Source organism: Tachypleus tridentatus, chromosome 4 (genome assembly GCF_004210375.1).
Source record: "Tachypleus tridentatus isolate NWPU-2018 chromosome 4, ASM421037v1, whole genome shotgun sequence".
Taxonomy (NCBI): domain Eukaryota; kingdom Metazoa; phylum Arthropoda; class Merostomata; order Xiphosura; family Limulidae; genus Tachypleus; species Tachypleus tridentatus.
Window position 1 is genome coordinate 36,664,129 of NC_134828.1, and position 56,958 is coordinate 36,721,086.

Here is a 56,958-nt window from a genome sequence, read left to right on the forward strand (position 1 = left end):
CTACAGTAGTGATAAAGGAATCGTAGCTGTTTTGATATGCAGTTAATTGATAAATGTTTATTTATATTTCAAAGCTAACTTTAAATATGTACTGTTATTCTCAGAATTTATAGTGAAACGTGTTTATGGACTTACATTATGGAGCTCACATTAATTTCGGAATTTCTGTTGGAACATTGTAATTGAAATAATGGGTACAAGTGAACTTTGCTGTAGAAAACGTTTATTGCAGAAATAAATTTATTCGTTACGTGAATTAGACTTGGCATTAAAGAACCATTCCCCGATGGAACAACAATAAGTCTTCGGACTTTCAACGTTATAATCTGGGGTTAGATTTCCTGCAGTAGACTCAGCAGACAGCCTAGTGTGACTCTACTCCACAACAAACAATCGAGCAGTTGAAATTGACCAACGCTAAATTACGTATTACACCTATATTAGTCATTTTGAACTGTTCTAATCAACAATTCAAACTAGATGAAACTGGATTTTTTTGAAAGATTCAGTATATATTTTATATCATGTTTTTGTTATCAAATTTCGCGGTTTTTAATCAGGCGTAACATACTCTAGGGGTCCATAAGAAGTTTTAGGGGTAAAAAGTTACCGCAAAAAATATTTACTACAGTGAAGAAAGAGCCTGTACTTAAAGCGTTGTATTCAACACTCAAATATCTGACCACAAAAGTTTTGATTAAAGTGATAATTAAACACATGTAAAGTTATATTACACTTCTTTATTACTTTATTCACAAGTTAATGCTTTCCGTGTTCTGCTAAATACTACACACAAAATTTCAAAAATAAATATCTGAAAGTAGAGTGTGTGATTTTTGTTTTGTTTTTTATAGCAAAGCCACATTCGGTTATCTGCTGTGGCTACCGAGAGTATTCGAAGCCCTTATTTTAGCGTTGTAAATCCGAAGACTTACTGCTGTTCTACCGGATGACAAAAGTAACAGAAAGTGGGAAAAAATCCACTATCTAAAGAGTTTGAGAATTGCTGATCAAATCCAAAAATTTATGAACTCCAAAAAATATATTACACATTTATCTGACAACATGCGTAATTACTTCGTTCCATCTTCCCGTCTTTAATAACGAAAAATATTTTAAAAAGAGAGGTTATTTCTTATACTTGTACAGTAACTGATAATTCACCTGACAAGGAGTGTTGGACGAAGAAAATATATGTAATTGATATTTAATAATCAATTGAAAATGAGGTTCGTTTGGTAAGGAAGCGAAGCAGGTACAATTTGCGGTTGTATTATTTGTAATTAAAAGTCATACGTATTACTTTATCGTATTGAAAAGCTTGAAATGCCCATTGTAATGTTTTAGATTACTTAAGTCTGTGCTATATATATATATACATTGATAGTAATAAGTAAATTCAGTTAAAAATGTGCAATTTCATAACGGAGTTCATTGTACTTAAATGCTACTGTAGTTTTAGGTTCTAGCATACGCCACTCTTATCCTGTCACAACACCTATCACGTGAGTATTGAGCAAATGTTCTTAGATAATTCTTGTAAGATTGTGTATCAGATTGTAGGCGTAACTTAGAAGTTACACAGCTTGAGGTGGGTAGCTTCTGAAAGTAACTGTAGTGTAAAGAGTAATAATTGAAGGTTTTTTTTGCTTAAATATTGTAACAATGGCGTTGCACCATAAATTGTATATTTTGATTTTTGCTTTTGTGTCATTAACCTGTGTTGTTAGTATTGTGCCAGGGTATTACAACGTTACTGACAACACAGAACTTGAAAATTTCATCGAAATATTCAATGATTATGAAGATGAGTCACCTCAAGAATCCCACATGGAGAAGGTTCAAGATTTGAAGTTAAGGACCGCAAATCTTATTTCACAAGTTTTGGGTTTAACATGGGCACAACCGTTAATGGAAGTAGGACATGATATGTCGGCGAAAGGATTAAACATAGAACGCTTATCTAACTTAGATTTGGAAAATGGATTCAGTGACAGTCGAATACAAAGTCCTTTGGATGAAATATTTTCACGACAAATGATTCCGAAAGATGCCAATGAGGTTTCGCTTTCAGTCGAAGATTTTGCCAGTTTGTTTATGAATGTGTCCAGTCAGTGTCAAAGAGATTTAATGTATACACTGGTGAATATAGGCAATATTGGGGGATGGGCTTCTAAGAGTAAGTAAAAATTAGAATTAAAAATCAGTTGGTCTAAGATAGAAACTAAATCATTAAATTACGAAGTCTAATGCCAGTAGGTTATAAGGAATTTAAACTAAGCCTTACATTACATACAATATTAATATATTATTTTGAAATTTATAAATAGATATGCTAAGCATATATGATAAAATGGTTTAAATTTTTACAGTGGTTTATTTGTTTGAATTTTGATTTGTGTATTTCAAATTAAAAGGAAGGTACAAAAAAGGAAAAAATTGTAAAAATGTGAAACAAAACTAAAAATATCTGTGTATATGGAAAGAGAGTTAATCTTTATTTTTGTAGTGAATATTTTCACTTATTTCAGCAAGGCTAAAAATGCATAGTTTATGGTACTTAAAATGTTTAATCTATATGTGTTACCAGGAACTCCAAGGGTAAAAGGTTTATAATTTGCAAATGTTGTAGATAGTACTTTACTAACACCATAGGGGATCTACGTACATTTTCTTGATAAGCCCTCATTTTTTGTTGTTGAAATTTTACCCATCAAAATAATATTTCAACTGACAAAATATTTTTTTTTAAATATCATAATTTCCAAGTGAAAGATTATCTAGGAAAGCAATGTATCAAACAACAAAATTATAAGCATATCACTGTTGGCTGGTAGACACCTGTCTACCATTTAGTTTATTTGGTCCTGGTTATAGGTCAGTTGTTCAGGCATATCACTTCAATAGTAAATTGTATAGAAATTATTACTGGTATTTTGTTGTTACTTGTAAAAAGATACTGGATAGAATAATTATGGGAGACTTTAATATTAGACATATTGATTTGAATTGGATGATTCAGATAGTGAGGAAGTTTAATGAATGGATTTGAGATGATTTGCTCTATAAAATGATTAGAGATATTGTAATATAGATTTATAGTTGCCTACTAATGAGGAAGTGGTTGCAAGAATAAAAAGTGGGAGAATGTTTTTGGGAATGATAATCATTAATTATACAAAGCATATTCAGACTGAAGAAATGGAATTTTAGTTCCTAAGTTTTTAGAAATCAGTTTTAAGGTTATAAAAGAAGATGCATTATTACTGAATTGCAATAATGAGTTAAAAAGCTAGAAAAAACCTTAGAAATTCTAACAAATTAATTTAATTCAAGATAAGAATGTTCTGCAAAGAAGAAAATGATAACAGAAAAATAAAATTTAAATATCTTGCTTTAAACAAAAAGAAGAAAGTCCTAGGTAAAATGTATTAAGTTTATGAAGTTTAAATTGGCATATAGAATGGAAGATTTACAGAATTATATGAAAGGGATTTGGTTAAAGATATATTAAGGAAATACAAAAAGGTTGTGCAAAACATCTGGCTAATAATTTTAAAACTAACAGCAAGAGCATTATAAGTATGTTAAACATAATCAGTGTGGTGGCTGATCTTTCAAATATTCTCTTCTGGAGAAGGCTTTGGTGATATTCCTAACTTTGAGCATTTTATGGGAATTGACTAATGTATGTGTTAATCTAGTAATGGTAACCAGTATGTGGAAAGATTCAGAGATTAAAAAATAGTCAAATCACCTGAACCATACAGAGCTTCATCCAGGGTTTTAAAGGAGGTCAAAATCAGATATTTGAGCTTTTTCAATTTTGGAAAATCAGCTGGTGGTGGATAGGTGCCTGAATATTGGAAGGTTACTGATATTTTAAAAGGAGATATTAAGAGTTGTCAAAGAAATAAGAACAGTTAGTCATGAAATATGATACAAAATAAAGTTAACATGGATTTGCTGAAGGGTGCAGTGACACACCGATTAATGTTTTAGAAGATGTTTCTTCTTATCTGCGCCTCGGTGTGGATTCCTGTACGTGGTGAGGGGACCTCCCAGGGAAGGTTCTGTTCTATCTGGTTACCTTCTCTGGGATCTAAACATCCACCCACGTGTTTGCCGTGCGTGGCGACCCATGAAGGGGAGGAGAGGATCCTGGTGGTTGAGGGGTCCAACTCTAACACACCACTTTGGCCTCGAATTCCTGTAGACGGGCGGCCTTTGGGTGGCCCCCCTTGGGTCAATTGGCTGGTCCACTTGGGCTAGAGTCAACCAAGTACCAGTGTTGGAAGTTCTCAACGGGTGTTGTGGACATTGTGCCTGATGCTGGTGTTTGGGTATAGTGCTTACGAAACCCTGACATTCCTGCCGTCCTTTGCCATTGTCCTTGCGTGACTTTGTAGTGCATCCCCTTGTAGGGCTCCATGGTGGGTGGGGTCAGTGGGTACCGAAATATTTTCTTTTTCCTATGGATCCTCTAAAAAATTTAAATAAAACTGTAAAAAATGGTCAATGGGTAAGCGACCACATCTTGAATACTCAGAACAGCAATCTTCAACATCGGTAACACACATACCTCATTTTCTTACATTACATTCTCTTTCGGAAAAACCTTTAGGGCAAATGTCCCCTTTTTTTTATTCAAAAGGGACTAGAGGGACTTGCTGGCTCTCCAAAGTCAGTAAAGAAACTTTGATCTGGTGACATATTGGTTGAAACATCCACATTCCAACACAGTGAACTCCTCTTGAATTCAAAGGCAATTGGGGATATACCTATTGAGGTTACACCCCATGCTACCTTGAATTCTTCACGAGGAGTTATTGTTGAAAGGGATTTGAAGAACGTTCCCGAGTCAGAGATTCTCGCTGGTCTCTCCACTCAAGGAGTTTCTGCAGTGAGGTGCATCTCCACTCACAAATATGGAGTCACACTGCCAACAAATACCCTCGTTTTAACATTTACTTCACCACGTGCACCTGCCACCATCAAGGCAGGTTATCTCATTTGCAGGGTTCGGCCATACAAACCAAACCCTCTTCGATGTTTCCAATGTCAGAGATTCGACCACTCAAAGACATCTTGTCATGGTTCCCTGACATGTGCTCGTTGTGGAGGCAAGGACCACGATGCCTATGATTGTGACATGAACCCACATTGCGTAAACTGCAATGGTTCTCACCCCTCTTACTTTCATTCTTGCCCAAAATGGTTGGAGGAAAAAGAGGTGCAGCGTTTGAAAACGACACATAACATTAGTTATCCTGAGGCTCGGAAATTGTTGTCCACAACTCCATCTCGGACATATGCTGCTGCACTTCATTCCACAACTACAGTGGGAGTGCAGACAGATCTCTCTGTGCCTCCAAGAGAATCATTTTCAAAACAAATGAAACGCCTTTTGACCTCCATGGTTAAAAAGGTTGATGAATCGACTTCCACACCCATCTCTGTTCCTCCCATACCTTCCAACAAACCTCAAGATCCACATCCTTCAGTTTCAAATACAGGCATTTCTTCTGATACATCTTTTTTTCCCCACCACAAGAGACAAAACAATTATTCGTTTGCATCCTTAGTCACTGCATTCCCCTTCTAATAACAAAAACCTGCCCAACCAACCCAGAGCAGGATCCATGGAGGTTGATAGACCTCCTCCGACTAAAGACAGTAAAGAAAAAAGACGTGGTCGTAAACCGAAGGGTTCTCCAGCCACTTCACCTACCCGTTCTTAAAAATGGCCACCTTGATACAATGGAACTGTCGAGGTTTACGTTCTAATCTGGATGATATCAAAACGCTGATTGCTTCCTACCATCCTGTTTGTCTTTCCTTACAAGAAACATTTCTCAAAACTTCTGATACTGTCTCCATTCGGCAGTTTTCTCTGTACAGAAATGACAGGTTGTGTGATGGTTGAGTACATGGAGGGGTGGCACAGTTGGTTGATCAACACGTGCCCACCCTGTCTTTGTCACTCAACACACCCTTGGAGGCTGTAGCCATCCGTGTTTCCTTGGGTCATACCATCACTGTTTGTTCTCTGTACCTGTCCCCTGGAGAGACATATGATCAAACAGATCTTGATGCTCTCGTTGAACAATTGCCATCTCCATTTCTAATCCTAGGGGATTTTAATGGACATCATCCCATCTGGGGAAGTGCTATTATTGATGGGAGGGGCTGATCTGTAGAGCAGATGCTCTCTGATCACAATCTTTCTCTTTTCAATACTGGTTCTTCCACTTACTTTCATGCACCTAGTCAGTCCTTTACCGCTATTGATCTCTCAGTTTGCTCCCCTTCATTATTCTCCCATTTTTCATGGAGGGTTGACAGTAATCCACTAGGCAGTGATCATTTTTCGATCCTTTTGAGAGAGACTGGCCGTGGTCGATGCCACCCTACCCGTGTGCCCCAGTGGAAGCTGGATCAGGCAGACTGGTCCACTTTCACTGCTCTCGCAGAACTTGATCCTGCCATCGTAAACCAGCCATCAATAGACGACTGTGTAGCAGCGGTAACTGACTGTATTACACATGCAGCTGCTCAGTGTATTCCTAAAACCTTCACATGTTTTCCACGATATCCTCGTCCGTGGTGAAATCCTGCTTGCCACTTAGCACGGAAGGCTCAAAAGCGGGCCTGGGATACTTTTCGTAGATATCCCACACTTTCAAACCGGGTTGCTTTCCAACGGACCCGTGCACATGCTAGGTGGGTAAGACGTCAAAGCCAGAAGGAATCTTAGAGTAAGTTTACAACCAGCATATCTTCTACCACCAGTACCAAGATCATATGGGACAGGATTCGAAAGGTTAATGGGCACTACAATTCTGTCCCCCTCTCGATGTTACTCTCTGATGGTCAGGAGGTGACTGATGTTCGGAACATTGTTAACACTCTAGGTGAAAGCTTTTGCCGGGTATCTAGCACTTCTGCTTGTTCCTCCACCTTCCTGGCCATCAAGACTCGGGCAGAGCGATCACCTCTTTCCTTTCGAACTGACTGTTTCTTTGACTATAATTGTCCCTTTACCCTGGTGGAACTAAAAATGGCCCTTCATCGGTCTGCCAGTATGTCTGTTGGACCTGATGATATTCATTATGACATGCTGCACCATCTATCTCCTGCTTCTCTTGATGTTCTTCTGATTGTTTTCAACCGGATCTGGCAGAAGAATGTTTTTCCTGATGCCTGGCGCCAGGCTATTATTTTACCTTTCTCTAAGCCAGGGAAAGATCCTAAGATTCCTTCAAACTACCGTCCAATTGCTTTGACGAGCTGTCTCTGTAAGACATTAGAAAGGATGGTTAATGCTCGTCTTGTTTGGTTCCTTGAATCAAACAACCTCCTCTCGCCCACCCAGTGTGGGTTCCGTCGACAGCACTCCACCACAGACCACCTAATTCGTCTTGAAACATCTATCTACAACCGCCAACATCTTGTATCAATATTCTTTGACATAGAGAAGGCTTACGACACAACATGGAGGTATGGCGTTTTGTGAGACCTCCATACATATGGGTTACGTGGCCATCTACCCATGTTTATTAAAAAATTTTTAATGGATAGGAGATTCCAAGTTCGTGTGGGTTCAACACTTTCCCGTACTTTTGTACAGGAACTTGGAGTCCCTCAAAGCTGTGTATTGAGTGTTACACTCTTCAGTATAAAAATAAATGCCATCACTGAACAACTCCCTCTCACTGTTGCGAATGGGCTGTATGTCGACGACTTTCACATCTCATGTCAGTCGTCAAACATGAGATATATTGAGCGGCAACTACAAACCGCCCTCAATTGTGTACGGAAGTGGACTCTGGCGAACGGCTTTAATTTCTCTCTCTCCAAAACTGTATGCATGCACTTTTGCCGTCGACGGGGTATTCACCCTGATCCTGAACTTCATATCGGTGAAGTTTTGCTGCCAGTGGTCCCAGAGACCAAGTTCTTGGGGCTTATCTTTGATCGTAAACTGACCTTTATACCACACTTAAAGCAGCTTCGGGTCAAATGCACAAGAGCACTGAACATCCTCCGTGTTCTCTCTTCTACCAGTTGGGGGGCAGATCGCTGTTCAATGTTAAAGGTATATCGTGCTCTTATTAGATTGAAACTCGATTATGGATCAATGGTCTATGGCTCTGCCAGACCCTCGGCCTCAAAAGATGCTGGACCCCATTCATCACCAAGAACTTTGACTCTGCACTGGGGCTTTCCGTACCTCTCCAGTTCAAAGTATATACATTGAATCTCATGAACCTTCTCTACACCTTTGTCGTTTGCAACTATCTTTACAATATACTTCGAAACTTCATTCCTTACCAAAGCATCCCACCTGGAAATGTGTTTTCCTTCCTCGGTGAGCAGTACTTTTTCAGAACAGACGATCTGTCATTGCTCCGTTTGGCCTTCGCATCCGGGCGCAATTGGATGAATTGGGTCTGTCCTTGGATAACCTTGCAGATTCCACAGGTTGGCCAATCCCACCATGGCTTATTACAGCCCCCAAATGTGACCTTTCTCTCAGTCATCTAAAAAAGGCAGATACTCCAGATTGGAAGTACTGTCTTTTATTCAATGAATATCTTTCAAACAATCATTCAGTTCCCATTTATACAGATGGTTCCAAATCAGGTAATTCAGTGGTCTCTGCTATGGTTTGCTATGGGTCAGTAGTTGCGTGCAGAATCCCTTCTACAGCTTCTGTGTTCACTGCTGAACTATATGCCATATCTCTTGCCCTGGATCATATTGCAGCTGAGCAGTACTCCAGCTGCACTATTTATACTGATTCGCTTAGTTCTATACTTGCCTTGGAATCGCTACACGTTAGCTCACATCCTATTCTCGCTGATATTCGAAACCAACTGGCCCATTTTTTATTAGCAGCTACTTCAATCCAGTTTTTCTGGATACCAGACCATGTTGGTATTCGCGGGAACGAGCTTGCAGACATGGTAGCTAAATTTGTCTGCTTCAGCACCATCACTCCTATGCCTATTCCGTACATGGACTATGGTGTTGTCTTCAAGGCTCGGCTCTGTGCCAGCTGGCAGTCCACTTTGAGTGAGCAACGTGACAACAAACTTTTTCAAATCAAACCCAAAATTGGACTTTGGCCATCTAGCTTCCGTAAAGTTCGGAAGGAGGAAGTTGTTCTCACTAGGCTACGCATTGGTCACAGTTTTTTAACTCATCATTTTCTTTTATCTGGAACTGATGCACCAATGTGTAGTTTGTGTAACACTCAAATCACTATCAGCCACGTTTTACTTTCTTGCCATCGTTACAATTCTCAACGACGGCAATGTTTTAAACATGTTTTTTTCCAGGGTTTATCAGTAACATTGGACAGAGTTATTGGTGATGGTGACTCTGTCAACCTTGATAATGTTTTTAATTTTTTAATGGCCATTAATCTTTTTAATCTCATTTAAGTGTTGCATATTTATTCATTACACCTTTTTAATTGTGGTTCTTTTTTTTACAATTTTAATCTCTCTCCTTCAATTTGACATTGGACAATGGGCAGAAGATTAAATAACTCGACACCAGGACTGGAAAGGCCAACTTCAGGTGACTAACGCTACTGTTTGAACTACTCATTAGTCGTCCTGGCAAGTTGTTATTATACTTTTGCTGGATATCATTTCACACTTTTACTACTTAAATTTTTAGTACTGGCCATATTGACTCATAACCTGGAACCAGGACTAGAAAGACCAACTTCAGGTGACTGACGGTGGTTTTTATACTTACCTGTTAGTCTTCCTGGCGGGTTATGATCATTACCATTCTGCTACAGGTAGTTCTTTACAACTTTGTTGACTGGATGTCAACATTGGTTTTTATGCCATTTTCTGTTTTAATTGCCATTTTGCTTTTATCTTCAATTACTTTTACAAATTTTACTCCATTTACTTGACTTTTATCTTTTTACTGGACATTTGGCTACTCATTATTACGATTTTGCGGAGTGTCTTTTAAAACTTTTATTCTTTTACATTTTGATAATAGCTGCTATGACACATAACCCGGAACCAGGACTGGAAAGGCCAACTTCAGGTGATTGACGGTGGTTCTTGAACTTACCTATTAGTCTTCCTGGCGGGTTATGATCATTACCTTTTTGCTGGAGTAAATACCTTACAACTTTGAAGACTGGATGTCACCATTGGTTTTTACACTTTTTTGTTTTAATTGCTGTTTTGGTTTTACCTTCATTTACTTTTACAAATTTTACTCCATTTACTTGACTTTATCTTTTTACTGGACATTTGGCTACTCATTGTTACAACTTTGCTATGTATCTTTTAAAACTTCTATTCTTTTACATTTTGATACTGGTTGCTATGACACATAACCCGGAACCAGGACTGGAAAGACCAACTTCAGGTGACTGATGGTGGTTCTTGAACTTACCTATTAGTCTTCCTGGCGGGTTATGATCATTACCTTTTTGCTGGAGTAAATACCTTACAACTTCTTATGCTCTGCCTTCTATCTTAACATTGTAGACTAGGTGTCAACATTGGTTTTATACTTTTTTGTTTTACCTTCATTTCCATTTATGTCTATTACTACATTTATTTTTTTATTTTTTTTTTTACATTTTTACCGATTGTCTGGCACAGATAGCCTTGCTGCTTTGTGCCATAAAACACTAAATCAATCAATCAACTTGTTATCTGGATGATGGAAGGGATGTGGTCTCAGTGTAATTAGATTTTTGATAAGCTTTTGATAAGTTTCCTCCAGAAAAATAGCTAGCAAAATTATATCATTAGTGATTTAAAGAAAGAATAATTTATTGGAATGTAAGATGGTTGAATGAGAGAAAGAGAGATAAAAGCAAGTAGTTGTTATTAATGGAGTTCAGACAAATTAAACTCTTGTTAGTATTGGTTAATGGGAGCCTCCTACGGACAATGCTATTTTCAATTTGTTGTTAACCACTGATGTGAAAATGGTTTATAGAGTGAAGATTGGGGAACATTTGAGTGCAAGTGACCATTTCCCAATTAGGTTTGAGGTTTTGGTGTATATAGAGATCAGGGATAATAAACTTTTTGTAACAAATTTTAAAGGGACACAATAAGATTGTATACTGTAAGTTAGACAACTGAATTGATTGGAGACAATGTTAAAATGTGGATATTTTTTAAAAACATTTTTAATATTCAAGATAGGCACATTCCATGTAAAAAAACAAAAAAAAACAGCATACAAACATCTGCCTTTTTAAAGTTTTGTCAATAAGTCAAGAGAAAGGCAAGTTCCCACAGTCAGATATGATGACTTTGGTATTTGTAAGATAAGCTTAAGTCATACTGTAGATTTGCAGCTATACAGATATACACACTCCATACATACTCTGCAAGACTGTGCCTACATTTTAATAACCTGCTGCTGGTATTACCAGCATGTGGTAACAGGTTGACCCTGATTATAATATTGTGTCAGGGCTCAGGGGGATGATAGACTTTTTGATGATCTGAGTGAGAATCTTCATGACCAATATCCAAGAAGTCACTATTGTAGTGATGTTTTTCAATATGTAACAACTTTTGAAGTAAAGCTGCTAAGAAATCTGGCAACTTTTATAAGAATTGAAAATTAAGTGTAGCAAGTAGTGTAAAATTTGTGAATTTAATAAAAGCTAAATTCTTGATGACAAGAAATCGAATTGAAATAAAAATGTATCTTGGAATATCTGGTATGGGTATTAACACTTTTATTGATAAACAGATACCAGCTGTTCTGAGATACAAAAACTAAATTTATATACTTGTGTTGAAATAATTCTCATTTTCCACTGGGGAGGAATTGTTCACATTTTGCTCACCATACTGTGGATGCCTATGAAAATGACCTTGTTTATTTTAACCTTTGACTCTTTAATTTTAAAGGTACAGGGTGTTCAGAAAGTCACTGTGCAGTTTTGTAATCATATTTTATTCAGTCTATTTCAAGCCAGCAACTGATAGCAGTGTTTGGAAACAAAATAGGAAGAATCCAGGCCTGTATTGATGCCAACAGGGGTCACTTTCAACATTGTTGATAATTGTCATTCATATTTACCTCCTGTATTCTATATTGAAACATGTCTGTTAATAAATATACAAGTGCACAGTGACTTTCCGAACACCCTGTGTTTTAATGCATTTATTTGAATTTACTAATTCAAATTTTCTGGAACTTGACAGACACTCATTCCTCCCCTAATACATTATTGTCAATTAAATCAAATATTTTGCTAGAAATTATGCACACATTTTAGTACCATTAACAAACAAACAAAAAGATGATTAAAAATGTTACATTTATTCTAGAGCATATATGATTTATTTATTTTCAAGTTATAGTTTACATTCCATATTTCTGTGGATGTTTCACATTTGACTATTTCTAGAACACAGCTAATAATTCATTGACATTTGTAGAAAATGTGACCATCCAAGTTAGAGATTAAGCAATTTATTGATTAAAATGTAGTCAAATAACATATTAGTTTGCATAATTTATTCTTTTTGATAATTTATTCCTTTATTGTTAGTTTTTCTTTATTTGATTTTTATTGTTTTCAAAAATATTCTTATTTTAATGATAAAGCCTGTGTAAAAGATTGTAAATTTTGTCGTGTTTACTTTAAGTGATTGACTCTATGGGGAAGCCACCAAGTGGAATCTTCGAAGGGAATTTTTTATGGATTGGAAGTTACAAAGAATGTGTTGATGCTAAAGCTCCTCAGTTTGCAGTAAATGTATCTAACACATCGTATGTGTTTGGTGATTTTATTGGGCAGTACTGCTTGAGTTCCTGGTTATTACAAGTTTCCAAAACAGTAAGTATCCAGAAGTGAAGGAAACTATAAAACTTGTAACTCTTTGTCGTGAACTGATATGTAATATAATTATTTTTAAATTGCTCTAGTCCTTAGCACTGATACTTATTGACTTACTAACTACAGTTTGAATATAGTTTGTGCATGACTGACAGATTGTAAAATACTTTAGGAGGATAATTTACTATTGATTAATTTTTTTGCACATTTATTAGTAATGATTTAAACAGGGCTGGCCTTAGAAGGATGCATAGCTTGAAGCAGTTAATCAGGATTAGGTTTACGAGTTTAGATAATAAAAGTATACAGTCAACTTGGCCAATGTGGCACGAAGCCAGTGGCAGTTGCCTAAGTGGCCTCACTATAAGGCTGGCCCTGATTGAAATGAATTATTAGAAAGAAACATTTATTCATTTTGTGCATCTAGGCTAACAATTTTTTTACTTTCACTCCTCTCCAAACTGGATGTAGAATTTAGAAACTCCCTTTTTCTATATCCAACATTAGTTTATGAAATACATATCCAATCTTCAGTATATAACTGTCAAAAACACATGAAGATAAACTATTGAATAAGCTGCTTTTCCAGTTAGAAAAGTAATTATGCCTTACCAGCTAACAATTTCATGTTGTAACAATGTAGCATAAACATTACATATTTGTTGCCACAAAATTAGAGGTTTACAACATTCTAAATGCAAGGACTCAAACATTGCAACAAAAGTGGTTGTGTATTGTATTGCTACTTTCCAGTAATCATTATGCCATCATTTGTTTTTAACTTATGACCACCAGGATGGCATTAGTAATTTGTTCTCACACTTGTATTTAACTTAATCATGTCAAATTTGGTTTATTTAAAAAATATGACAATTTTGGTATACTTACATAATTTTAGATATTTTCTTGAAAAACACTTCTTAGAATTTCTGTTTTTGGTTGTTGTCTGTCTAAATTTTGTACATGCATCCAGTAGTCTTTTCATTGAACCAAATTGTTTTTGTTTTAATTCTAGCAACAGTATGCTAACTTTCTCATCTATTCATACAATCTCTTACATAGAAGTAGTTACTGAGAAACATTAGAGAATAAAACTGGATTATTGTTGATTAGAAACTACAATTTTATATATTGAATCAGAGCTTCCCACTAGTTGTAATGGGGTTGAGCTCATTCTGTAAGATTGTCTGATAAAATAAATTGATCTCATTCTATTATTTTAAATATATTCAACTTGTATTCTCCAATTTAAAAAAACGTTTTTAAATTTTCAATTATTGTTGACCACACTTTTTCATTCAGAGGTTTTCCTAATCATTATCAGTTAGCTCTTCCTTTCCCACTAAATAATTGTCCAATTTTGGGCACTGTTTGCTTAAGAAGAATTTTTTTCAAAATATCCAGCATCATATGTATTGCAAGCTGAAATACCTATCAACTGACATGGAATGTTTGTTTATATTAAAAGGTGAAAGTTGAACAGTTATCATATATTTCAAAGTACTGACCTAAACATAAACTTTAAGTTTTAAAGTGATAACAAAGCTTCTTCATAAATACCATATAACATTTGCAGTTTTGATTTCCATTTTGCAACCAAAGAGACTGAGTTAATCCCATCCTTGAATACTACATCTTACTGACCCTGAAAAAAAGATGATTGTTTGAGAAACAATCCAGAAACTTATTGACTCCAACATATCTTATTGAGATCATGATTCAGAAATTATTCCACTTGGTCCTGTGTAGCACTTTTCTTAACCTTTGGTGTGAAGGCAGGTTCCTGCAACAAACACAAAATTGAAAAAAAATAAAAATGAGAAAGTGGAAGATGGTTTGTGTTTCATTCTCTTGAATATTGGATTTTATAGTTATCTCAAAACTTTTCACTGGAATTGCTACATTGCAATTTACCAAGTTAATGCACACTTTAAAACTTCCTTTTAATACATCAGTTCTTTAAGTTGTGCATCTCATTGCAATTTTTTTTTAAACAATAATATGTTAAAACCAAAATTAACATATTATGCATTAACAGTAATTAATGTTCAACACCCTTAATGCATTTGAAGAGTAGAAAATTTATGAATATTGTTATATTTGCAATGGAAGCATGTTGCTGCTGTTTTATGTACTTCAAGACAGTGCTGTTTGGTTCTTGTAATTGCTTTGTTATTTTTACTTTTGGATCTTGACCTGATCTTGGATATATTTTTAGCTTCTGCATATAATTTTCAAAGATAAAAACTGCTGAGTTACCAGTAAAACCAAATAATTGTATTTCTGCTGCTAGATGCACACAGGTGTGCAAATTTATATTGAGAATTTCTGGACACATTGTTCAATGCCCGAGAAATAGTGTTTCTAAAGTTTCTCTGCATAATTGCTGTTTTCTTGGAACAACCTGGGGCTATGCTGCAAGTCAAAAGTTGTTCATGCATTGCATTTGGCAGAATTCCTTTTGAGGACTTTTCTCAGTATATAACAAAAATTGTCAATATTCTGTGCCTTTATACCTGTCTATCTCTGATAGTTTTCTTGGCTTTCTTGCAAATAGTTTTGGCATGAACTATTTTAACACCCTTGGTGTAATTTCCTCTGTCTGGCCAGCTGACACTATTACTATCATGTCAATAGGTGCATTACAAACAGGTGAACTATCATGATGATGCTCAGTATTGGTATGATTATGGAAGGACTCATCATTGCAGAATTACAGGTCATCAGACTATTGATAGGACATCTTCCCAATCCATGTGCCTTGTTGTTCACATTTATTGTGGTCATTGTAACCAGAAAATAGCTTGGTGGATGCTTTGACCATTGCTTTTGCTGACACATAACAAATAATGCTGTTATTTTACTTTGAAAGTTTTGTCCTCTGTGTGTATGCCGTAACATGTTAACCCTTTTGCAGCAGACTTGGTGTAATATATGTAAGTTCATGTACACATTTGCACACAAAATTTTTGCACTTTAACTTTTGATACAGCATGTGTATCTACAAACATTGCTAGGTTTTAACTGAAGGTTACAAGTTTCTTGTACCTGAAAAATCTGAGTTTTTTTATTAAGATATTACTAAAGATTTGTTTGTGAAAATGTTGGGTTTGTTTTGATACTAGTCTGAGTGCAAAGTGATTTCACGTTACGATTAAAAAAATATTCTTCACTTATAGTAGTGGAGCTAATGTAAGAATAATGAATTTCTATTCATAGTTTGCCTTGTGATATGGTTTTTTAAGGAGGCATTCTTGTATTTTAAGTTATTTCTATACAGTTCTTCAACATTCTATAGCTTCATTCTAGGATCTTTTTGTAATATCTATATTTGGTGATGCTGTATTTCCTTCTGATCTACCATATGTGTTGCTATTGGTAGTATGTATTTTTTTACACTTTATTTTTTATTTCTTCTGTAATTTTCTGAAGATTAGAAGATTTTTATGTCAATTGCAAAATCATTTTGTGTCATTGTGTCAGATGTCATTGTATCATTGCTTTGCATTACTTCTCTGTTAACATAGTTTTACCTGTGGCATCCCAATTTCTGTTTATTCATTGCAATTCTTACTGATTTATTACTAAGTTTTGGTCAGATGTTATGCAACTGATGAAATGTTTTTCTTTCTTACCATTATGAATAAAAATAAAGCTGTACTTCAAAAAGTAATTTTTACTTTCATCTGTTTTTGTGCTTAATGTAAGTATCAATGCTTCTGGTTTGTATGAGTTTGTTGTTTGTTCTAAGTATTACTTGACTGACATCTAATATATATTTTAATGTATGTACTGTTTTTCTAACAACAAATAAATAGTGTTGTGGTCTCTCTTCTTTTTGGGGAGTGGGGGACAAATTCATCACTTTCAATTTGACTCTTCCTGTAGGCCCCCTGCTGATACAGTGGTAAGTCAAAAGATTTAATATGCTAAAATCAGGGGTTTGATATCCCTTGGTGGGCTCAGTAGATAGCTCAATGTGGCTTTACTATAAGAAAATACACTCTTGCTGTAGAGAAATTCAATATTGTTAGTAGAATAAAATAATTCCTTTTTGATATATCCATGAACACAGGTAGGGGTATTATTCCAATAGTGAACTTTTAGTATTGGTGTGTAATTGTACCTTGGATAGTTTTGTGATGTTATTTCAAAGATTGTTTAATTTATTTTGAGTAAAATATTTTTAAGCTAGTATGCTCACTATAAATGATGTATAAGTGTTTAACTTTCAGGTCAACATTCCAGTCACTGTTGGTCTTTGTTTACCAAGTAGCTGCAAGAATGATGCAATTCAAAAAGAAGCCTCTACACTGTGGAAGATAATTGGTAGAAAATGTATTATATATACTGAGAATATTTGGTCTTTTATATAGTTTTGTCTTTGTTTGTTTATACAATATAAAATACAATATTTTTTAACATTTATTTTGCTGCAATATTTACATTTTCCTTGTCTATTATTGAGAATTAAAATTATTCAGGTAACTTATGTTTAATAACTATATTTGTAGGACTATGTAAACACTTAATATTCAATGTCAATTTTGTCATAAGTATATGCTGATTAATTTAAACACATAATTCAGATTTGCCTTTGTAATATCGAACTCATGCTATCAACAAAACATGTTTTAAAATTTCCAGATTATCTTTATGCATTAAAAGGTGTAATGCTCTTATCCTATGTTCTTCATTCTTCAACTTTCTGCACTAGTTACTGTACGTGTGCAATGAGATCTTGCATAACCTCTGATTTCTTGCTATAATTTAGATTTTTCTGTGTTGAATTCTGAAGTTCCTGTTATTTCTGAAGCATAATCTGTTCCTGATTTGTAATTCTTCTGTTTCTGTTAAAACATTATTTTAATGGTCTCCCATCCATGGAAATCATTCTTATAAAACTGCATTGTTGACATTTATCAATTGGTGTATGCTCACTTTTCTTTTGTCTTTTGTGACTGACCAAGATGAGTATTAGTTTCATGGAGACAACAGGATTACTTCAAACCACTTTCTTTCTATTCATGAACAAGCTGATTCATGTGCTAGGGTTTTATCACTTTGTCTGATGAACAGAATTTATCAGGTGACCCTGCTCTTGATGAAGCTTCTGCTGAACTTGTATATTTTTTTTCTAAGACAATAACTCATCCTCTCATATACATTAGCTATCTTCCTTGGGTGTCTGCTGAAGAGATTTGTGTGTGATTAGTCTTGAGGCAAATCCAGTTTAATTTCACATGTTTTAATATGGACTGCACTGGTGCATGATGTCATTGTTATGCAACAAAAGCCCTCCACTAATAGGAGAGTGACACAAACTCCATGAATAGTAACTCCTATTCACCTGCACTCATGATAGTTTTGTTTTCTTTTACTTCAACACTGAATTATACAGACATGTTTAAATTTGTTTATCTTCAATTTGCTGAGACTTTCACTATTACATGAATCTGGTTTACATTATGCTTCATCCTCATTGCTTCATTTTATTACTATAAGTTCACAAGTTAATGTGATTCTGTATACACCTGTGTAAGTAAAGAAATTTCACATTCAATACTTGTTTCGATTATTACGAGATTTTTAAAAGTACATGGATCACATGACACAAAAATTGCAGTTTAAATATTTTCTGAAAGGATTCCTTTGAACAAAAGTAATTGGAACTTAAATCACATAAAATTTCAAATTGAAACTTATATTGTTACTTTAGTTAAATTTTAAATGTAACATAGTATCATATGCAGAAAATAATTTAAAAACACCAGTACTAGCCAATAGTAGTAGGGTTAAGGTGAATCTTGTTCATTAAATGTTATCCCCCAGTGGCTTACTAATTAATCTGTTGGCTTGTAACACTAAGAACTGGGTTTTGATGCCTGTGGTGGACACATCACAGATAGCCCATTGTGTAGATTTGCACCAAACAAAAAAACAAAGCACAGATCTTAGTCACTTTACATTAAGGAATTTGGCTTGTACAGTTGATCCATCTTACTTGTAGTGATGTAACCAAAGACCTTAAATTGATTTGTAGATTCCATCTCATCATATACACCATGTGTCTGTATCTTTGGCATGCTGGGCTCAATATCATTTAGTGAACAAATTCAAATAAATTTTTGATGGTGATGAATGGTGATGACTAGCTGCCTTCTCTCTAGTCTTACACTGCTAAATTAGGGACAACTAGCACAGTTAGCCCTCTTGTAGCTTTGCTTAAAATTGTAAAAAAAAGCAAAACCAAACCAAATAAATTTTTACAATCCTACATTCATCATTTTACTTTTTGTTCAGCTTTAGGATTCAGTTTGCTGCCTTGGGTTATTCTTCAGGCTAAATGGAATTTGCACTAGTGAGTTTTTGTTTTTTTTCTGTCCAATAAAACCTGTGTGTATGAATGTGAAAGTGAATTGTGGGTGAAGTCTTGTTACTGATGGTGCCTGAGTTGGTACCTTTTATACTTCCACACGTATATTCTTGTGTGTAATTGGAGAAACCATTACATGTCTGTGGTCTAACCAAGATTAGGATCATCCACATTTCTACTTATTTATGTTTTAAGTTCCAGCTGCACTTTCCTCATATTGTTAAATCCACCTTTGGAGACTGAGTCTTTATTTGGCAGGCTGTTTGATTCCTTGGCCATTTTCAACGTGGTTGAAAAGGGAGAATACTGTCTTTGGAGCATTTCCTTTCAAGATGTGTCTGGGCTGCTCCCCCAAAAATCTTCCATTGCTGGAGCACTATATAGTATTCCCTTTACCTGTTTGTCTTCACTTCTGCTCCATTATTGGTACAAAGTTAAATAGACCATTCTTTTTCTCACAACCAACACTTTTATCTAGATTAAAAGATGTCATTAGCAAAGTAGTACTTTGCTAAGAAGAATGCTATCTTGGAGTGTCTTTTTATAAGTTGCTGTACTTCACTCATTTTCCCTCATGTTTAAAACTACAAATTAGTTTCTATTTCTGGATTTTACTCTAATTCTATATGGCTTCTTATTTCTTATAGTCTAAATAGATAATTTTTTTTCTGTTCAGTTGTTTGTATTTTTTTTTTTTGTTGTTTCTTTTGTCTTGTCCATCAGTTCACACATCCTTTACTGTGTGGGGATTCTGGCTTTCAGTATTTCAAACATTAAGTCTGCCGTATTTCAATTTTATAATTTAAATAAATTCATATAGATTCTTACCTCTGTAGTATCTTCCCTTTTGTCACTCCAAAACTAAATTTTATTCACGACTGCAACTTGAAATTATAGTAGGGAAGCAGATTTTGTGCAAGGTTCCCTGATGCACGTGCAATAAATCACATAAAAGATGAGAGAGTGGAGAATTATATATATGTAAAAACAACTGGTATGGGTTGAGAAAAGTTGTGTAGAGGAGCATTTTTACATATATATATTTTCTCTTCGAGTGTGTTTTCTCGTCATCACTGAGAGTGGAGAATTGTAAGGAAAGTGGTGTGTGTTCTGCATCGAGTAAAGGGCATTCAAAATTGGAGGCCATGTTTTATTGATAACATGAGTTGAAACTTGATGAGAAAGGTTTTCAGTATTTCAGAAGTAAGTACAGGTTTGGGAATCATTTTAGTTTTAAACATGTAAAATTTAGCCGTAATTCACTAAATTTTGTTGTGGTAAATAAGATTTGTTTAAGTTTGAACAACATTTTCTTTTGGTCTTTTCACAGTTGTTGTTTTGTACTTTTAAAAAAGAAAGATTTCATAGCCTAAGGTGAATACTTTTAGATACAGGATCATGTCTCAGCTTATCCTGAATTAATTTGTCATTATCCTACTATTAAGGTTATGAAGTATAATAATACTCACAATTACCAACTTACAAACTAACTTCAGCCTATATAGTTAAAAGAATATGAAAAGGAGTAGCAAAAATAAAAACTTGTTTTAACTGACCACTCAGAACTGCTTGAGGCATAGTTACTTTATTTCATAATGGTCTTAAAATAGTGTATTTCCCTGAGATCATTTTCTGGATTTTATCAGTGTAATTTTGAATGTTTAGTTTCTTTCTTTGGCCAAGCATAGTGTTTTTTCATTATTTCAGAAAGTTAGTCATTATGTATTGTCTTTGAGGTATTTTAATATAACATTTAAGAGACAAAAAGGGACTTGTTGGTCCACCAAGGCTGTAATGTACACCTCTTTGTTATGAAACTGTGATACTTTAAATATCTATGAAGCCTACCCTTAAACTCCTTTAAATTTTCTGAATCCACTATATCTAAAGCTAAACTATCTCAAAGGCCAACTACCCTATTAAAAAGTAAAATTGTCTTAAGTTGAAAGTCGCTTCTATTCTACCCTGCCAATATTTGTATTTGTGTGCTATTATCTTACCACTCTCACCATTAAATTAGAAAAAAGGATGGCACATTAATACTTTCAATTCCATTAATAATTTTGACAAAGGTTTTAAAGAAGTTTTGAAAATCGTAACCTGTCCACTAATAACTTTTCTTTTCCAGTAGTTTTCTTTCGATCCTATAGATTCCCTGTAGTTAGGGTGGAGAAAATAAGAGAAACTTATAAAGTTTTACTGAAAACAAACATTTTAATTGTATTTAGGAAGTTGTAGAGATTACACAAATGTTTGAGCATTTTGGGATGAAGAATAATTTTTTAATTATAACATGAAAATCATTTTGCACTTGGACTAGTAACGAAACATCATACTGTTACAAAAAATCTTCAGTAAAAATAATTCATTAACAAAAATTGATATTTTGTGTACAAAAACTTCCAGTCTTTTCTAAAAGTCTACCAGACTTGTAAACTTACACTTGCTGTATCAGAAGTTATAGTATAAATATTTAACTTGTATGTTATATATGTTATATAAAAAATAAATTTTTTTAATTCACATAAAAATTGTTACAGTTATGATTAAGATAACTTGCATCATTTTGGTGACTAATAATTTTAATAACGTGAAAAGGCACTGAAATTAATTTTTTTTCTGTGGTTAATTACCAAATAACCTTTAAACCTTCTCCCAGTAAATATATTTATGTGCATAATTTATTTTCTCAAATAATTATTAAATTTTTGGCATTTAACAAAACAAAAATGATATGCTTTTCTGAATGTTCTTCTTCCATTAAGTACAAAAGAAAAGAAGTTTTACAACCACTGAAGTTGATTATTTCAATTTGTATTTCTATATGAAGTAGTTTACAGTTTATTTTTTGTACATTTACTGAACTTTATTTTTTATATTTAGGAGGTAGCTCTTTTTTGAAGAGGAAAATGGAAAGTGTTTCTTTTAATTCAGTGACTTGCAAGTCACATTCGATACCATGGGAAGCTGCAGATATTGTGGTTTTGTAAGTCAGTTATGTTTACAGAGTATATAAGAAAATGGTAAATTATATTTTAATTTGATGCCTTAAACAATGTTTCTCAGCTCTCCAGTGGTTGTAAATCACTGTGAATGACAGATAAAATTCAAGAATTATTATAAAGTAACTGGGAAAAAAACTTTCTTAAAGTTGGTATTCCATTGATGATGAATTAGTCTGTCAACCAACAAAAACAGTTTCTAAAACTTAATTATCTAAAGCACTAATACTTCAGCTATAGGAAGCTTAAAACTGCAATGTTAATTATAATTAGTGATATTTCAAAAATTAGAAAATTTTCAAAATGTATCCTCTAAAAAAATAAAAAAAATTGTACTCTCACAAATCCAATACTGTGATTACAGTACGTATTTTTTTTCAACATGCATATAGTTCTCAACAAACTTTTGCATTGGTAAGGAATATGCTTATTTCTAATCCGGTAATTAAACTCCATATTTTTATGTGAAAAGAACAAAGAACAAGTTATAATAACTTTAATTTTGTTAAGTTAGTAGTTTGTTGAAAGGCTTTGTTGGTTATAATCATTTTCATGTTAAACTTAGGGATAATTAGATAACAAACTTGTTTTAATGGAACCGTCAGATTAAAGAAAAACTTGTTTTTCATTTTAGAACTGACTTAAGATATTCAGATTATTGCACAGTAGTGTGCAATAATTGTGTTACACTGGAATAGACAGTAAGAATACTTATTATCAATTAGAATTTTTTCACATAATCCTATATAGTTATTGTAAAAAATGTTACTCAGGTGGAGATTTGGAGATAGAAGCTACTGTACTATTTGCTCCTGCTGAATTTAACAGAAGTGTATGGATTGAAAATAGAAGAAACGTTTTTCATCACTTAAAAATGAATAATTAATGAAAGATTCATTCTTATAAGTAAATACAAACTGTGGAATCATAGTGTATGCACACAAAGAATAACGTGTAAAATTTGAAAGTAAACTATGGATTTGCTTAAATGAGCAAAAGAGGCTTTGATTGAAATTGAACAACACTGTCTAGTTGCTTTTTAATTAACATAATTTTCCAAAGTATAATAGTATAGTTGTCATCAGAGTAATCCTATGTAATATCTAAACTTCTGTTGATGCAATTAAGATAATGTTTAGTTATTTATGTTTGCCTTTATCTTTAAAATTAGTGAGTATGATATTGTAGATTAAAGAATAATATTGTATCATGAGTAAGTTGTTTTTATGTGTGAAACAATGTAATTTTAAATACCATTTTAGATCTGATGTTAGTTAAGTAAGTTAAACTTATAACAGATAATCAGTTACATGTGTACAATGTTGTTGAGAGTTCAGGATGAAGGAAATCTTGCTTTTTTTTTCTTTATTCTCCTAAAAACAGTACCTTTTGGACTCTGTAGGAGACCTGCCATTTGGACATTTCATGTGCAAATTTTCATGAGTGGGCCTATATTTTATTCAGTGAGTCTCTGTAATGCACATTTTTTAGGTAGGAAATATGACGATATTAATTTCACTTCTGATTATAGGGCAACTAGTTGCCCTATAATCAGAAGTGAAATTGTACTAGATCCAAAATGATGTACTACATAGATGAGACTTGCATCCATTGTTGATAATAACTTAGCTCTAGCCACTCTGATCATGGTCAGGTGTATGAAATTTTATGCTCAGTATTATAACATCTTGTATACTAAAGGGTAAGAGCATTAGTACCATGACTTATGTTACTAATGTAGATGTTATGGAAATTGGAATAGCTTTAGTGTTTGGTAAGGTGTATTCAAAAATAAAAACAAGACAGTTTGATGAAAAAAGTTATTTTATACAGCTGTGTAATTCAGTAGTATATAACTTTTATACACATAGCTTCTTATGTTCTAGTGTTATCCAAAAAAGTTATTTTATACAGCTGTGTAATTCAGTAGTATATAACTTTTATACACATAGCTTCTTATGTTCTAGTATTATCCAAAATTGATTAGGCCACTGAAAACTTGACATTGTAATATAAGTCTAAGCAAGAAAAGTTTAAGATACCTAGTGATTTACTTGTGCACATAATAGCCATGCTGTTGTGTTTAAATGTACTCTGTTTTTTTTTTTAAATCCTTCTGTGAAGTTTAAATGGTAGTTATGTTTTCACTACAAAATGAGGCATTTTAACCCCTCCAGCACAATCTGACAAATGTGAATTTCAGGGCAAAATCATATGGATGATTAAATAAATGGCATTTTGAGGATACCATTACCTTTCATAAGAGTCAAAATAAAATGAAATGATATCCAAAAACATTTTTATAATAGAAGACAATTTATTTTCCTCTACTTTCCAAACAGAAGTGTAATTTTTAGGTGACAGGTTTGGTTATGCTCCCCCCCCTTTTTTTTTAAGAGTTTAACAAATACTGAACAATAACATTTTTTAAGCATTATTCTTTTTATGTGAAATTAATTTTTTATATGCAATACATTATTTTATGTATTGCTACCTCCTGCAGATTATAGAGCAAAATAAAAAAAAAATCAAATACAGATTTTGTTTGTTCCATGAAGCTTTTAAGTTTGCTTTATATAACCTTGCCTAAATAATCCACAAATGTATTTACGTTATTACTGTAATAATATCATTCAAATTAATAATCATCACTTTTTCTTATGATTTGTTAAATATACGCGATTTTATTACTATATTTCCAGAACTTTATATTCCCTTATGGGAGCCCTACTGGTGATTGGCACTTCCTATGATGTCATTTTAAAAACTGTTTTTGAAAAGACCAAACAAAAATTATATTCCACTGGGAAACCAGATCAAGCAGATAGTTTCATTCAGTATTCTGATTCTACTCCTGATCAAACTGCCTCTGAAAGCAACAGTTCTGTGCCTCATCCTGTTGACTTTTCTAACCTTGGATGTGATAATATCATAAACACTCTTTGTGCTGAAAGTGAAAATAGTATTTCGAAACAGGCAGCTACGCTGGATAGTGACCAGCACCAAGTTGTCGTACCTTTTACTGAAAAACTCATTTTAAAGGAAACATATTCCCCAGGTGTGTGTTTTTATATCAGTTTTAACTGGTATAATAGTTTAACATGTTTTGGCTTTGCCATATGTAATGAATATTATCAGACTATTTGAAGTATTATTAATACTTGTCATTACATACTGGTATTAAGAAAGAGCTTTAGCAGAATTGCTTTGAAAATTATAACTATATCACACAAATATTATTTTATATAAACATAGATGAATTGATTTCATTTTGTAGTTGAACTTAATTATTTCACATTTAATATAGATGCACTTAAAGATAATGTATAATTACTTGCATGTGAAACTGTTATGTACATAGTAGTAATTATGGTCTCAGATGAGACTTTTCTGTCATTTATGTATTTCTTTGAATATTTGAATTGTAAGTGTGAGGAAAATTTTGTAATACAATTAACAATAATATAAAAATTGTAACTATTGATGTAATTGTTGATAAAACACATCTAGCTGTGCTGTACGTGTTAATAGGAAGAAGTCAGTGAGAAACACAAGATGGAAAGTAAGGTATGTTTTGATTTCATCTTTTTATCTCATCTGTTTTAGGTATTATTGGAAAAATTCTTCTTTGTTTTTCTGTATATACTAATGGAGCAAAGATATTGGATGCTACCCCACCTAAAGGTCATCTTGGTTGTGTACATGGTATTCGGTTTCTTAGCATGACATGGGTCATACTAGGTCACACTTATGCCTTTGGATATACTTTCTTTAGTGAGTGGAGTTTACACTTTTGAGATTTTAACTTTACTTAAAAGAAGTATTAATGGTACAGATCTTTTGAACTTTTTTTTAAATCATTCAATTATGTTGTACATATAGGTTTTGTTTATTTTTGTTTTATCATTTTTCTAATTGTGAAAGTGTTTAAAGTTTTGTTTTGTTGTTTTTTTTACCTAGCAAAAGTACTCGTCATGCCATGTAATCTTCTTGAGTAAAAACTATTTGTTTTGCATAAGCTATACTGAAGCCTGGAAGGCAATATTACATATAATTGTGAACAGTCTTTTCTCATATGGTATTATTTATATTCTTATTGTTAATGTATGTGTTATTTTAAAATATTATTTAATTAATATATTTGGTTTGATGCCCTTTCCTCCAACTTAATGAGGGTACATCACATTAAAGCTAAGAACATATAGCAATTTATTGTACAAATGAGTTACGGGTTGTTAATACCAAAGACGACAATGTTAGATCATATTTTATTTGTAAGGCTTTTAAGATACTTTGTTCATTTGTACCTGTGTTAGCATATCAAAACATCCCCAGTATTTTAGGTTTTTAATAATTTAATCTCATACTCCAACTGTGAACTGTAGATGTTACAGTTCATTTCTTCCTATTGTTTAAAGTTTTTACATAGTAATATACAAATCATACTTTTCTAAACTTTGTTACAGAATATTACAATATGCTGTAACACTAACTTCTTTCATATAATTTTGAATACTATGCATTATTTCATGTTTAGCATTTTTCATACATTTATGTATAGCAATGATTGAAAACTTCTGTACCTTTCATGTATCTTTATATTTATTTTCATTAATGAGAAATTATTTTCCATTTTACTTTAGTATTGTTTCTGGTTTATGTCTATGTAGATAACTCGTTAGAAGGCTTGAAGCTGGTAAATAGGTGGACATTTGAAGTTATTTTACAAGGAACATTTTCTGTTGACACATTTTTCCTTTTGAGGTGAGACATCACAAATATGCATGTGTTATGATTAAACTTGCAGATTAAAATCCTATTACTTTTAAATTTGTAGTAAAGTAATAGTGAAGCAAGTTGAGAAATCAGTGTTTCTAGCTAAAATTTTGTTAATAAGTGCCTCCTTGTATGCTCATAACAAATTTGATGGCTCATTTCCTGTGACTGTCACATTAATTATAGCCAATTATGTAGCTTTGTGTTAAAATAAATCGTACAATAAACTTTTAACTTTAATTTCTAGTAGATGTTCTAAGTATTAATAATTTTAATATAACATATAGAATACACTTTTTGATTTTTATCTAAATATGTTTTGTTTTTGTTTTTAATTTTCCAAGTTGGAAGTCCTCAATTTGAACAAGACTATTAGTAGTTAGATCAATAGAAAGTGGTGGTGAAAATTTAGGCTTATAAATAATCATTCTTTGTTTATTATTGGTTAAAAGGTAATTTTTATATTTTAAAAATGTTTTTCTTTTCCCAGTGATGTAAAAATACTAATAGTTGAATACTTCAGATGTGGTTGTATTTGTTGCATAGAAATGTAATATTAGAAAAACTACTTCTGATTATAGGGCAATTTGTTAGACTGTAATTGCACTTTTACAATGTGTTATGTACTTGAAATATTTTTCAGCTAAAAACCTTGAACACACAAAATTAACAGCTTGTTGTAAAAATCTGTTGTTCCTTTATGTTTGAATTTTCAGTATTGTGACTGGTTATAGTATATTCTGACTCTTAAAGGGGTTTTGAAACAGTACTGTAAAGAGAAAACTAAATTGAAATCACGTGTAGTATTGAATATGATTTGCTGTTAATGGATAGTAAGAAGGAAAAATTGTGGAAGTGGCGTTTTCTTCGTCGTACTACTTCGTTATTTTGTTACAGCTGGAATAACTTGTAAGAAAAAATAAAATTAAATGGGAAGTGAAGGTTTGAATGAATAGCAAACATTATTTTATTAAACTTTATCTTGTGTATCATTTATAGCTCAGAAATAACTGTTGGGTTAAATTTCAGAACATTAGAGTAAATGAAAAACTTATTGGGTGATGATGCTTTGGTTACTTCCTGTATATTGAGGATAGGTTAAAGAAGTTTTTTTTTGTATGTCCCCCTTCCCATTTTGTTTTCTCAATTTATTGTTTTTCACATGTTCACTGTTGAGTTTACTTAAATGATTCATTGCAGATTAATATTATTTGTTTATTTTTTGATAAGTAAACCTGCAGTTGCTTTACATTCTGTACATGCTGTGCAACTGCTTTAATCTTTATATTTTGCTGTGTATCTAAAGTGTTAATTTTTTTACAAGTAGAGTAAAGACTCAGTTTTGATATTTTGATTCTTCTAACATTTTTATGGAGCTAAGAATTCATGTAACTTAAATAGTAAGAGTGAACAAAGTTTGTAAACACATCTTTAGTATGGACAGTACTCTGTCAAAAGAAATGTTGAAAATATCAAAACTTGCATAATGTGAGATTACACATTTACTCTGTTTTCACAATGTAAAGCCACAAGTTTTATATACAAAATAGTATCATGAGTTTACTGTATTATAAAGTTATACTTCCCATTTTACACAGTAAAATAATACTTGTGAAAACATGTTAATAATTAAGTAATAACAGCACTAAAAATATTGTACTGCTACAATACAATTGCTTTAATTTCTGTGTTGTTTGAAATTGATACTTTCCGAAGAAAGAATATGAATGAGCATCTTTTAATATTGTCATTCAGTGTACATACAGTACAGTTTTAGTACAAGGACAGTAGAGAATTTATTTTTAGACTACATACAAAAATATATATATCATTTTATATATTTTGCCGTGTGTTTGTTAGTGTAATTAACTGAATTTTTTCCATGATTTTCAAGTGGGCTACTTGTTACCTACCTATTTTTAAAAGAAATCAGTAAGGGCAGAAAGATCAACTGGATATACTTTTACACACATCGCTTCTGGAGGTAGGATTGAACTTGTTGCTTTGTTTATTTAGATGTACATGCATCTATACTTTTATTGCTTTTTCTTTTGTGTGTATCGTTCCACGTCGTTGAAGCAAAAAGATATTCCTAAAGAAGCAATAAGATATTCCTAAAGAGAAATATATATATAAAAACTTGCATGCATTAGAACCATGTGACTCAAAATACTTTGTTTCTTTACAATATGTACTTGTAATAAGTTAAAAATTCAAACTGATCTGGCATTTTAGTGACCCAGTTGTAAGATTTGGATGCTTACTATGCTTGAATTCAGTATTCAAAGTCCATAATGGGTTGAGTTTATACAAATCAATCAAAGATAGTAATGTATATTAGTTATTCCTTGGATATACAACAACTGTTGTGATTTTGTTATTCATGACAATGTTTTAAAACTTGCTATAACAAACGAAAGTTATTAGTATTTAAAAAAAGTAATAATATAAAAATTATTCTGTGAATATTTTTTTTCTTCTGAGAATAAAGTGAAAACCTTTTATTATGACCTCTTTACCATGAATTTAGACTGATAATTGGCCAAAATATAGCTGTGTAATTATTGCTCATACAATGTGTTTAAAAAAAAAAACATTCAGCAACAGTTAATATCATAATCTAATAGTTTTTGAAGTACGGGAAAAGGAAGTGTGATGAAAATGCATTAGACTTAATAATCTTTTCATGCTTTAATTTAGATTACTGTGATTGACAAGGTGTTTTTACATAGCATTATTATCTATCTCTCTCTCAAAACAAAATACAACAATTATGGATCACTAAAAATATTGTAAATCAATGGGTTTGACTATAAAAATGCACTGAAATGTGTGTTTTGTATGCTAATTAATATGTAAATTTCAAACTGATATGGTGTAACTCATCTCTAGTTGCATTAACATTTAAAAAATGTCCACAAAAACTGCAAAACACAAAGTGTGGTACTGCAAATTTGTTTGCACCCCTCCATGGACCTAATGAAGCTCCACACCAATTTTGGCAAAGGTCCATTCACACCTTGCAAAGTTATTGAGTATGACTCGTTGGCTGAGACATGATCAGTTGTTTCTGCCAATCACCAAATAATCATAGGCAGTGGAACAGTTGCAATGGTAAGAACAATGTATCTTGCTTTTAGCATTTCTTCTGCTTTGCAGTTTCTTGTTCTCTTTTGAGTGGATTCTGGTGTTTTTGGATGGCCTCTATAACTTCACCAAGAACATTATCATGACTGTTATATGTATGCATTTCATGCAAACTTCTGACCTTATACTTACAACTGATACTACAAAACAGCCACTAATTGCTGTAGAATTGACTTAAAATGTTGTGTAATATTTATGCTTTTAGTTTTTTTTAACTTTTTCTACAGTGATTGGACTTTTTTTCAGGTTCAGTTATGCATCTGATTTAAGGACACCATTGAAGTTATTTTTCCTTAACTTATAATGTACCTAATCAGACAGTATTATTAAAGACTCAAGTCATTATTTGCTACATTTAGAATTCTTCAGTTTCCACATTATTTTTATTTATTTTTTTTCTATGTACAAGGTTAACTCCACCATTTATGTTATTACTTGCTTTTGATGCTGTGTTGTGGAAACATCTTGGATCAGGACCATTCTGGCCTGAGGAAGGAATGGAAGGAACCAAGTGCTCAAAGTACTGGTGGCGGAATCTTTTGTACATCAACAACATGTGGAATGCAACTGAGATGGTACTGTTATCTTCTTTTTGTGTATGTGTGCAGAGGAGAATAAGAATGTTTGTTTTTTTATTAAATTTAGTAATAAATAATCATAGACAATAATTACTAATATTGGTTGGCTTTGAGTGAAAGGTAGTTTTACTTTTCAATTTTAATTGGTTCTCATTGAACACAACAGTATGACCTGTTGTCTATCATATATAGTCTACTATATTACCTGTAAAATACCGTTTGAGTCATAAAAATAGAGAATTTATAGGTTGAAGTGCTACGTTGAAATACATCAGATTTTTTTTTTAATACCTATAAGCTTTTCAGCTTCTTGAAGAGCTCTATTTCAAGTGGAATTACAAAATTAACTGAAAAAGTATTTTAAATAAAGAACCCACTTGTGTGAAACTACAGTGAGATTGTGTGTGTGTGAATAACTAATAGCGTGATATGGCTCTTTGGCTGTGTACAAGAGAGTTAGCAAATTGTCTAAGGCATTGCATAAATTTTACTGGAATCATAAGCTAATACATTCAGGTTATATAGTGTTTGAAACAAAATGTAGTTCACTAAATTGTTATTGTTTTTTAGTTCTCAGTTTTTACTGACAAAAAGTTTTATATTGCAAAAATGCAAAATTAATGTGAATTCTCTGGAAGAAAAGTAATATAGGCCAATAATATGTAATATAGTTCCTTTAAAACAATTTTTATTTGAAAATAGCAACAATTCTTGAAGCTATTTCATAAAGAATGTTTTCTGTTTATTTTTTCATTTGAGGTGAGACATTGCATATACAAGTGGAGTAACTCTTATATGGAAATTCACATAATATGCCTTTCTAGTCATCTTTTTGTTCTTCACTTAAGGATTGTATTTTATTACTTTCATTTGCTACCAAACTTGTCACTAATTTGGCTTGGCTTTATTGAAAAGAAGAATCATTATGCCCTATGTTTGTGTCTTTCTTTACTTAACTTTTGAAACCCATTAAGAATAAATCAACATGCTCATATTATTGGTTTCAGAAGAATTATTTTTAAGCTAAAGTAAAAATTGCTCAAAGAATTAGTGTCTTTATGGTACAATTTATTACTGACATTATATTATTAAAAAATGAAATTAAGTTCCAATTCAGAATGTGCATATTTTTGGGGTTTTATTACTGTAACTTTATTGTAGGATGCCAAAAGAAGTCTCCATATCTATTACGACATTGCAAAATGTGCTAAACAATAATTCATGTGTTTTTAGAGGGTTTTAATAAAAAAAAAACAAAAGCAACTACTGTATCTTTACTGTAGGATACCAAAAGAAGCCTCCATATATATTATAAGATTTTAAAATGTGCTAAACAATCATTCTTTTGTTTCTTAGGTAACTTTCAAAACTGCAAAAGCTTTAAATTTGAAAGGTTTTTATATTGTTTTAATATTTGTATGTTGATTTTAATTTTTATATCACTTTTATAAAACTATAGTTGCATCCATAATTGTCTAATCTGTTTTGTTTGAACTTGAACTTATGAAATATGAATTAAAATTACCTTTAGTAAAAAATGGTACAGAAAAAGAAGATAAGGGTTAAAACACTTACTTTTGGACAGTTCATTTTTATACAAGTATGTTGTTTAAAATCTTCATACGTACGAGTTTGTAAGAAAAGTCTTGTTTTTCACATTTTAATATATGTATCAACACAACCCAATTCACTAATCATCACAACATTTTGTTCATGTAGTGCATGGGATGGACGTGGTATTTGGCCAATGACATGCAATTCTATGTCATTAGTCCTTTGTTTCTAGCATTCTTTAACAGGTAAGTTTAAACCAAGAATTACTATGTAGCAATATTTATTTGAACTTCAGGTCTCATTTTGAAGGTATACGAGTTACAGTAATCAGTTTTTTGTCTTAAATTGTTAAATTACAGTTTGAACATATTTAAAGGCTAATATAGTTCATTATGGTCTTGAAAAAGGCCAATTTAAATTAAAGTACAACTAAGTGGTATCAAACTGTTAGGCCCGGCATGGCCAGGTAGTTAAGGCACTCGACTCATAGTTCAAGGGTCTCGGGTTCAAATCCCTGTGCACCAGACATGCTTGCCATTTTGGTGTGATACAGTCAATCCCATTATTTATTAGTAAAAGTGTAGCCCAAGAGTTGGCAGTGGGTGGTGATGACTAGCAGTATTCCCTCTTGTCTTACACTGCTAAAGTAGGGAAGCTAGTGCAGATAGCCCTCAAGTAGCTTTGCACAAAATTAAAACACAAAAACAAACAATCAAACTGTTGCCCTTCTACAGTTTCTTTTTACTTATAATTTTCTTTAAAGTATTTGATAGTTTCTTCGTTATGGCACATTTACTTGTCTTAAAGGTTAGATGTAATGGAAGTTTATAATAATAATGTTTTTGAGGGAATATTTCAGGATTTGTATGTAAAATGTATAGTAACAATAGGCATTAGTGAAAATAGTATGTTTAATTATTTTAAATATAAGTAAATGAGGTACAGTAAATATAATTGTCAAACATAGTCTGTTTTGGAGCTTCATTAAACCTTGCAAAAATGTTGAAGATATACATTGAGTGCAAATAACAGATTTAGCATTATAATATCTTTACTAAGAACTGATGGATATGATTAAAATTAGCTTTTTATTTCAATTTTGTTTAAAGAAGCTTTCAAAATAAAACAACCCATTATAATAAATTTGTACATTCATGTAATCAAAATAATTCCTGCTTCCCCAAATATGTATCTTGGTAACGTGCCATTGGATTTTTGAGTATTTGAAATATAATTGTTGCTTTCGCTGAAAACCTGTAAAAGCTTAAATTATGTATGAACCTTTCTCCACTTTTATGTTGTCTAAGGTTATGCTTAAATCTGTTGCATTGTTTAATAATACAATATTATTGTTTTATACAATTTTTACTCTATGTAGTCACTCCTTAATAAGCTTAATTATTGTTGGTGTTTTGATGATAACCTCCTGGACATCAACTGGTGTGCTGAGTTCTATTCATGAAATAACTGCTGGAATCAATTTGGATAAGGATGTTGATATGACACTTCTTCAAAGAATGTAAGGACCTCTAAAATAATGCATTACTGTAAGATACATTTTAATATTTTAATTTTTTTGTTCTATTTTAGTAGTAATGACAACGTATGATTTCTAGAAGTTTTGTGAATTCTAGAGTTGATATAATGTGATTAAGAATTTTGTAAAAACTTTGGCAGTGGGGGGATATTGATGGACAATTAGCTTTATTAGTTAGTGAACCTGACAATGTATTCTCAGCCAGATACTGAATCAGCAAGTTTGTTATCCAGTTAGTATTGAACTTACATCATAGATAGTTAAGAGGTAATTTAACAAGTGATTACTAAGTGTCCTTTATGACTTGGTTTAAGAAATAAAATTACTTCCTTTTTATTAAGAGGACTTTGCTTTTCATTGCTTTTACCAAATAATAAAAAAGAACCCACCCAACAAGCGTAACTGTCAGAAAATTATAGTTAATGTTCGTAGTTAATGCAAAATTTTCTTTTGCATTAATTAGAATAAAAGAAATTAATAATACATCAACTTTTAAACTTGTCAACCAATTCAAAGATACAGTAATTTATAACTTTGTTAAAGCTTATCATAAACTTTCTTCTAAACATACTTCTTATGTAGATTTGTCCTTTCTTTGTTATTCCACAATTGCATAAAGTTCCAATTAAATTTAAATTTATTTACAATTGAATAAAAACAATTATTAAACAACCAGCTATATTAAGTAAATTACTTAATATTTTACTAGATAAATTAGAAAATGTGAATAATAACAATAAAAGACGTACGTTTTGGATAATAAAAAATAAACCTATAGTAGAATGTCTGAAAGTGTGAGCAGGTAAATAGTATTCAAATATTTGATTTTACAACATTATATACCATAATACCATTAAAAGATTTAAAAGTTATATCGGAGAAATTCTACTAAAAATTCTTTATAGTTAAAAAAAGTAAGGCCATCTAAGAACTTGTCACTACTTTACGTGGATGTACATCTTATGCCGCATGTAAAAGCATGAGTCACTTTACTGATGTCGTGTTAATTAGCATCTCCACCGTATTGGGAGCATGAATGCTAACTTCAAGAGAAGTTTTATCTTACTTACCCCCAGATGGTAGTACCTTATTTTTATTTATTTTTCTTTTTTTATGTTTATCTTTTCCTTATTCTTATTTTAATTTGAGAGAGCAGTCATTTTCCCGTAACTGTCTGCAGGCATTGAAGGGTGACATAAATGTGGGACATTGTGGATTTGAGCACCCACATTTCACTCTCGTAATTTCTAATTTTCTTATGCAAGACCAACTAATTGGAGGTTAAAACTAATAGACTGTGTATCCTCACCACAGTGTGGATCGTACATCCCAGTCACCTCTAAAACTTAGAATACATTTTATAATCCCATGTTGTAGCTTGTACTTTAGGATCCTTTTTTAAAAAAATGTGCAATGTATTTTCTTTCATGTTATATGTATATATTGCCTACAAAAGTGGTGCAGTTAATCTAAGGGAGTTTGATGGAAAGCTTGATAAATGTTTGAATGATAAAGGCTGGTTTTGAGTATTTTTTATTGTTAAGTTTAAGTTAGTGGATCAGATGGCCTCCTAAGTGAAACAGATCCTTTTTGTCCTTTAATATTATGTTGTATAATACACACCATAGTATGTTATACCGTAACATTGCTTGAGAATTGGTTTGGATGGTTTTACCCCTTACTTTGTAAATGAACACAGTATCTCACCATTAGCATGTAACATTTCAACAACAAAAAAAAAGTAGTTGAATATATCTTAAACCAAGCATTTGACTAAATTAAATAGTTTTGAAATTTGTAACTGATTTTTAATTTTCAGTAAGTTTGATTAAAATAAGAAGAAAAAAGGTTTCTTTGTATTATTACCAAGGGGTTAATAGTGAACATGTGAATGATACATCTGGTCAGTAGTAGGTGTAAGGTTTTATTGTGAGAAGAATGTTTATAAATATGAACCAACAAAAAAAGATGAGATTGTGATAAGGAAATTTCAGTTCAACGTTTTTGGATATTTCATGTCAAACCTAGACAAAATAAGCATAATGTAATTTCTTTTACATTTATATGTTAATTTAAAAATACCCAACAAAAATTAATAAAGGCATTTTCTATTTCTAAATCTTGTTCATAATAGGCCAAGATGTTGATGGATATGGTTTTCATGTTACAAGTGAACTTGTTTGAAGAAATTACTTGTAGTTTTTAGTAGGCATTTTATTTAGTTATACAGATTGATGAATAGTTTTTTATGGTCAGTTAAAAATTTTGTATTTTAATGGTTACACTAAACAGATATTAATTATTTAAATTATTAGTTAATAGAAAAAATTGTACTATATTTTTTTATGATTGATTTATAAATTTTGCTTATAGGCAGAATACATCTTTCAACATTATATACGTCAAACCATGGTGTCGCATAGGCCCATATCTGGTTGGAGTTATAGTGGGTTTTCTCATTTACCAAGCTGGAAAAAGGAGAAATTTCTTGAAAAAGGTTGGAAAATTTACCATTTAAATTTTATTTGAAACTGCTTATACATATTTTGTTATTCTGTAGTTATAATCTGTCATGTGGAAGCTTTACATTGAATAAGTTACTTTGTGCCAGCTATCCTTATGAATGAAATATCTACTAGTTACTGAACCTTTATAAAATACAAAATATTACTAACTCTGCAGATTTGTATAGATGTAGGCTTACTTCTGTACTGTTATTCAGAGAACATGTCTGATAGGATAACCACTCTTATGGTACCAAAATTCTATACATTTACAAAATCAGCTCTTTTTGTGCTTATCTTAAAACTATTTCACTACTGGCTTAGTATAACATACACAAGTTATTTTACACATTTCCACTTGTTTAAGTACTTGCAATATGACTTTTGATACTAGCACTCACTTGTGCTACATATACAGTAATATAAAACTGACCTTTAGTCTTCTTTGTCTTGGCTGGCTTGTGTTTTAGTGGACTACTATTTTGTTATATACAGCCACATTTCAATTATTATACATTGTATATGTGTATATAGCTTATTATTATTTATAAGTAAATATGAAAGTTATTTTTCTTAAAGTATAGAACAATAAATCAAGAAGTAAAACAAATAATTATTTCTTCTTGGCACGACCTTTGAACTTGGTTGCTGCTCGACATAGGTTACTAAGCCTTTTAAAATTTCACATGGAGGATATCAAACAAAATTTTTCAAAATTTTATATATACAGTTGAATAACCAAGAAATCAAAACTAACTATACTGATATCACAGAATTCCACTATAATTTATTAAACTTAGTAACTAAGATCTCTTTAGATTTTTAAATATATGAAACTTTAAGCAGATTAAAGACATGGCTTACTTTCTTGAAATCTTGGTTTGACAGGATTTGGTAGCTTTTTTCACAGATTCAAATGGCTGAGAAAAACACATAGGGGTCATTCTAAGCTGTTGATTGGTTATTCACATGTAATATGTAAGGGGCCATTTTCAAAAATTGAATGTGGCAGCTTAGTTTGATTCATTACATAAGCCATATCTAAACAAAATAGAAAGATGCGAGTTTTTAATTTATATTCTAGCCTTTTAATATTAGTAATTTGAGTTCCTAATTTTTACAAAACTACAGACTTAGTATTTTGACATCAAAAACATTTAATTTTAGTCAGTGCTGCATTTAACATACCACATACTAAAAATTTATATCCAGATGTGTTTTTTAATATTTACTTTTAAATTAAGAAATTAACTTATATAATATTAAATTTTGGTTTATAATCTACAGTTTGATTACAAAATTAATGATAGAAAGACATAAAATAGTAGTTCACTAAACATTTGAATGCAAGGCAACAAATGCGATGACATAGCCTTTGACTCGTGACCCATAGTGAAAGGGTTAACTACATTAAAAGGAAAAACTTGATGCCAAATGAACTAACAAATTTAACCAAACTTGCAACATAAAATATAGTTTGTTAAAATTTTGAATGGAAGTTAACAAAGGCAGTAACTAGGGCTTTAATTTGTAACCTGTTGTGGAAGGGTTAACAAGGGTGTAGTTAAGCTTACCTCACAAAACTAAAGTCTGTATCACATAATTATCTGTTAATTATGAAGAATTCATAATCAGAAGAAATTAACTATTTTGGACAGAACTTAAATAAATTCAGATTTTATAATGAAGATCCCATTTAGAGACGTACTACTGTTCAATGATGACTGGAATTGGTGATAAAGAAAACTTTATTACAGATTCAACACATTAACAGATTTACAATTTTTTAACAAGGTTTTGCTATAAGGTACAAGTAGTTGACCTAAACATAAAAATGTATATGTATATACATACAGTATGAAACAAAAGTCACACAACCAGAGATTGCTTAATGGCTTGGTAAAGGTAACTTGGCACCCTGGAATTGCTTGTTTAAGGTACGGCAAAGTTGTTCAATTAAGATGACTTCCTTAATTTACTTTGTTGCTGTTTGATTTTTTGTATAAAAATACAATATTTGTAATAGATATGTTTATTGTTTTTTGGAGTTACAGTGGTTGTAAAGATAAGAATGTTTTGTGTTTTTTTTTATGTGTCAGTGAATCTTTTTTCTAAGGTTCTCCCAGTTTCTCTGATTTATAGTTTTAGGTGGTTATTATACATTTTTATAAATGCTACTGGCATTATGTGATTCCACTTTTTTATTTCTTTAATGAGTAATTTTGTTTCATGGCAGAGTTTTGAGTGAATTTGAAGTTGGCAGCAATTTTATGTTTGTTGGCAAGTTTTGTCCAAGTGTGAATTATTTTTCAAATTATTTCAGTGAAACGTGGTAAACTACAATAAAAGTTGAGTTTTTTTGAGCATAGCTGGTGGAAATTTGTTGGTGTGAATGAAGAAAATTTATAAGGTATTTTTAATGTAGTAATGTTTTGTTTGAGCATAATCGCATAGAATGTAGAGGGAGGCCACAATTAGTATTTTGTGGTGTGTGTTAGATGTGATAATGTTTACTTTAAAAGGAGATAATTGTTATTTTTGTAAGCAAAAACCAAAAGTATCCATCCCCAGTGATGGGAAAAGTTTACATTTAATATATCAGTTTAACTTATTTCATGGGCTTTACGAATATTAATTGTGTTGCACTCTTGGTTTCACCTCAGATCCAAAGCTCTGAGCTACTTATACCACTCACCATGAAAAATAATTGTTGAGCATTCTGGTCAAGCTAAGAGCTGCTTAAGAATAACATATGGTAAATCTGTATTTTTATTCTTTAAGTGACATACATTTTGATATGCGAATGGTAGTATGAGTAATTATGCATAATTCAGAGAAGAATATCTTTAATTGGAAAATAAGATTTGGAATCAGAAATATATAATATATTTTTCCCATCATTTCAAAAGTGAATGTCGAGCTTTGTCTCTGCATGCAGCTTTTCAAATATATCACGGGAAGCAACTGCCATAAATGAGAAACGGACGTACGCTCATGCACTACAGTTCACAATATATACATGAGATGGCCAGTTTAATATGGGGTGAATGGAGCTTATATGGTTAAAGTAAATTTGTTTGATAGAAGTGAGTCATGTAAAAGATTTGTAGATATATCTGTATTTGTATGAGGTGGATTAAGTGCAGAAGTTGTGGTTTGTGTTTTGATCTGTATCGTGCAAATGTTGGTAAGTGGGCAGAATACTTGATTGTTCATGTTTAAAGAGAATGTTTGTTTACTGTTGAACAAGTAGTCTATTTTGGTTTTAATAACTTTTGAGAGAGAGATTTTGCTGGAGATCTGAATTAGCAGGTCAAAATCATTGTTGCAATATTTCAAGCTTCTTTAGGTGTGGTTGATGCTCCAGTGTACTGTTTATGATAGAAGCAAAACATTTATATGATTCAAGAAATAAAAATAGTAGTGTCTGGTTTATGAATGGTAAAAGTTTTGTATTTTCTTAATGTTAGTGCATATTTATTAAAGCAAATTTAATTCTAGGTGATGTAACATCAAAAGGTAGAGATCGACTGTTGAAAAACATTTAAACTGAGTAGTAGTAGTATTGTAAACTTCTACTCTTTATTTCCTGTATTTTATTCAGTTAGAAACTGGTAAAGCAAGTACCACAGAATTACCCAAATGCTAAAGTCACATGTGCTTGAGAGTTTTGAAATGTACAATGAAGATGCATTTTCTTATCCTTTGAGCCATTTACTGTAGTATGTAGTATTTACTGTTGTGATTAACACACAAAAATTACTTTTCATAGTAATAAAATTTTCAACTTAACTAAAGCTTCATAAATGTTTGTTTAGAATAACTATTCTTTTGTTAGTGGTCCTGAGAGTCAGAAGATGAACTCAGATGTTTATATTTATTGTTTTATTTAATTTGTAAGTAAAAAATAATATTATTGAACTTTTTAATTAAAAGTTGAAGTGATCAAAATAACATGCAATTTTTATTTACATTCATTTTATTTTGCAAATAAAAAAAAGTTTTCATATATTTTCAGTGGATTGTACTCTTCTGTTGGCTAGTAGCTGCAGGACTGTGCCTGAGTGTGATTTATGGTACTTATCATGTTGATCTGTCAGTTTCCACCAGTGCCGCTTATAATTCTTTATCTCGCTCGGCGTGGGCAGTTGGAGTTGGATGGGTTATCTTTGCTTGCGTTACTGGACATGGGGGTAATTAAATCTTTTAGAATGGTCAGTGCAAAATAAACTGTAGTTGTTTGTAGTCTTGTATTTTTATACTTTGACATGAATCAAAACTGCTGGATGTAAATTGAAGTGAAAATGTACAAGTCTTTTTGTAGTAATTAAAACATGGAAAATTAATTATAATAATTGAACTGTCATGTCAATTGTACATTTTTTCACATTAATCATTTTTTTTCCTTTTTACTTGTTAAAAAACAAGTTTCTTACAGATTTTTAAATCTGTAGCAGCGACAGTTCCTTAATGTAGGTGGATGGTATAAAAACGTCAGTATATTTTCTGAGTTCTTAATCTGAAGAAAGATTTATAGAGTATTTTATGGATTTATTATGAGTGTTTCCTTTACACAGCTATGATTAAAAACTTTAATGGTAATTTAGGTTGTATGGTTATGATGGGTAAGAGTATGCTTTATGTTAATCTGTTGGAGAGTTTATTCACTTTTCAAGAAGTATAAAGAAGAGCTCTGTGTTTGAGTTTACATTTTTAATTGTGACTTTGCTCCAGTTTTGTTGTGTAATTGAAATAGCCTTTTTTTATGTTTGTCATCTGCTGTGAATTATCTATGATTGAAGTCATGCTACACAGTTATTGAATTTTCTAGTCTTCTCAATGCAATTTTGTTTTTTCTGCTGTAATAGTTCTGTTTCTCCTTTTTAGGGTATTTGCATAACCATTTCCATCTTTATTTCAATATATTATTCTTGTCATATATGAAAAGTTTCCTTAATATTCTAATTGATGGCAAGTGACTTTTTTTGACAAGTTGCATGGGTTTGATATAAATCAAATTCAGACTGTGCACCTCTATTAAAGTATTTTATCTGCAATGTGATGTTGTAGGGTCTATTTTTATATATATATATAAAAGTGCAATGGATAGGATACTCATTTGGAAAACAAGCAAAACAACTATTGTGGAGATATCCGTCCACATTTTTGGCCACTTTGAATCACATTTTAAAACTTAATTGTTTGTTTGCCCATATTCATGTTGATGGATGGTAAAATGTACAGTAATTATTTCTTCAGTCTTCCCTCTCTAGTTCTGTTGAAGAAACTTAAAGGAAATAATTAGAATAAAAATTATTCAGTTGTCTACTAAACTTTAAGTAAATTTTCTGAATTTTTACATAGTATGTTATGTTTTTGTAAGTTTTTGTTTTTATTAGCTTCTTATTTGATAGGCTACCAAGACTTTTCTTTGTTACTTCAGTTAATCCAATTCAATACTTCCAAAAGGAAGTATGTGAATAAATGTATTTTATTTAGTTCCATATTGATATTTTTTTGTGTAGAAATATTATTAGTACAAAATTGTAAAAAAAAAAGGGGGAAAATTACTTAAATGTATTTTTAAATTGCTTGTTTTGTATCTTAGTTCATCCATTTTCTATCTGTATATGTTCTTTTAGCATTAGCTCTATTGTGTCTCAGTAGTTCTTCTATATTTACACATTAATGGTTAAAGTAGTTACTGACAATGGTTTCATGTTGCAGGTTTTGTTGATACGTTGTTGTCATGGAGGTTATGGATTCCACTAGGTAGACTTACATACTGTGCATACCTTATCCATCCAATGGTTATTTACTGGTATTACTTGAGTAATAAAACTACAATTTACTTCACCCATGTAGTGATGGTAAGTTAGAGTTTCTTATCTAGTGATATCATCTGAAGTAGCTAACATGGAAAATAACCAATTTGATTAGAGTATGTAAAATGAAGTAACTTCCCTTTGTGTTACACATATGTAAATTCATGAAAATGAATAATTGAAATAGAGGCATGTATAATTGTTGTTTTTTTATAAAGATTTATATATCTGTGTTAATTTGCATGTTTATATCTATGTTTGTGTGTAATATAAATGTATAAACATGAATTCATTAATTAACTTTACACGTTGTTTGTTTCATTTTTTAATGCACGAAAGAATCTTATTTCTTCAACTTGGTATTATTAGGGGACACTGGTAAAAGTTTTGTACTGTTTAAGTCAATTTGATCTAAAAATATATCTAATAATAATAATAATAATAATAATAATAATATTTCTTTCACAGCAAGTTGAAAAAACTTGTCCATTGAGAATTTCTTGAAAAAGAAAACTGAAAAATGTAATTACACACTTTTTTAGAATTATAAACAGTTTGCCCTAGATCACATTAATGGTTTATTTTCTCTCTCTCTCTCTCACTAGTATGGCCTAGCATGGCCTGGTGGTTAAGGCACTCAATTCAGAATTTGAAGGTTAAGTCTCACAAAGCTACATACACTGCTAGCCAAAATCTTAAGGACAATGAACATATAGAAAAAATATGTATTTTGCATTGTTAGACTCAACCACTTATTTGAGTAGAGCATTGAAAGATGAAAATAAAAACAAAAAACGTTTTAGCATTTAATATGGAAAATGTGAGCACTATGAAATTAGCTTAAATACTAGCTGGTCAAAAGGTTAAGACCATACCAAAAAGAAGTCCTAAACAAGATAAAAATACCCAACAAGAAATCTTAGTAGTGAGTTGCATGGCCCTTATTGCGAATAATTGCAAATATTTGCTTTGACATGGTCGATATAAGCGTTTGCAGGAGGCTGACTGTAATAACACTGTTTGGAATTGACGTCCATTCCTATAGACTGCCCTTGCTATCCACCCCCAAACATTTTCAATGGGGTTCAGTTCAGGCGAACATGCTGGATGGTCCTAAAGAATCATGTTATTCATCATGAAAAAGTCCTTTGTCTAGCAGGCATTGTGGATTGCAGCGTTGTTCTGCTGAAAGATCCAGTCACTTCAACACAAGCCAGGGCCTTCAGTCAATAAGGATGCTCTCTCCAACATGCCAGTGTAGCCAGCTGCTGTTTGATGCCCCTGTATAACCTGAAGCTCCATTGTTCCATGGAAGGAGAAAGCACCCCATATCATGATGGAACCTCCTTCACTGTGCCGTGTAGAAAATGTCTCTGGTGGGATATCTTTATCGTGCTAGTAACGTCGGAAGCCATCTGGACCATCCAGGTTAATATTTTTCTCATCATAGAACAAAACCTTTGTCCATTTTTCTACGTCCCATGTTTGATGCTTCTGAGCAAAGATTAACCGAGTTGTTTTGTGGTGTGGAAGGAGGCGTGGCCTTTGACATTTACTGTTTTTAAAGCCTTTCTCTTTTAGATGCCGTCTTATTGTTCTTGAGTTTCATTCTGCATCTGTGAGGGACTTAATCTGGTTTGACGATCTGCTGGTGTCTTGCTGGACAATGCATCGAATCCTCCTGCTCAACACCGGCGAAATTTTCTTGGGCCGACCACTTGATATTCTCGTACCATATCCCTCAGGGTCTTTTAAGAAATTTACAACAGCAGTTTTACTACACCCAATCTCACCAGTGATGGCACGTTGAGAAAGACCTTGCTTTTGCAGCTCAACAATTCTGCCACATTCAACTCTGTCAACGTTTTAGGCTTTTCCATGTTTTTACCAAATGTAGCACAGGAGATGTTGACAAATTACTAAATTTCGTTACGTGTTTACCGACTAATTCTTTGTTTCAGTATGATCTTAAACTTTAGTCTTTAGTTAGTCTTTAGGTTAATTTCATGGTGTTCACATTTTCCTTATTAAATGCAAATAAAGTTTATTTTTATTTTCACTTTTCTTATTTTCATCTTTTGAAGCTCTACTCAAATAAGTGGTTGAGTTTAACAATACAAAATGCATTTTTTTTTTTTTATGTTCATTGGCCTTAAGATTTTGGCCAGCAGTGTATATATATATTTATTTTTTATTACATTTGATTTTCCATCCTTCTGGAGGTACGTTTAAACTTGTTGCTTTGTTTATTGAGATGTACTTGCACCAATATTTTTCTTTCTTTCTTTTGTGTGAATCATTCCACATCATTGAAGCAAAAATATTTCAAAAAGAGAAGTATCTATAAAAACTTACACACGTTAGAGCCATGTGATTTTAAAATAATCACATTATGTGCTTGTAATAAGATAAAAACTAAACCTGAAAATTGATCTGACATCCCAGTGACTGTGTTCTTACAATTATGTACAACTGGGCTATCACTGAACCTCCTCATCCTTTCAGATATAGGGACATTATAAGTGATTGTTAATCCCCACAATTTATTGGTAGAAGTGTAGCTCAAGAGTTGGTGGTGATGACTAGTTGTCTTCCTTCTAGACTGTTACTGCTAAGTTTGGAACAGCTCATGCAGATAGCCTTCTTGTACCCTTGTAACTTTGCACAAAATACAAATCAGAGTTCAGTATTGATTTTTGCATAGGTTATAAGTGATAATAAATGAAGCATGATCAATAAGTTACTGTTGTATTATCATACAGTATCAAGTGTTGCTGAAAGATTTATAAATCAACTTCAAATTTTTATTAAAACAACGTGAAATGATTATAGTTAAATATATTAGTTTAAGATGTTACATTTCAATAATATTAAAGAAAAGACTGATTAGACTAACTTGAATATTATTAATTTATAGCTGAGAAGCTGTGGTAGTCATCCTTTGTCTGGGCTGTGAACTTAAACAAATGTGGGGGTGGATACTACGATAAATAAACACCCAAATTATAACTTTCACATAATATATTTATAACGTAACATGCTATTACAGAAGAAGTGTGTTCAGAACTACACACTATATGATGACTTTCTGTGATGAGGTAGCATCAAAAGTAGTGGCAGTGGGGGTGCTTTCTGCTACCTTCTTTCAACACCCAACTCTTAATGTCCTTCCACAGTGTTTCATACAATTAATGGAGTGATGGTCATGGATCATAGAAATGTTTTATGGAATTAAATTATAAGGTCGCAGGTCAAGATAGGAAGTAGATATAACTCTTCATACCAATGGTGTATTGGCTGTTGTAGTAGAAACTTAGAGTTTATGTATCAGTGCAATAGTGGAGGCTGATTTTTCATTCTATTCCTCCACACAGGGTGCTAATGCACAGTCCTGGATATATAAGATGTTTGTGTACCTTCCCACACACTACATATGGTTTGTTTTAGAAAACTTAATACAGTAAAACCTGTCTGAGGCAGAATCGCATGGGACCGAGTAAAATTTCCAGCTTAAGCAGGTTTTCTGATATATTTATTAGAATAAGAACAAAAATAAACATTCAAAATATATACAAGTACACAAAATCTTAATCAAATTTATTTGAAAAATGTGCTCAATTTAAACTGTTTTCGTTTTTTTAATGGGCTTTATCACGTGGTTAAAAGGGAACGTCAATTCTACGGCCTTTTCATGAAGTTCATTTTCCCCCTTCATTTTTGCATACAATTTGATAGCATTAATATAACTTAACACTTGCAATGAAGTAGGAATTTCTATTTCATCACTATCTTTTCCATTTTATTCATCTTCTGAATCTCTCACACTATTACTATCTTGTGATTCTATTATAGATTTTAAATCAGTTTCTGTTAAAAATTCTTGTCAACATTCATAAAACTTTACGCTTTCACAGAATCATCTGCATCAATCTTCTCGGAATTTAGATTTCACTAGAATCGTCATGACAAACATCTCTTCAGAAAATGATGGTATTTAGTAGCTTTTTTAAAATGAGGGTATTAAGTAAATTTTCCCTAAATTTTAAAATTGGGGAAGATAGGAATTCATGTTTTTGTGAGAATTACTTAGAGTAGAATTTTGCACTTAAAAGACAGATATATTTCTTTAATCATGAATCTAATTTAACTGCTAAAATAATGACTGTAGAAAAGAGAACAGAATATATTTAACCAACACTTACTGTTACAAAATGTTCAAGAATTTATTAATATTTAATCAAAAACATTTTTTTTGCCTTACTCAGGTTGTAATCCAACTTGTTGATAGATGAGGTAGGTGAAAAATAGTTTTCCATTTGCGTTGTGCAAGTTCTGTCATATTGAGGGCCTTTTGTAAGAGAAATTTTAAGATAATGCTGCAAAATTTTGATATTTCCATCTTGTACAGGTTTCTGCCCTCTACAATTTCTGGCTTAGACAGGTTTTACTGTAGTTTGTTTTGGATTGATGTGGCGCCATCTATGAATGTAATTAATGATAACTTTCGTTAAAGGTAATAAACACTCGGTAGCAGCAATAACGGGTGAAGAGGGTTGTTAATCACCCCCACCCATCCCCTTTAACATGCTCCTTTATTCAAATCATTATTCCATAAAGTTTGGTTAAGATTGGCCAAGCAACCTAGTAGTAGTTATATAACGGATGAATAGACAGACATATTTGTTTTTACTGTGTGTATATGTATGTATTGTTTGGATTATGTAGAACTGATCTTCAAAAATAACAAAAATGTCAACTTACTAAATGAAATATATACAAGACAACAAACGTATGCTTTTATTTTATTTTATTTCATATTAACATGTTTTTCAAGCATCTGACAATACTGTTCTTTGTATATAGGTAGTCTACTTTTTGGCTTTTACTGTTGTGTCCTATTGTTTGGCTTTGGTAGCATCCCTGGCTTTTGAGTCACCAATGATGGCATTAGAGAAATTAGTCCTGAGAAGAAACAGTAACTGATGTAGAGGTTAAGTAGGATTTTTGGTTTGAACCTCTAAAAGATTACTTATGATGTTTGCTTTGAGTAGGGAAAAATACTTAAATAAATTTTTAGGTTTAGAAAATGTGATAATTTTAAAGAGTGATGATTGTTCTGTAGATTTCATAATGTTTCAGATTTTAGAAGTAGACTTTTATGATGTGATATTAACTTCTGTGAAAAAGATTATAATTTTGTGCATTGGTTTTCAAAGACCTGAACCTAGCATGGTGGTTATTATATCATGTTTTGATGGTTGTTATTATATCATGTTTTTGACCTCAAGGTATAAAATTCAATAAATGATATGCAGCTGACTAGGATATACATTATAACTGTTAATGTTTGAAATCTGTCCCTGTATTCAGCAGTTCTGAATTAGAGATAGTTGTGACTGCACATTAGAGTCTGACTTGCTTGTGTGTTATGTAAGGTGCCACTGAGGCTGAAAATTCCTAGTATTTAAACCCTATCATGCATTTTAGTAATTAGATATTAAACAATATAATATTTCTATAGCAATGATAACAATATATTATTTATTATTGTGGGAAAATCTGAGAAGAGTTCTTTTTTTCATTAGTTTGTTTTTATTGATAAAGTAATAGTCTTCCAACTACAACAGGCAGGTAATAGCCATTTTGTTTTTTATTTAACTGTTGAAATAGTACTGTTTACACTAAAAAGTACCTTTCTGAATATTTTTTGCATATATAAACACTAATTAAAATATTAAGTTAAAAACAAAACATTCTTCTCATCATTGTCATACTTTATTATTATTGTGTTAACACAGGCTTAATGCTACTTAACACAATGAAACATGTTTTGTATAATAAAATATCATTTGTTTTGTTTTTTCTTTTCTTTTAAGAGCTTGAGGGTTTATAGTGCTAATGTTGGGGTTTAATCACTGCAGCAGGCACACAGCAACTTGTCCATTATGTATTTTTTTACTTCAATAAGTAGTTGGTTCTTTTTGTAAAAAAACAAAACAACAACAACAAAATGAATTGGTGAGAAGTTATAAAAAGTTTTATTTTTAGAATGTTTATATGATATGTATATACACACACATATATACAATTAATTTTTTTTGCAGGTGTCTTTGTTTCACATCAATATATTCTATCAATGTGTTTAAAAATGTTGTGAAATAACACTTTTAATTAGGTGTTTAACAAGCAATCACTGACTTAACTAAAACACATTTGCTTAACTACTTCAGCCAGTTAAGTTAAAGATATTGTATTTCCTGTACGTGTTGGAATGCAAGGACTCGAACAATGTTGAGGAATCTTAAAAGAGAGAAGTATTTACAAAGAAACAGTGACTTCTGTAGGTTTGTGGGAAAGATTTGTTTTTCCACAGGTTGGCTTCTGGCTATCAATTTTTCCTGAGATGTTTTTATTAAGAATTTAAAATTGTATCACTCATTTTGAATTCTGTACATGTGAATCAGTTTTGAAGCTGACTTGCAAATTTAAAGTATCCATAACTTTCAAGATATTAACAGTGCAGCTGGTATGAAAATGATCTTTATGAGAAGCTCCGAGTTCAAGAAAGTTTGTCTCTTTGTAAAGGTGACAATGCAAATGTCTGAAATGAAAAGTAACCTTCATAAGGAAGTTCCTTATGGTTTTCATGGTCTGGTGGGTAATAAACAGTGCTTAAAGCTGATCATCACATTCAACTTGGTCAGACCAATGACCATTAACTGAAGATATATGAAGTTGGCAGTGTGTAACTTTTTATCGAAACAGCCTTCTGTCTCTCCACATGTAACAGAATGCTTGTCATATTATATCCTAACTATATTTATCATTTACTCAGTAAATTATTGGAAATGTCTTTGGTTAAGGCAGACTTTGCTTGTTAAACAATGCTAAAAGCTCTTCACCACATTCAGCTTGGTGAGACTACCAACCATTAGTTAAAAAAATGTTCAATTTTGTCACTATGTAACTTTCCATCTGTACAATGTTCAACCCCTCCATGGGTAGCAAAATACTCATCAGATTAAATTCTATCTGTATTCATTTCCTCAGCAAATCATTGCAATTTTTTTTTTTTTTGGTTAAAGCAAACTTTGCTTGTTAAACAGAGTAAAATAAATTGAGAAATAGCTAGATAAGAAACCCATCTTTTAATTTGTGGGTTTTATTCATTCTTCTGAAGATTGTAACATTATGTTCTGTAAATTATACAATATTGTAGAATAACTTAGTGTTATTAGATAGTTTTTATGTATTGTATATGATTTTATGGTTTTTCAACAGAAAATACAAAAGCTAAGTAAACCTTTCATAAAGTTAAGATCCAGTGTATAACTTATTAATTTGGATTAAACATTTATAAAAAATATCTTTGAAAACTGTCATTAAATAATTGTGTGGCTTGTTCACACAGTAAACCTGGTTATCATAAAACTAATGAGAACCAATCTTTTGTATTGAGTAATGAAAGATATGTTATTGTAGACAAAACTGCTTGATTCTGTTGTGATATTAAGCATTTTATTCTGTTGCATACAACATCTATATTAGAAATGTATAAATAACTATGTAGGTATAGTTAAACAGTGGTATTCTTTTTGTGCTGTTTTTAGAACAATAAACAAAATATACATCACTCTATTATCAAAGTTTGTGAACAGCTTGAATGGTTAAATAAGATTACATTACTTTATTTCAGTTTCACTTAATAAGAATTGTACATTTTGACAAGGTTTTGTTATCACAGGTAACCTACCTAAACACTATGGAATAAAGAAATCACATGAATGGAGATTACTTAATGGTTTAGTGAAATTATCTTGGCAACACAGAGTGTTGATTTAAGGTAAAGCTGTGTTGTACAATTAAGATGTGTTTTTTTTTGTTTTTTTACATTTATTGATGTCTATTTAAAATTAGTGTTTTTAATATATACACTATTGTTTTTTTGAGTAGTAAATATAGGATGGCTTTTTATTATGTACAGTAAATTTGGTTTTTAATTTTCTTCCAGTTTCTCTCATATATAATTCTGGAGAGTTTTTACACGCTACTTTGTGTGCTTTTGTGTGACTACATAATGTTTATTTGGTAATTATTTTAGTTTAGGGCCTGATTTAAGAGAATTTGAAGTCAATTAGAATTTTGTTTAATGGCAGATTTTGCCCAAATATGAATTATTTTTTAACTGATTTTGAGATAAATAGTAAACTGAAATGTAATGTTGTATTGTTTTATTCATTAGTATCAGTTTTGTTCAAAAGTTAAGTTTGAGGTTTTTCTTATAGTGGAGATTTGAGATTTTTCTTTCAATGGTAACTGCAGGAAATTAGTTAATGTAAATTAAGAATTGCTTTATAAGGCTCATTCCTTCATCTGTGTTGTCTGTCTTGATGCTGTATTTATAAGGGATTTAATTTATTGATTTTTTTGTTTGGTTTTATGAGCAGAATCTCGGGGGATGTGCCAATGGGCTTGTTCTAATGGTCAGTTTTGGTTTTGAACTGTGTTTCAGACCTAATAAATGTTGAGAAAAGGTAACCACTTGTTTCTGTTGTGCTTGATGTGTTTATGTGTTCAAAAAAGTTTATGCACTTGAGGAAAGTAAATTCGGCAAAATTCTCATTGGCGTTATCTGTACCACAATGTAGTGAGATGAAGTGCAGAATATTTGCATTCTGTTTTGGCCTGTGTTATAAATATTTTGGCAAAAAACAGGTGAGATATGATTTTAAACCAGCATTGTTGAAAATGAAGTTGGTTTTAGCTGTTGTAAGTTATATGAGAAAGATAAAAAGTGTGCTAGGGATGTAAATTGATGGATTGGTGTAATTAACATTAAAGTTGAGTTCACTGTTGTTGTGGGAACTTTAGTGACAAGTGGGATGAAATCAGAGCTAGCCATTGCAGTTTTAGATTTCATTATTCAAGTGTTTCATTAATTAAATACATCTTTAAAAATAAAGTCTGTAAATGTTAAGCGTTTTCCAAGATTGTACTTAAATAGGTCATTAGTAGGTAATATAGATCAAATGGGGCAGTCTTAGTTTTGTGGTTTAGGAATGCCATAAAGTGTAGTTTGTACAAGTCAATTTTATGTAGATTAAAATAAAGGTTGTCAATAATTGAGTTATTTTTTATCCTTCGTAACAAGTTTCTTTTCAGATGTATTCTGTGTTCATGATTACTGTATTGCTTCCTTTGTTTGTTGTTTCAAGTGTAGTTACTTGGGATAAAAGTCTGACTGAATATCTAGATTTCTTCTTGTAGCTTGAGGCTGTTTAATGTAGACATAGTTTCTTCTTTTATCCAAGTGTATTACCAGTCTTCTGGTTAGGCAGGGAACTATTACTGTTCTTGTGATTGAATTTGTAGTCACATTTGTTGGTAACAAGTTCAGGTGATGTGTCATTGTTTTTTGTTCTTCAAATCATAGTTTCCTTAGTTGATCTAGTTTTCATTCTGTATGGACACCTCTTGGACTAAATCCTAGTTCTTTTGGTGGCTGACATGGTGTATGCTTCTGTAATTATCTGATTTGAGGTAGCAAGCTAGTTGGTAGTTTAATTTCTGCTTATATTTTCATTACCATTTTAGTTCATAACATTTAGAATTCAGGATTTCTTTTAGAAATTTTTTTTCATAGTGTGTGTATGTTCCTGTTACAAATAAACTACTTGTGCTCAAGGATTACAAAATCTTGTTGAAACATTGTACACTTCTTACTCTGTTAAACTTTAAATAAAGTTTGTTACCCAGGTATTATTAGTCTGTAAAGTGGGTTCCTAGTCACAAATTGTCCAAAAATTATGTTGTTTTTAATATATTACTAGATATTTTTATACTGACAAATTGCCATGAATTTCTAATGAAGCATTTCATCCATCTGTAAAGATATTGATATATACCACATTGTAAACATAAATAAACAACCTGTACTTAGTTACTGACAAATTGAACAACTTTGAATAGTAGTGCTTAGTTTTATACCAGTGATGCCTAATGATAAAGCTGCTTATAATGAAGTATTATATATGTATGTATAAGATGAAAATAATTATTTTGAATAGAATGTGATGCCAATCATTATGTATTATTAAATTGGCTACTAAATAAAACTGTTATACCGTAAGTTTCTCCTTGGAAGTATTTCCTAAAGATAATAGAACAGATTCTAATTGCCATTTTGTCCATAAAATTGTCAAATCTACACAATTTTTTTTTTTTACATTTTTTATCCAGGTTTAATTCACATATACTTTTTCCTGCACTGTTTATAAATATAACCTGTTGCTAATTAAGAATGTTGCATGTGGTACAAGAAAAGGAAAAGTTGTTTTATCACTTTACTATGAACATGTTTTGTACCACCAAATAGGCTGTTAAATATTTCACCAGTGGCATAACACAATATGAAATGATACGTATAAAAAAATGTTCATTTTATTATTATGAACAAAATATTATCTACCTGGTTTTCTACATTTTATGTAGCAATGAAATACATTTATTTTGTTCAAGGGAAAAGACAGGTGATACTGTTACTATAGGGAGTCAGATTTAAATTTGCAGAGTGATAGGCCACATCTTTTCCTACTCTACATTAGATTCTTGTGTTTCTAATGAAAAGCAAGAAAATAAAATAGTGAAAGACTATAGTACAACACTGCCCTTTTCAAACCTCCTGTTGTTTTTTTGGCTGTCTAATTTCCATAAGGACCAGAGGGAAGTAGTAGTCTTGTGTTGGCTATGCATTGGTCACAGTTTTAATCCACCATTTTCTTTTATGTGGTACTGATTCCCTGGTATATGACCTCTATGACACTCAAGTCACAATTGCCATCAGTTTGTTTGTGCCATTGTTATGGCTGTGAGACGAGGCACCATGTTAGACGTATATTTTCCCTGATGTTTGGATAATGTCATCGATGATGGCACTGTCCCAACTTGATTTTCTTTTTAGCTTTCTTTGGGTCTTTGACCTTTTTACTTCTATTTAGATTTTTACCTCCATTTTGAACATGTTTAGCTTTTAATTTGATCTCTTTTTACTTTATCTTACTAGCAACTTTATTTTTAAGCTACTTGTTTTTTGAGATAGCCTAGTTGCTTTGCCCCATAAAATGCCAACCAACCACCGAATTAAACTTTTTTACTATTTTCTGTTTTGCTATCCCTGTACCACAATTCTTAACATATTTAATTTCTTAGCACTTTAGCATTAAATTCATTTCTGAATATGAAGAAAATAGATTGCTACCTTTTTTGATAGCAGGAAAAACCAGTTAATATATTTTGTACTTCTCTGTGTCAAAATAACACTTTTACCCACCTCTGGCAGCTTTATTCTCCCTATTTTCAAACTTAGTCTTGCCAAGTGCATTTTGAAAGGAATTTTAAACCTCTACTATCGTTACACTCTGCTACACGAAGGGATTAATCCAATACACATTTTTAAAACTAAATGAATATCTTATAAAATTTTTAAATAACATCATGAACAAACATTTTAACAACATATTAATATTGTAACAAACCATCCAGTACCTCCAAATTTAATCTCATTACTTGTCTACCATTCAAGGGTTCTCAAAGCTTATAGATTAAAAAACATATCTGTAAATTCATAAAGAAATTTTCTTATGCATATTTAATTCAGTTCTTATCTCTAGACCTAATTCATAGTTTATCGCAACAATGTTTACATTAGGCCTAAGCTTATAAATAAGTAACCTGTGTTTCATGTGGAGGCTCTGTTAATCATTAGCCTTTGTGAGACCTTGAAACCAATTGGAATAAACAGTATCTCATTCTCGTAGAGAATGTCTAGTTACATTTGACTTGGGGTCTTTTGTTTTTTAGTTCGTGTCAACAGTTCTCATTTTGAAGAAACTATATAGTCCAGCTGAGAACAGTGAGAAGTAAGTTTATAAATAACGTAATGGTTGAAGTTGGTCCTTAAATCTAAAGAAAGCTACAGGAAACAGTATTTATGGATACTTCCTTCGAGTGACATTTTTTAGCTAATGTTTTAATGATTAAGTATATTTAGGATAAACTGATGAAAACAACATTTAATTGTACATGGTATATTTGCTTATTTAAATAAATGCAAAGCATGCTATCAATTACAGAAAATGTAAAACATTCTTTTGTAATAATTTTTTTATTTTATTTAATTCTTTATGAAAGACATCGTTTGTGTTTATGTATTTTATACACAAGATGAAATATTTTGACCAAATTTTCTTTAATCTTAAAACAGCGGGTAGTAGCATCAGTTGATGGTGATCGCCGTTTAATGGTTAAAGACGGTTGGTACGAAGCTTGCAAAGTTGAAATTCATGCCTGTCAATATTTTCTTATGATACACTTCACATTCAGATTGACACTCATTACTACTAATTTAACGTGATAGTTTATAATTCTTCTTATGTTCCACAGTGAATTTCGTGCTATTGTTCCTACTATTCAAATAACGAAGAAAGTTGCAAGTTTTAACAGAGTTCTTGAAGATGGTGAATGTGTCATTGATATAATCCTGACAATAGAGAAATTGAAACTGAAGTGGAAGTTTGTCTACCCATTGTCTTTCATAAAAGTACAGAAATAAACTGGTTAGAGATGACATCGATCTTGAGTCCATAGCAATGTCATCAACTTGATTATTTACTTTCCAGTCAGAAAGATTCCTTGGAAAAAAACGTTAATCAGTTTTAAATGCACAGATTTTGGAATAATCACACTTTTTGTAAAGCATGCCAGTACCTAACCTTACGGTTTCTTTTAAATGAATATTTCTCTTTTATGATTTCACATCAAAAGTAATTAATTGCATCTATTGATATAAAAGGGCCCAGTATGGCCAAGCGCGTAGGGCGTGCGACTCGTGATTCCGAGGGTTGCGGGTTCGCGTCGCGCCAAACATCCTCCCCCTCCCAGCGGTGGGGGCGTTATAAGTTACGGTCAATCCCACTATTCGTTGGTAAAAGAGTAGCCCCAGAGTTGGCGGTGGGTGGTGATGACTAGCTGCCTTCCCTCTAGTCTTACATTACTAAATTAGGGACGGCTCGGTGCAGCGGGCTAACAACCTACCCACTTAAATACCTGTTGAAGAATCAGCAAGCGATTGCGGCCCTATGTTCCTTGATGGAATCTAATGGTGAATGAATGAATTGATATAAAAATGTAGTCGTTTATAAACGCCTCAAAAAGTTCTTTTATCTAACCTAAGGTAGGGTCTTAATACAAATGCATTTTAGTACAAAAGCAACAATACAGTTTATAAAAGGTTATTACAAATAATGATTTATATACATAAATTTACAAACAAGATTGAGTCTTCTATCTGGTCTGGAACTGAATATTTTATAGACGATTCACGAGGAACGAATTAATTCCATGTTGATATCGGTACAGTTCACTAACAGGAAAGGTATCTCTCGCTGCTCACTTGTTTATCTGCTGAATTTATGCAATGTCATTGTAGAATAACTAATTTTCGAACTTGATTCTCTGAAGCTGAACGGTTTGTAAAGTTCGAAGTCTGTGAACGTTCCTGATAACCTATCTGTAGTTTTTCAATTAATAATCGTTTATTACAGTTATACCTTCTGAGGTCTGTGGTATACTGACTGTAGCAAACCAACAATATTAAACTGAAACGAGCATAGATATTAAAATAAATATGTAACAGTAAATTTGTTGCAGCTACATCAATGAAAATGGATACAATAAATCGATAACAACTACTGAAAGAGTATGTCTGAAGTCTGCTAAAAATAAGTAACATTTGTATTTCTTAATGAATGTGAACCTTAAAAATATATTTCTTCGTTTCCTGAATGTTAAAGTTTGTGTTTTTCAATTTTACCACTAGACAGCATCGTAGAATTCTAGTTGAATTATTATTTTTGAAATTAGTAAAAAAAATCAATTATTAGTTTGTTTGGAATTTTGCGCAAAGCTACTCGAGGGCTATCTGTGCTAGCCGTCCCTAATTTAGCAGTGTAAGACTAGATAGAGGGAAGACAGCTAGCCATCGCCACCTAGCGCCAAATCTTGGGCTAATTTTTGACCAACGAATAGTGGATTGACCATAACATTATAACGCCCCCACGGCTGAAAGGGCGAGCATGTTTGGTGCGACGGGGATGCGAACCTGCGATCCTCAGATTACGAGTCTATTTTGTACACTTTGAACAGATTTTCCAAACATTTTCAAATGAATTTATATAGAAGAACTCAGATCAGTGGTATAGCGCTAACTTTTTTAAATAATTATAGTAGTAAATCTATGTATTTTTAGGGTTTGAAACTTTAAAATATTTGAGTAAATACTTGTAGTTCTCTTATTTCCAAATAAAAAAGCAAATAATAATATAATTTTAGATAAATCTGATTGTTTAAAGAAAGCAGACGATATTGTGATTCCACTAAACTTCAAATTGCATTATGACCCTACTGCGATAAAGGTGAAGCTAAGTTGCAAAGATTCCTACTTTAATTGAAGAAAATATTGTCTTTGGAAAGCACTATTTGAACGGGATTCGGACAATGTTTCCCCCATATATTTTTTATATAGTCTACGTTTTATTCATATTTTTATTACTTTTCTTAAAAATATCTTGAAAGAGTATCTGTTTACAATTTTAGGTTTGTTTGTTTCAAAGTAAGAACTTAATTATGTGAGGAAAATTACTTCAGAAGAGGTTGTTTCTAAGTGAAAATCTAATATGGTAATTATAGCTTGTATTTTTGAGATGAGAAATTACACATTGTTGTAAAAACATTTGGCATTTTGTTA

General features: G+C 31.8%; 1 protein-coding gene across 2 annotated transcripts; it reads left to right on the plus strand.

The window, feature by feature from the left end:
* Window positions 1–1,524: 1,524 nt before the first annotated feature.
* LOC143248846 (nose resistant to fluoxetine protein 6-like) lies at window positions 1,525–52,284 on the plus strand. 2 transcript variants are annotated; one of them, XM_076497685.1, is made up of 16 exons: window positions 1,525–2,179; window positions 12,666–12,856; window positions 17,092–17,185; window positions 22,116–22,218; window positions 24,937–25,292; window positions 25,841–26,008; window positions 26,905–26,998; window positions 28,905–28,994; window positions 30,567–30,732; window positions 32,455–32,534; window positions 33,668–33,808; window positions 36,200–36,323; window positions 40,349–40,523; window positions 42,058–42,200; window positions 47,019–47,145; window positions 49,900–50,038. In XM_076497685.1, the coding sequence occupies exons 1-15, from the start codon at window positions 1,666–1,668 to the stop codon at window positions 47,136–47,138; spliced, it is 2,559 nt and encodes an 852-aa protein (XP_076353800.1). In that variant the 5' UTR covers window positions 1,525–1,665; the 3' UTR covers window positions 47,139–47,145; window positions 49,900–50,038. The 2 variants fall into 2 exon arrangements, with proteins under 2 accessions (XP_076353800.1, XP_076353799.1); XM_076497684.1 differs by having other exon boundaries at window positions 1,526–2,179; window positions 47,019–52,284.
* Window positions 52,285–56,958: the final 4,674 nt, after the last annotated feature.

Coding starts and splice junctions, on each gene's coding strand:
- LOC143248846 (XM_076497685.1), top strand. CDS start 1,666: ATGGCGTTGCACCATAAATTGTATATTTTGATTTTTGCTTTTGTGTCA. Junction 28,995..30,566: donor TACACACATCGCTTCTGGAG/GTAGGATTGAAC, acceptor TCTATGTACAAG/GTTAACTCCACCATTTATGT. Junction 33,809..36,199: donor ATGACACTTCTTCAAAGAAT/GTAAGGACCTCT, acceptor TTTTGCTTATAG/GCAGAATACATCTTTCAACA.